Here is a 72,089-nt window from a genome sequence, read left to right as displayed (position 1 = left end):
CTGAAGTCAGGGGGCCTGATTCCTCCAGCTCCATGTTTCGTTCTCAAGATTGCTTTGGCTGTTTGGGGACTTTTGTGTTTCCATACAAATTGTGAATTTTTTTGTTCTAGTTCTGTGAAAAATGCCAGTGGTAGTTTGATAGGGATTGCATTGAATCTGTAGATTGCTTTGGGTAGTAGAGTCATTTTCACAATGTTGATTCTTCCAATCCAAGAGCATGGTATATCTCTCCATCTATTTGTATCATCTTTAATTTCTTTCATCAGTGTCTTATAATTTTCTGCATACAGGTCTTTTGTCTCCTTAGGTAGGTTTATTCCTAGATATGTTATTCTTTCTGTTGCAATGGTAAATGGGAGTGTTTTCTTGATTTCACTTTCAGATTTTTCATCATTAGTGCATAGGAATGCCAGAGACTTCTGTGCATTACTTTTGTATCCTGCTACTTTACCAAATTCATTGATTAGCTCTAGTAGTTTTCTGGTAGCATCTTTAGGATTCTCTATGTATAGTATCATGTCATCTGCAAACAGTGACAGCTTTACTTCTTCTTTTCCAATTTGGATTCCTTTCATTTCCTTTTCTTCTCTGATTGCTGTGGCTAAAACTTCCAAAACTATATTGAATAAGAGTGGTGAGAGTAGGCAACCTTGTCTTGTTCCTGATCTTAGTGGAAATGCTTTCAGTTTTTCACCACTGAGGACGATGTTGGCTGTGGGTTTGTCATATATGGCCTTTATTATGTTGAGGAAAGTTCCCTCTATGCCTACTTTCTGCAGGGTTTTTATCATAAATAGGTGTTGAATTTTGTCAAAAGCTTTCTCTGTATCTATTGAGATGATCATATGGTTTTTCTCCTTCAATTTGTTAATATGGTTTATCACGTTGATTGATTTGCATATATTGAAGAATCTTTGCATTCCTGGAATAAACCCCACTTGTTCATGGTGTATGATCCTTTTAATGTGCTGTTGGATTCTGTTTGCTAGTATTTTGTTGAGGTTTTTTTCATCTATGTTCATCAGTGATATTGGCCTGTAGTTTTCTTTCTTTGTGACATCCTTGTCTGGTTTTGGTATCAAGGTGATGGTGGCCTCGTAGAAGGAGTTTCAGAGTGTTCCTCCCGAGGAAAATGTCTTATATGTAGAAAATCCTAAAGATGCCACACAATGTTCTGTTAGAACTAATAAAGGAATTTTAAAATGTTTCATGGTAAAATATCAACACACAAGAATCAGTTGTGTTTGTATACACAAATGATGAACATTTTGAAAAGGAAATTAAGAAACAATTCCATTTACAATAGCATCAAAAAGAATAAAATACTTAGAAATTAATTTACCCAAGGAAGTGAAAGGCATATACTGAAAACTATGAAACATTTCTAATAGAAACTAAAGAAAACATAAATAAATGGACTGACAGCCTGTGCTCATCATTTGGAAGACAATGTTGTTAAGATATCCATACTATCCAAGTGATATATAGATTTAATAAAATCCCTACCAAAATCTCAAATGGTTCATTTTTTCTTGCAGAAATAGAAAAATCCATTCTAAAATTCACTTAGAATCCCAGTAGACCACAAAATAACTAAAACAGTATTGAAAAAGAACAAAGTTGCAGGACTCACAATTTCCTATTTCAAAACTTCCCAAAAAACTACAGCAATTAAAAATGTGTTGCTGGCATAAAGGAAAACATATAGACCCATGGAATAGAATAGAAAGCCCAGAAATAAACCCTTGCATATAGTAAAATGATTATCCACAATGGTGCCAAGACCGTTCAATGGGGAATGAGCAGTCTTTTCAAAAATTGGTGCTGGGTAAGTTTAAGAGTAGTGGTTCAAACCTAGTATTTGGTGAGAATTGAGGTAGGAAAATCAAAGAAGTGATCATGGAGAAGTTGACATTTGAGCTGTGCTTTGGGAATGGGTACCATGTTGAAAAATAGGGATGAGAAGATGGAAGGCATGTCGTGTTAAACAACCTAGGAAAAACAGAACACCTACTATGTGTTAGAGACTATGTAGTATAAAAAAAGAGTACAGATAGGAGAGCTTATGTATAACTGGGGAACATGTTCTTGGAGTTCTGGGAATCATGAGTGTTCTTAGTGCGGGTAGACTGTTGGCTACTACAGACATGAGGAATAAACCACATGCTACCTAGTGGGTGCTAAAGTCATTGCATAGCTACTCTGTTTTCCTTTTTTCTTCCACCGTCCCCCAGTACTCAATGAATCAAATCAACTTTTAAATGGTTGTGTTAATGAATGTATGCCTACTATGTTCCAAGCAGAATGTAAGCACTGGGATACCAGTAATATTGGGATAAAATTTTAAGAAATAACACTGCTTTCAATATTAAAAAAATTGGTGCTGGGAAAATTGGACATTTACATGCAAAAGTTGGACACTTGTCTTACACATACACAAAAATTAACTGAAAAATAGATCAAAGACCTTAACATGAGAGTTAAACCTATACATCTCCTAGAAGAAAACATAAGGTAAAGCTTTGTGATACTGGATTCAACAATGACTTTGTTGGATATGACACTATGAACATAGGCAGCTAAAGAAAAAAACAGATAATTTGAACTACGTCAAATTTTAAAACTTTTGTGGACCAAAGGACACTATCAACACAGTAAAGGGACAACCCACTGAACGGGAGAAAATATGCACAAATCACATATCTGGTATGGAAATAATATCCAGAATATATAAAGAACTTCTACATCTCAAGAACAAAACCAAAATATTTCTCCAAAGAAAATGTACAAATGGCCAATAGGCACATGAAAATATTCTGAACATCACTAATCATTACTGAAATGCAAATCAAAACTACAACGTAATACCACTTCACACTTATGAGGATGTATATTATATATAAAAAAGAGGAAAAACTAAATCTAATGAGGATGTGAAAAACCTGGAACTGCTATGGTCTGAAAATTTGTGTACCCCCAAATTCATATGTTGAAATTCTAACTCCCAAAGACGATGATATTAGGAGGTGGGCAAGTTAGGAAGTGCTTAAGTCAGGAGGGTGTAGTCTTCATGAATTGGATTAGTGTTCTAATAAAAGAGACACCACACAGTTCCCTAGCGCCTTATACCATGTGAGGATACAATGAGAAGCCTGACACTCAGAAAAGAGCCCTTACCTGACCATGCTGGTAACCTGATGTTGGACTTTTACCCTCCAGAACTGTGAGATATAAATTTCTTTTGTTTATAAGTTATCCAATCTGTAGTATTTTGTTATAGCAGCCCAACTGGACTAAGATAGAAACCTGTGCATGGTTGTTAGAAATGTAAAATCCTGCAGCCACTGTGGAAAACAATATGGCACTTCTTCAAAAAATTGAAAATGGGTTTACCATACAATCCAGAAATTCCACTCCTTGTTACATACCCAAACAACTAAAGCAGGAAGTTGAACAGATATTTGGACATCCATGCTCATAGCAACATTATTACAATGGCCAAAAGTTGGAAACAACACAAGTGTCCACTTACTGTTGAATGGATAATAAAAATGTGTTATATACATACAATGGAAATTTTTCAGCTTTAAAAATGAATGAGGGGGCTTCCCTGGTGGTGCAGTGGTTGAGAGTCCGCCTGCCGATGCAGGGGACATGGGTTCGTGCCCCGGTCCGGGAAGATCTCACATGCGGCGGAGTGGCTGGGCCCGTGAGCCATGTCTGCTGAGCCTGCGCGTCCGGAGCCTGTGCTCTGCAACGGGAGAGGGCACAACAGTGAGAGGCCCGCATACCGCCAAAAAAACCCCAAATGAATGAGATTGTATCAATTTACATTCCCACCAACAGTGCAGGAGGGTTCCCTTTTCACCACACCCTTTCTCTTTCCAGCATTTATTGTTTCCAGATTTTTTGATAATGGCCATTCTGACCTGTGTAAAGTGATACCTCATTGTAGTTTTGATTTGCATTTCTCTAATAATTAGTGATGTAGAGCATATTTTCATGTGCCTCTTGGCCATCTGTATGTCTTCCTTGGTGAAATGTCTATTTAGGTCTTCTACCCATTTTTTAATTGGGTTTTTTATTTTTCTTGATATTGAGCTCCATGAGCTGTTTGTATATTTTAGATATTAATCCTTTGTCTGTTGTTTCATTTGCAAATATTTTCTAACAGTATGGAGGTTCCTTAAAAAACTAGAAATAGAACTACCATATGACATAGCAATCCCACTACTGGGCATATACCCTGAGTAAACAATAATTCAGAGACATGTACCACAATGTTCCTTGCAGCACTATTTATAATAGCCAGGACATGGAAGCAACATAAATGTCCACCGACAGATGAATGGATAAAGAAAATGTGGCACATATACAATGGAATATTACTCAGCCATAAAAAGAAGTGAAACTGAGTTATTTATAGTTAGGTGGATGGACCTAGAGTCTGTCATACAGAGTGAAGTAAGTCAGAAAGAGAAAAACAAATACCGTATGCTAACACATATATATGGAATCTAAAAAAAAAGAAATGGTACTGGTGAACCTAGTGACAGGGCAGGAATAAAGATTTAGACATAGAGAACAGACTTGAGGACACGGGGATGGAGCGGGAAGCTGGGGTGAAGTGAGAGTAGCATTGACATATATACACAACCAAATGTAATATAGATAGCGAGTGGGAAGCAGCAGCATAGCACAGGGAAATCAGATCGGTGCTTTGCGATGACCTAGAGATGTGGGATAGGGAGGGTGGGAGGGAGGCTCAAGAGGGAGGGGTAATGGGGATATATGTATACATATGGCTGATTCATTTTGCTGTACAACAGAAACTAACAGAGTATTGTGAAGCAATTATACTCCAATAAAGTTATATTAAAAAATAACTGGAATAGGAAAACTCATAGACATAGAATGTAGATTAGAGGTTACCAGGGGCTGGGGGAAGGAAAGACTGAGAAGTTTTGCTTAATGGTTACAGAGTTTCTGTCTGTGGTAATGAAAAAATTTTGGAAATAGAAAGTGATGATGGCTGCATAACATTGTGAATGTATTTAGGCCACTGAATTTTACATTTAATGATTAAAATAAAAAATTTTATTATTAAAAAACTGAATGAGGTTTTCATGCATGCTACATTATATATGAACTGTAAAGGCATCGTGCTAAATGAAATAAACCAATCATAAAAGGACAAATATTTTATGATTTTACTATTATATACTGATATACAAGTTCAAAGAGGCAGAACGTAGTATAGTGGTTACCAAGGCCTGGGGGAAGTGAGGGCCAGGGAGTTATTATTTAATGGGTACAGACCTTCAGTTTGTGATGAAAAATTCTGGAAGTGTATAATGGTGATGGCTGAACAACAATGTAATTGCACTTAATGTTATTGAACGGCACACTTAAAAATCTATAAATCCTTCTGTTATTTAAATCTAGTTCAATTCTATTATGATCTAAGAACATAATTTTATGATTTCTATTTTTGAATTTGTTAAATGTTTTCTTAACTTTATCTTTTAGACTATTTTTAGGTTCACAGCAAAATTGAACAGAGGGTACAAAAATTTCTGATATACCCCCTGGTCCCTCATATGAACAGCCTCCCCCATCATCAAAATCCTGCACCAGAGTGATACATTTGTTATAATTGATGAGCTTACATTGACATATCTTTATCACCCAAAGTCCATGGTTTACACTAGGATTCACTTTTGGTATTGTATATTCTAAGGGACTTCACAAAGATATAATGATATATATGTGCCACTAGGGTAACATACATATCAATTTCACTGCCCTACAAATACTCTGTGCTCCACCTATTTATCCCTTCTCCCCCTTAACCCCTGGCAACCACTGATCCTTTTACTGTCTCCACAGTTGCCTTTCCGGAATGTTGTATTGTTGGATTCATACAGTATATCACCTTTTTAGATTGACTTTCTACACTTAGTAGTATATATTTAGGGTCCCTCCATGACTTTTTTTAAAAAGATTTTTTGGATGTGGACCATTTTTTAAAGTCTTTATTGAATTTGTTAGTATATTGCTTCTGGGTTTTTTTGGCTTTTGTTTTTTGGCCAGGAGGCATGTGGGATCTTAGCTCCCCGACCAGGGATTGAACTTGCACATCCCTGCATTGGAAGGCAAAGTCTTAACCACTGGACTGCCAGGGAAGGCCCTCTCTATGTCTTTTTATGGCTTTATATCTCACGTCTTTTTGCAGTGTATAATATTCCATTGTCTGGATGTACCACAGATTATCTATTCACTTACTGAAGGACATCTTGGTTGCTTCCAAGTTTTGGCAACTATGAATAAAGCTGCTATAAGCACCTGTGTACAGGTTTTGGTGTGGTTATAAGTGTTCACCTCGTTTGGGTAAATACCGAGGAGTGCAGTTGCTAAATCATACAGTAAAAGTATTTTATTTTTGTAAGAAACAGACAAACTGTCTTCCAAAGTGGCTATACTATACTGCATTTGCCCCAGCAGTAAATGAGAGTTCCTGTTTCTCCACATCCTCACCAGCCTTAGGGGTTGTCAGTGTTTTGGATTATGGCCATTCTAATAGGCATGTAGTGGTATCCTATTGTGTTAACTTGCAATTACCTAATGACATATGATGTTGAACATCTTTCCACATGCTTATTTGCCATATGTATATCTTCTCTGATGAGATGTTTGTTTAGGTTTTTTTATCATTTTATAATTGCATTGTCCATTTTCTTATTTTTGAGCTGTAAGTGTTCTTTGTATATTTTGGATTAAAGTCCTTTATTAGTAAGTATTTTAAAAATATTCTCTCAGTCTGTATCTTGACTTCTTATTATTTTGGCAGTGTCCTTCACAGAGAAGTTTTAAATTTTGACAAAGTCCAGGTTATCAAACTTTTCTTTCATGGATTGTGACTTTAGTGTTTTGTCTATAAAATCATTGCCATACCCCAGGTCCCCCAGATTATATCCAGTCTCCTCTTCTAGGAATTTTGTAGCTTTACATTTTATATTTAGGTCTATGGTTGATTTTGGGTTAATTTGGCAAAGGACTGTTTAGATTCACTTTTTTCCCATGTGCATGTCTGATTGTTCCAGCACCATTTGTTGAAAAGACTATTATTTTCCACATTGTATTGCCTTCGTTCCATTCTCAAAGATTTGTTAAATATATCTGTGAGTTTCTATTTAGGGGCTTTCTATTCTGTTCCATTAATCTATATGCCTATTCTTTCACCAACACCACACCATCTTGATTATTGTGGCTTTATAGTAGGTCTTTAAAATGGGGAGTGTCAGTCCTCCAATTTTGTTCTCCTTTAACATTGTGTTGTCTATTCTTGGTCTTTTGCCTCTCGATGTAAACTTTAGAATCAGTTTTTGATACCCACAAAATTACTTGCTGGGATTATTTTTTGAATTTTATTTTATTTACTTTTTTATACAGCAGGTTCTTATTAGTCGTCCATTTAATTTTATTTTTTTAAACTATTTTCTTTGCCTTTATTGCCAGTTAAAAGAATAAGTTTGCTTTACAAAACAAGAAACATTCCTTTCCTCTTGACTCTGAATTTTTCTTTTAAATTTTTAACATTTTTATTGGATTATAATTGCTTTACAATGGTGTGTTAGTTTCTGCATTGTAACAAAGTGAATCAGTTATACATATACATATGTCCCGATATCTCTTCCCTCTTGCATCTCTCTCCCTCCCACCCTCCCTATCTCACGTCTCTAGGTGGTCACAAAGTACTGAGCTGATCTCCCTGTGCTATGCGTCTGCTTCCCACTAGCTATCTATTTTATATTTGGTAGTGTATATATGTCCATGCCACTCTCTCACTTTGTCCCAGCTTACCCTTCCCGCTCTCTGTATCCTCAAGTCCATTCTCTAGTAGGTGTACATCTTTATTCCCATCTTGACCCTAGGTTCTTCATGATCATTTTTTTTTAGATTCCATATATATGTTTTAGCATATGGTATTTGTTTTTCTCTTTCTGACTTACTTCATACTGTATTACAGACTCTAGGTCCATCAACATCACTACAAATAACTCAATTCCTTTTTTTAATGGCTGAGTAATATTCCATTGTATATATGTGCCACATCTTCTTTATCCATTCATCTGATGATGGACGCTTAGGTTGCTTCCATGTCATGGCTATTGTAAATAGAGCTGCAATGACCATTTTGGTACATGACTCATTTTTTACATCTTTATTGGAGTATAATTACTTTACAATGCTGTGTTAGTTTCTGCATTATAACAAAGTGAATCAGTTATATATATATATATACATATGTTCCCATATCTCTTCTCTCTTGCGTCTCCCCACCTCCCACCCTCCCTATCCCACCCCTCCAGGTGGTCACAAAGCATCGAGCTGATCTCCCTGTGCTATGCGGCTGATTCCCACTAGCTATCTGCCTTACGTTTGGTAGTGTATATATGTCCATGCCACTCTCTCACTTTGTCACAGCTTACCCTTCCCCCTCCCCATATCCTCAAGTCCATTCTCTACTAGGTCTGTGTCTTTATTCCTGTCTTACCCCTAGGTTCTTCATGACATATTTTTTTTCTTAAATTCCATATATATGTGTTAGCATACAGTATTTGTCTTTCTCTTTCTGACTTACTTCACTCTGTATGACAGACTTTATGTCCATCCAACTCATTACAAATAGCTCAATTACGTACCTTTTTATGGCTGAGTAATATTCCATTGTATATACGTGCCACAACTTCTTTATCCATTCACCCGATGATGGACACTTAGGTTGTTTCCATCTCCGGGCTATTGTAAATAGAGCTGCAATGAACATTTTGGTACATGACTATTTTGAATTATGGTTTTCTCAGGGTATATGCCCAGTAATGGGATTGCTGGGTCATATGGTAGTTCTATTTGTAGTTTTTTAAGGAACCTCCATACTGTTCTTCATAGTGGCTGTACCAATTCACATAACCACCAGCAGTGCACCAGTGTTCCCTTTTCTCCACACCCTCTCCAGCATTTATTGTTTCTAGATTTTTTGATGATGGCCATTCTAACTGGCATGAGATGATATCTCATTGCAGTTTTGATTTGCATTTCTCTAATGATTAATGATGTTGAGCATTCTTTCATGTGTTTGTTGGCAATCTGTATATCTTTTTGGAGAAATGTCTGTTTAGGTCTTCTGCCTATTTTTGGATTGGGTGGTTTGTTTTTTGATATTGAGCTGCATGAGCTGCTTGTACATTTTGGAGATTAATCCTTTGTCAGTGGCTTCATTTGCAAATATTTTCTCCCATTCTGAGGGTTGTCTTTTCATCTTGCTTATGATTTCCTTTGCTGTACAAAAGCTTTGAAGTTTCATTAGGTCCCGATTGTTTATTTTTTTTTAATTTCCATTTATCTAGGAGGTGGTTCAAAAACGATCTTGCTGTGATTTATGTCATAGAGTGTTCTGCCTATGATTTCCTCTAAGAGTTTGATAGTTTCTGGCCTTACACTTAGGTCTTTAATCCATTTTGAGTTTATTTTTGTGTATGGTGTTAGGGAGTGTTCCAATTTCATTCTTGTACATGTAGCAGTCTAGTTTTCCTAGCACCACTTATTGAAGAGGCTGTCTTTTTCCCCCTGTGTATTCTTGCCTCCTTTGTCAAAGATAAGGTGACCATAGGTGTGTGCGGTTTTCTCTGGTTTTGTATCCTGTTCCATTGATCTGTATTTCTGTTTTTGTGCAAGTACCATACTGTGTTGATTACTGTAGCTTTGTAGTATAGTCTGAAGTCAGGGAGCCTGATTCCTCCAGCTCCGTTTTTTGTTCTCAGCGTTGCTATCGCTATTTGGGGTCTTTTGTGTTTCCAAACAAATTGTGAATTTTTTTGCTCTAGTTCTGTGAAAAATACCAGTGTTAGTTTTATAGGGATTGCATTGAATCTGTAGATTGCTTTGGGTAGTATAGTCATTTTTACAGTGTTGATTCTTCCAATCCAAAAACATGGTATATCTCCCCATCTGTTTGTATCATCCTTAATTTCTTTCATCCGTGACTTATAGTTTTCTGCCTCCAGGTCTTTTGTCTCCTTAGGTTGGTTTATTCCTAGATATTTTATTCTTTTTCTTGCAATGGTAAATGGGAGAGTTTTCTTAATTTCACTTTCAGATTTTTCATCATTAGTGTATAGGAATGCCAGAGATTTCTGTGCATTAATTTTGTATCTTGCTACTTTACCAAATTCATTGATTAGCTCTAGTAGTTTTTTGGTAGCATCTTTAGGATTCTTTATGTAGAGTATCATGTCATCTGCAAACAGTGACAGCTTTACTTCTTCTTTTCTGATTTGGATTCCTTTTATTTCCTTTTCTTCTCTGATTGCTGTGGCTAAAACTTCCAAAACTATGTGGAATAAGAGTGGCGAGAGTTGGCAACATTGTCTTGCTCCTGATCTTATTGGAAATGCTTTCAGTTTTTCACCATTGGGGACGATGTTGGCTGTGGGTTTGTCATATATTACCTTTATTGTGTTGAGGAAAGTTCCCTCTATGCCTACTTTCTGCAGGGTTTTTATCATAACTGGGTGTTGAATTTTGTTGAAAGTTTTCTTTGCATCTATTGAGACGATCTTATGGTTTTCCTCCTTCAGTTTGTAAATATGGTGTATTACATTGATTGATTTGCATATATTGAAGAATCCTCACATTCCTGGGATAAACCACACTTGATCATGGTGTATGATCCTTTTAATGTGCTGTTGGATTCTGTTTGCTAGTATTTTCTTGAGGATTTTTGCAACTATGTTCATCAGTGATATTGGCTTGTAATTTTCTTTCTTTGTCACATCCTTGTCTTGTTTTGGTATCAAGGTGATGGTGCCCTCGTAGAATGAGTTTGGGAGTGTTCCTCCCTCTGTTATATTTTGGAAGAGTTTGAGAAGGATAGGTGTTAGCTCTTCTCTAAATGTTTGATAGAATTCGCCTGTGAAGCCATCTGGTACTGGGCTTTTGTTTGTTGGAAGATTTTTAATCACAGTTTCAATGTCAGTGCTTGTGATTCGTCTGTTCATATTTTCTATTTCTTCCTGATTCAGTCTTGGCAGGTTGTGCATTTCTAAGAATTTGTCTATTTTTTCCAGGTTGTCCATTTTACTGGCATAGAGTTGCTTGTAGTAATCCCTCATGATCTTTTGTATTTCTGCAGTGTCAGTTGTTACTTCTTCTTTTTCATTTCTAATTCTGTTGATTTGAGTTTTCTCCCTTTTTTTCTTGATGAGTCTGGCTTATGGTTTATCAATTTTGTTTATCTTCTCAAAGAACCAGCTTTTAGTTTTATTGACCTTTGCTATCATTTCCTCCATTTCTTTTTCTTTTGTTTCTGATCTAATCTTTATGGTTTCTTTCCTTCTGCTAACTTTGGTTTTTTTTTGTTCTTCTTTCTCTAATTGCTTTAGGTACAAGGTTAGGTTGTTTATTCAAGATGTTTCCTGTTTCTTAAGGTAGGATTGTATTGCTATAAACTTCCCTTGTAGAACTGCTTTTGCTGCATCCCATAGGTTTTGGGTCATCGTGTCTCCATTGTCATTTGTTTCTAGGTATTTTTTGGTTTCCTCTTTGATTTCTTCAGTGATAACTTCGTTATTAAGCAGTGTATTGTTTAGCATCCATGTATTTGTATTTTTTACAGATCTTTTGCTCTAATTGACATCTAGTGTCATAGGGTCGTTGTTGGAAAAGATACTTGATACAATTGCAATTTCCTTAAATCTACCATGGCTTGATTTGTGACCCAAGATATATCTATCCTGGAGAATGTTCCATGAACACTTGAGAAAAATGTGTATTCTGTTGTTTTTGGATGGAATGTCCTATAAATATCAGTTAAGTCCATTTTGTTTAATGTATCATTTAAAACTTGTGTTTCTTTATTTATTTCATTTTGGATGATCTGTCCATTGGTGAAAGTGGGGTGTTAAAGTCCCCTACTATGAATATGTTACTGTCGATTTCCCCTTTTATGGTTGTTAGTATTTGCCTTATGTATTGAGGTGCTCCTATGTTGGGTGCATAAATATTTACAATTGTTATATCTTCTTCTTGGATCGATCCCTTGATCATTATGTAGTGTCCTTCTTTGTCTCTTCTAATAGTCTTTATTTTAAAGTCTATTTTATCTGATATGAGAATTGCTACTCCAGCTTTCTTTTGATTTCCATTTGCATGGAATATCTTTTGCCATCCCCTTACTTTCAGTCTGTATGAATCTCTAAGTTTGAAGTTGGTCTCTAGTAGACAGCATATATATGGGTCTTGTTTTTGTATCCTTTCAATCAATCTGTGTCTTTTAGTGGAAGCATTTATTCCATTTACATTTAAGGTAATTATCAATATGTATGTTCCTATTCCCATTTTCTTAATTGTTTTCGGCTCGTTATTGTAGGTCTTTTCCTTCTCTTGTGTTTCTTGCCTAGAGAAGTTCCTTTAGCATTTGTTGTAAAGCTGGTTTGGCGATGAATTCTCTTAGCTTTTGCTTGTCTGTAAATATTTTAATTTCTCCGTCAAATCTGAATGAGATCCTTGCTGTGTAGAGTCATCTTGGTTGTAGGTTTTTCTCTTTCATCACTTTAAATATGTTCTGCCTGTCCCTTCTGGCTTACAGAGTTTCTGCTGAAAGATCAGCTGTTAACCTTATGGGGATTTCCTTGTGTGTTATTTGTTGTTTTTCCCTTGTTGCTTTTAATATGTTTTCTTTGTGTTTAATTTTTGACAGTTTGATTAATATTTTTCTTGGAGAGTTTCTCCTTGGGTTTATCCTGTATGGGACTCTCTGTGCTTCCTGGACTTCATTATCTATTTTCTTTCCCATATTAGGGAAGTTTTCAACTATAATTTCTTCAAATATTTTCTCAGTCCCTTTCTTTTGCTCTTCTTCTTCTTGGATCCCTATAATTCGAATGTTGGTGTGTTTCATGTTGTCCTAGAGGTCTCTGAGACTGTCCTCAAATCTTTTCATTCTTTTTTCTTTATTCTGCTCTCTATGGCAGCTCCAGACTTTTCCCCGGATTCCCTCCCTGCTAGCTGTGGCGCACTAACCCCTTTAGGCTGTGATCATGCAGCCAACCCCAGTCCTCTCCCTGGTATCTGACCGAATCATGAGCCTCAGCTCCCAGACCCCAAACACCCCGGCTGGTGAGCAGATAAGCCTCTTGGGCTGGTGAGTGCTGTTCGGCACTGATCCTCTGTGCAGCAACCTCACCGCTTTGCCCTCCGCACCCTGTTGCTGCACTCTCCTCTGTGGCTCTGAAACTTCCCCTCCACCACCCGCTGTCTCTGCCTGTTAAAGAGCTTCTAGTGTGTGGAAAATTTTCTTCCTTCACAGCTCCCTCCCAATGGTATAGGTCCCATCCCTAGTCTTTCGTCTCAGTTTTTTCTATTTTCTTTTACCCTACCCAGGTACGTGGGGGAATTTCTTGCCTTTTCTGAGGTCTGAGGTTTTCTGCCAGTGTTCAGTAGGTGTTCCGTAGGAGTTGTTCCACATGTACGTGTATTTCTGATGTACTTGTGGGGAGGAAGGTGATCTCCAGGTCTCACACTTCCGCCATCTTGAAGCCCCTACTCAGTCATCCATTTTATACACATCAGTGTATACATGACAATCCCAATCTCCCAGTTCATCACACCACCACCCTCACTCCCCTCTGCTTTATCCCCTTGTGTCCATACGTTTGTTCTCTACATCTGTGTCTCATTTTCTGCTCTGCAAACTGGTTCATCTGTACCATTTTCTAGGTTCCACATATATGCGTTGTTAATATACGATATTTGTTTGTTCACTTTGCTTGGAAGGAGAAGTGGTCAGACATGTGACTATGTACTGATTGATGGAATGTAGTCAATGGTTTGGCTAGATGGTCAGGGATTTAGAATAAACATTATTGGAAAATTGGTGACAAAGAAATCTGGAGAAGAGATATGTGGATGGATCTCTCTGAATTCACGAAATATGTGAAGATATTTGTGTCCCATTTGAATGCTCACCAAAAGGTGACCACAGCAGAGGAAGATTTAAATAATCAAGTGGATAGGATAACTTGTTCTATGCATTCTAGTCAGCCTCGTTCCCCAGCCAGCCCTGTCATTGCTCAATAGGCTCATGAAAAAATTGGCCATGGTAGCAGGGATATATATCTATGCATGGGCTAAGCAACATAGACTTCCATTCACCAAGGCTTACCTCACTATGGCCACCAGTGAGTACACATTATGTTAGCATGAGAGACCAATACTGAGCCCCCAGTATGGCTCCATTGCCTGGTGTTATCAGCCAACTACCTGGTGGTAAGTTGATTACATTGGATCACTTCCATCAAGGAAGGCATAAAAATTTGTCCTAAATGTAACAGACACTTACTTTAGATATGGATTTTCTTTCCATGCACACAATGCGTCTGCCAATACTACCATCTGTGGACATATAAAATGCCTTATCCATCATCATGGGATTCCACATAGCATAGCCTCTGATCAAGGAACTCACTTCACAGCAAAAGAAGTGCAGCAGATATATTCCAGAAGATGGTGGGAGAGTAAGACGCGGAGATCACCTTCCTTCCCACAGACACATCAGAAATACATCCACACGCGGAACATCTCCTACAGAACACCTACTGAATGCTGGCAGAAGACCTCAGACCTTCCAAAAGGCAAGAAACTCCCCACGTACCTGGGTAGGGCAAAAGAAAAAAGAATAAACAGAGACAAAAGAATAGGAACGGGACCTGAACCAGTGGGAGGGAGCTGTGAAGGAGAAAACGTTTCCACACATGAGGAAGCCCCTTCGCGGGTGGAGACTGTGGGTGGTGGAGGGGGGAGATTCGGTGCCACAGAGGAGAGTACAGCAACAGGAGTGCAGAGGGAAAAGCAGAGCAATCTCCGCAGAGGATCTGTGCCGACCAGCACTCACCAGCCCGAGAAGCTTGGCTGCTGAGCCGCCGGGGCGGGCGGGGCTGGGTGCTGAGGCTCGGGCTTCGGTCAGAGCGTGGGGAGATGGTTGGCAGCATGAACACAGCCTGCAGGGGGTTAGTTCACCACGGCTAGCCACGAGGGAGTACGGGAAAAAGTCTGGACCTGCCGAAGAGTTAAGAGACTTTTTCTTCCCTCTTTGTTTCCTGGTGCACGAGGAAAGGAGATTAAGAGCACTGTTTAAAGGAGATCCAGAGATGGGCGTAAGCCGTGGCTAACAGCGCGGAATACAGAGAAGGCCATGAGACGTTAAGGCTGCCGCTGCCACCACCAAGAAGCCTGTGTGCGAGCACAGGTCACTCTCCACACCTCCCTTCCAGGGAGCCTGTGCAGCCTGCCACTGCCAGGTCCCGGGATCCAGGGACAATTTCCCCGGGAGAACGCACAGCGTGCCTCAGGCTGGTGCAAAGTCACGCCGGCCTCTGCCGCTGCAGGCTCACGCCGCATTCCATACCATTCCCTCCCCTTGGCCTGAGTGAGACAGAGCCTCCAAATCAGTGGCTCCTTTAAGCTCGTCCTGTCTGAGCGAAGAGCAGATGCCCTCCTGCGACATACACGCAGAGGCGGGGCGAAATCCAAAGCTGAAACCTGGGAGCTGTGTGAACAAAGAAGGGAAAGGGAAATCTCTCCCAGCAGCCTCAGGAACAGTGGATTAAATCTCCACAATGAACTTGATGTACCCTGCATCTGTGGAATACCTGAATAGATAACGAATCATCCCAAATTGAGGAGGTGGACTTTGAGAGCAAGATTTATTATTTTTCCCCATTTCCTCTTTTTGTGAGTGTGTATGTGTATGCTTCTGTGAAAGATTTTGTCTGTATAGCTTTGCTTTCACCATTTGTCCTAGGGTTCTATCAGTGCGTGTTTTTTTTTTACTTAAAAATTTTCTTTCTTAATAATTATTTTTTTATTTTAATAATTTATTTTATTTTACCTTACTTTATTTTATTTTCTTTTATCCTCTTTCTTTCTTTCCTTCTACATTTTCTCCCTTTTATTCTGAGCCATGTGAATGAAAGGCTCTTGGTGCTACAGCCAGGAGTCAGTGCTGTGCCTCTGAGGTGGGAGAGCCAAATTCAGGACACTGGTCCACAAGAGACCTCCCAGCTCCACGTAATATCAAATGGCAAAAATCTCCCAGAAATTTCCATCTCAACACCAACACCCAGATTCACTTAACGACCAGCAGGCTACAGTGCTGGACACCCTATGCCAAACAACTAGCAAGACAGGAAGACAACCACACCCATTAGAAGAGAGGCTGCCTAAAATCATAATAAATCCACAGACACCCCAAAACAAACCACCAGACATGGACCTGCCCACCAGAAATGCAAGATCCAGCCTCATTCACCAGAACACAGGCAGTAGTCCCATCCACCAGGAACCCTACACAACCCACTGAAACAACTTCAGCCACCAGGTAGAGACACCAAAAACAAGGGGAACTACGAATGTACAGCCTGCAAAAAGGAGACCCCAAACACAGTAAGATAAGCAAAATGAGGAGACAGAAGAGCACACAGCAGGTGAAGGAGCAAGATAAAAACCCACCAGACCTAACAAATGAAGAGGAAATGGGCAGTTTACCTGAAAAAATTCAGAATAATGATAGTAAAAATGATCCAAAATCTTGGAAATAGAATAGAGAAAATGCAAGAAACATTTAACAAGGACCGAAAAGAACTAAAGATGAAACAAGCAATGGTGAACAACACAATAAATGAAATTAAAAATACTCTAGAAGGGATCAATAGCAGAATAACTGAGGCAGAAGAACGGAAATGTGACCTTGATGATAAAATAGTGGAAATAACTACTACAGAGCAGAATAAAGAAAAAAGAATGTAAAGAACTGAGGACAGACTCAGAGACCTCTGTGACAACATGAAATGCACCAACATTCGAAGTATAGGGGTTCCAGAAGAAGAAGAGAAAAATAAAGGGACTGAGAAAATATTCGAAGAGATTGTAGTTGAAAACTCCCCTAATATGGGAAAGGAAATAGTTTATCAAGTCCAGGAAGCACAGAGTCCCCTACTGGAAAAATGCAAGGAGAAACACGCCAAGACACATATTAATCAAACTGTCAAAAATTAAATACAAAGAAAGCATATTAAAAGCAGCAAGGGAAAAACAAGAAATAACACACAAGGGAATCCCCATAAGGTGAACAGCTGATCTTTCAGAAGAAACTCTGCAAGCCAGAAGAGACTGGCAGGACATATTTAAAGTGATGAAGGAGAGAAACCTACAACCAAGATTACTCTACCCAGCAAGGATCTCATTCAGATTTGATGGAGAAAGTAAAACCTTTACAGACAAGAAAAAGCTTAGAGAGTTCAGCCCCAGCACACTAGCATTACAACAAATGCTAAAGGAACTTCTCTAGGCAAGAAACACAAGAGAAGGAAAAGACCTACAATAACAAACACAAAAGAATTAAGAAAATGGGAATAGAAACATACATGTCGATAATTACCTAAAATATTAATGGATTAAATGCTCCCACCAAAAGACACAGACTGGCTGAAGGGATACAAAAACAAGACCCATATATATGCTGTCTAAAAGAGACCCACTTCAGACCTAGCGACACATACAGACTGAAAGTAAGGGGATGGAAAAAGATATTCCATGCAGATGGAAACCAAAAGAAAGCTGGAGTAGCAATTCTCATATAAGGCAAAATAGACTTTAAAGACTATTAGAAAAGACAAAGAAGGGCACTACATAATGATCAAGGGATTGATCCAAGAAGAATATATAACAATTGTAATTATTTATGCACACAACATAGCAGCATCTCAATATATAAGGCAAATACCAACAGCCATAAAAGGGGAAATCAACAGTAAGACATTCAGAGTAGGGGACTTTAACACCCCACTTTCACCAATGGACAGATCATCCAAAATGAAAATAAATAAGGAAACACAAGCTTTAAGTGATACATTAAACAAGATGGATTTAATTGATGTTTATATGACATTCCATACAAAAAAACAGAATATACATTTTTCTCAAGTGCTCATGAAACATTCTCCAGGATAGATCATATCTTGGGTCACAAATCAAGCATATGTAAATTTAAGAAAATTGAAATTCTATCAAGTATCCTTTCCTACCACAACACTATGAGACTAGATATCAATTATAGGAAAACATCTGTAAAAAAAACGAACACGTGGAGGCTAAATAATACACTACTTAATAATGAAGTTATCACTGAAAAAATCAAACAGGAAATCAAAAAATACCTAGAAAGAAATGACAATGGGGACACGACGACCCAAAACCTATGGGATGCAGCAAAAGCAGTTCTACAAGGGAAGTTTATAGCAATACAATCCTACCTTAAGAAACAGGAAACATCTCGAATAAACAACCTAACCTTGCACCTAAAGCAATTAGAGAAAGAAGAACAAAAAAACCCCAAAGTTAGCAGAAGGAAAAAAATCATAAAGATCAGATCAGAAATAAATGAAAAAGATATTAAGGAAATGATAGCAAAGATCAATAAAACTAAAAGCTGGTTCTTTGAGAAGATAAACAAAATAGATAAACCATTAGCCAGACTCATCAAGAAAAAAAGGGAGAAGACTCAAATCAATAGAATTTGAAATGAAAAAGGAGAAGTAACAACTGACACTGCAGAAATACAAAAGATCATGAGAGATTACTACAAGCAACTCTGTGCCAATAAAATGGACAACCTGGAAGAAATAGACAAATTCTTAGAAATGCACAACGTGCCAAGACTGAATCAGGAAGAAATAGAAAATATGAACAGACCAATCACAAGCACTGAAATTGAAACTGTGATTAAAAATCTTCCAACAAACAAAAGCCCAGGACCAGATGGCTTCACAGGTGAATTCTATCAAAAATTTAGAGAAGGGCTAGCACCTATCCTTTTCAAAATCTTCCAAAATATAGGCAAGGGTGGAACACTCCCAAACTCATTTTAAGAGTCCACCATCACCCTGATACCAAAACCAGAGAAGGCTGTCACAAAGAAAGAAATCTACAGGCCAATATCACTGATAAACATAGATGCAAAAATCCTCAACAAAATACTAGCAAAAGAAGCGACAGCACATTAAAAGGATCATACACCATGACCAAGTGTGGTTTATTCCAGGAATGCAAGGATTCTTCAATATACGCAAATCAATCAGTGTGATACACCATATTAGAAAACTGAAGGAGAAAAACCGTATGGTCATCTCAATAGATGCAGAGAAAGCTTTTGACAAAATTCAACACCCATTTATGATAAAAACCCTACAGAAATTAGGCATAGAGGGAACTTTCCTCAGCATAATAAAGGCCATATATGACAAACCCACAGCCAACATAGTTCTCAATGGTGAAATGCTGAAAGCATTTCCAGTAAGATCAGGAGCAAGACAAGGTTGCCCACTCTCACCACTCTTGTTCAACATAGTTTTGGAAATTTTAGCCACAGCAATCAGAGAAGAAAAGGAAATAAAAGGAATCCAAATCAGAAAAGAAGTAAAGCTATCACTGTTTGCAGATGACATGACACTGTATATAGAGAATCCTAAAGATGCTACCAGAAAACTATGCTAGCTAATCAATGAATTTGGTAAAGTAGCAGGATACAAAAATAATGCACAGAAATCTCTGGCATTCCTATACACTAATGATGGAAAATCTGAAAGTGAAATCGAGAAACACTCCCATTTACCATGGCAACAAAAGGAATAAAATATCTAAGAATAAACCAACCTAAGGAGACAAAAGACCTGTATGCAGAAAATTATAAGACATTGATGAAAGTAATTAAACATGATACAAATAGATGGAGAGATATACCATGTTCTTGGAATGGAAGAATCAACATTGTGAAAATGACTCTACTACCCAAAGCAATCTACAGATTCAATGCAATCCTTATCAAACTACTACTGGCATTTTTCACAGAACTAGAACAAAAAATTTCACAATGTGTATGGAAACACAAAAGACCCCGAATAGCCAAAGCAATCTTGAGAAAGAAAAACGGAGCTGGAGGATTCAGGCTCCCTGACTTCAGACTATACTACAAAGCTACAGTAATCAAGACAGTATGGCACTGGCCCCAAAACAGAAATATAGATCAATGGAACAGGATAGAAAGCCCAGAGATAAACCCAAGCACATATGGTCACCTTATCTTTGATAAAGGAGGCAGGAATGTACAGTGGAGAAAGGACAGCCTCTTCAAAAAGTGGTGCTGGGAAAACTGGACAGGTACATTTAAAAGTATGAGATTAGATCACTCCATAACACCATACACAAAAATAAGCTCAAAATGGATTAAAGACCTAAATGTAAGGCCAGAAACTATCAAACTCTTAGAGGAAATAATAGGCAGAACACTCTATGACATAAATCACAGCAGGATCCTTTTTGACCCACCTCCTAGTGAAATGGATATAAAACACAATAAACAAATGGGACCTAATGAAACTTCAAAGCTTTTGCACAGCAAAGGAAACCATAAACAAAACCAAAAGACAACCCTTAGAATGGGAGAAAATATTTGCAAATGAAGCAACTGACAAAAGATTAGTCACCAAAATTTACAATCAGCTCAATAACAACAAAACAAACAACCCATTCCAAAAATGGGCAGAAGATCTAAATAGACATTTCTCCAAAGAAGATATACAGACTACTATCAAAAACGTGAAAGAATGCTCAAGATCATTAATCATTAGAGAAATGCAAATCCAAACTACAATGAGATATCATCTCATGCCAGTCAGAATGGCCATCATCAAAAAATCTAGAAAAAATAAATGCTGGAGAGGGTGTGGAGAAAAGGGAACACTCTTGCACTGCCGGTGGGAATGTGCATTGGTACAGCCACTATGGAGAACAGTATGGAGGTTCCTTGAAAAACTATAAATAGAACTACCATATGACCCAGCAATCCCACTGCTGGGCATATACCCTGAGAAAACCATAATTCAGAAAGAGTCATGTACCAAAATGTTCATTGCAGGTCTATTTACCATAGCCAGGAGATGGAAACAACTTAAGTGTCCGTCATTTGATGAATGGATAAAGAAGATGTGGCACATATATACAATGGAATATTACTCAGCCATAAAAGGAAACAAAATTGAGCTATTTGTAGTGAGGTGAATGGACCTAGAGTCTGTCATACAGAGTGAAGTAAGTCAGAAAGAGAAAGACAAATACCGTATGCTAACATATATATATGGAATTTAAGAAAAAATGTCATGAAGAACCTAAGCGTAAGACAGGAATAAAGACACAGACCTACTAGAGAATGGACTTGAGGATATAGGGAGGGGGAAGGGTGAGCTGTGCCAAAGTGAGACAGTGGCATGGACATATATATACTACCAAACGTAAAATAGATAACTAGTGGGAAGCAGCCGCATAGCACAGGGATATCAGCTTGGTGCTTTGTGACCACCTAGAGGGGTGGGATATGGAGGGTGGGAGGGAAGGAGACGCAAGAGGGAAGATATAGAGGAACATATGTATAACTGATTCACTTTGTTATAAAGGAGAATCTAACACCACTGTAAAGCAATTATACTCCAATAAAGATGTAAAAAAAAGAAAAAGAAGTGCAGCAATGGACACATGCTCATGGAAATAACTGATCTTATGTTCCCCACCATTCTGAACAGTTGGCCTGATAGATTGGTGAAATGGCCTTTCAAAGACTCAGTAAGAGCACCAGCTAAGTGGAAATACCTTGTAGAGTTGAGGCATGGTTCTCCAGAAGGCTATATATGCTCTGAATTATTGTCCAATATATGGTGCTCTTTCTCTGATAGGCAGAATTTCCAGTTCTAGGAATCAAGGGATGGAAATGGGAGAAGCACCATTTACTTTTACCCTTAATGACATATTATCAAAAAAATTTATTTCTGTTCCCATGACTTGCTCTGCTGGCTTAGAAGTCTTTGTTCCAGAGAGATGAATACTTCCACCTTGAGGCACAACAATGATTCCATTGAACTAGATGTTAAGATTGCCATCCAACTACCTTGGGCTCCTCATGGCTTCTGAATCAACAGGCAAAAATGGAGTTACAATTTTGGCTGAGGTGATTAGTCTTGACTTACCAAAGGGTAATTGAACTACTATTCCACGATGGAGGTAATAAAGAGTATGTCTTGAATAAAGTAGATCCCTTAGGAAATATCTTATTATTGCCATGCCCTGTGATTAAGCTCAGTGGAAAACTACAACTCAATCCAGAAAAGACTACTAATGGCCCAGTGCCTTCAGGAATGAAGGTTTGGGTCACCCTGCTATGTAAAGAGCCGTGACCAGCTGAGGTGCTTGCTGAAGGAAAATTGAATGCAGAATGGGTGGTGGAAGAAGAGAGATAAAATACCAGCTATGATCAGATAACCAATTATAGAAAAGAAGATGTAATTGTCATGATAATTTCCTTCTTTCATTGTTATAAATACATCTGTGTATATATACATATATTAAGCAAGTATCTTTATTTTCTTTCCCTCTTATTCCAATATTCCATAACATAAGATATATTAACTTTATATCATGGTATTTATGTATTGTTAATTTTACACAATAATATTTAAGTTACATGATATCAGGAGAAGAGTAAACATCACTCAAGGGGAAGGGATTAGTGCATTTAAGTTGTTAACATAATGGTAGTTTCATGTTAGGCAAAATTATGTCCCTGTTATTGTCTTTATTTGGATATTAGATTTGGTTTAAGGAGATCATGTGTGTGCCAAGTTGATAAGGGATGGACTTGTGATAGTTAATTTTATATATCAACTTAACTGAGCAAAGGGATGCCCAGATAGCTGGTAAAACATTATTTCTAGGTGTGTTTGTGAGAGGTTTTCTGGAAGAGATTATCATTTGAATCAATAGACTGAGTAAAGCAGATCACTGTCACCAGTGTGGGTAGGCATCATCCCATCTATTGAGGGCCTGAATAGAATAAAATATGAAGAGTAAATTTGCTCTCTTTTTGTTGGAACTGGGACATCCATGTTATCCTGCCCTTGGACATCAGCTCCTGTTGGAGCTTAAATTGTAGCTCCTGTTTCTTGGGCCTTTGGACTTGGACTGGGACTTAACCATTGGCCTCCTGATTCTCAGGCCTTTGGACTTAGACTGAATTACACCACTGGCTTTCTTCATTCCTCCACTTGGAGATGGCAGATCATGGGACTTCTTGACCTTCATAATCATATGAACCAATTTCTATAATAAATCACCTCTTATATAAATATCTCTATGTGAAGCCTGTGTGTGAGCACCGGGCACTATCCAAACCTCCCTTCCGGGGAGACTGTGCAGACCACAACTGCCAGGGTCCCGGGATCCAGGGACAACTTCCCCGGGAGAATGCATGGCTCACCTCAGGCTGGTGCAATATCCCACTGGCCTCTGCCACCGCAGGCTTGCCCCGCATCCGCACCCCTTCCTCCCCCTGGATTGAGTGAGCCAGAGTCCCCGAAGCAGCTGCTCCTTTAACCCCGTCCTCTCTGAGCGAAGAACAGACGCCCTCCAGCGACCTACACACAGAGGCAGGGACAAATCCAAAGCTGAGCCCCGGGAGCTGTGCGAACAAAGAAGAGAAAGGGAAATCTCTCCAAGCAGCCTCAGAAGCAGAGGATTAAATCTCCACAATCAACTTGATGTACCCTGCATCTGTGGAATACATGAATAGACAATGAATCATCCCCAATTGTGGAGGTGGACTTGAGAGCAAGATTTATTATTTTTTCCCCCTTTCCTCTTTTTGTGAGTGTGTATGTGTAAGCTTCTGTGTGAGATTTTGTATTTATAGCTTTGCTTTCACCATTTCTCTTGGGTTCTATCTGTCCTTTTTTTTTTCTTTAAAAATTCTTTTTTGTTAATAATTATTTTTTATTTTAATAAGTTTATTTTATCTTACTTTATTTTATCTTCTTTCTTTTCTTCCTTCCTTCCCTCCTTCCTTCCTTCCGCCCTCCCTCCATCCCTCCCCACCCCCTCGCTCCCTCCCACTCTCCTTTCTTTCTTTCTTTCTTTCTTTCTTTCTACTTTTTCTCCCTTTTATTCTGAGCCTTGTGGATGAAAGGCTCTTGGTGCTGCAGCCAGGAGTTAGTGCTGTGCCTCTGAGGTGGGAGAGCCAACTTCAGGACACTGGTCCACAAGAGAGCTCCCAGATCCACATAATATAAAACAGTGAAAATCTAGCAGAGATCTCCATCTCAACACCAGCACCCAGCTTCACTCAACAAGATACAGTACTGGATACCCTATGCCAAACAATTAGCAAGACAGGAACACAAACCCACACATTAGCAGACAGGCTGCCTAAAATCATAATAAGTCCACAGACATAACAAAACACACCACCAGACATGGACCTGCCCACCAGAAAGACAAGATCCAGCCTCCTCCACCAGAACACAGGCACTAGTCCCCTCCACCAGGAAGCATACACAACCCACTGAACCAACTTTAGTCACTGGCGACAGACACCAAAAACAACGGGAACTACAAACCGGCAGCCTGCAAAAAGGAGACCCCAAACACAGTAAGATAAGCAAAATGAGAAGACAGAAAAACACACAGCAGATGAAGGAGCAAGATAAAAACCCACCAGACCTAACAAATGAAGAGGAAATGGGCAGTCTACCTGAAAAAGAATTCAGAATAATGATAGTAAAAATGATCCAAAATCTTGGAAATAGAATAGAGAAAATGCAAGAAACATTTAACAAGGACCTAGAAGAATGGAAGATGAAACAAGCAACGATGAACAACACAATAAATGAAATGAAGAATATTATAGATGGGATCAATAGCAGAATAACTGAAGCAGAAGAACGAATAAGTGGCCTGGAAGATAAAATAGAGGAAATAACTACTGCAGAGCAGAATATAGAAAAAAGAATGAAAAGAACTGAGGACAGTCTCAGAGACCTCTGGGACAACATTAAACGCACCAACATTCGAATTATAGGGGTTCCAGAAGAAGAAGAGAAAAATAAAGGGACTGAGAAAATATTTGAAGAGATCATAGTTGAAAACTTCCCTAATATGGGAAAGGAAATAGTTTATCAAGTCCAGGAAGCACAGAGAGTGCCATACAGGAAAAATGCAAGGAGAAACACGCCAAGACACATAATAATCCAACTGTTAAAAATTAAATACAAAGAAAACATATTAAAAGCAGCAAGGGAAATACAAGAAATAACACACAGGGAATCCCCATAAGGTGAACAGCTGATCTTTCAGAAGAAACTCTGCAAGCCAGAAGGGACTGGCAGGACATATTTAAAGTGATGAAGGAGAGAAACTTACAACCAAGATCACTCTACCCAGCAAGGATCTCATTCATATTTGATGGGGAAATTAAAAACTTAACAGACAAGCAAAAGCTGAGAGAGTTCAGCACCAGCAAACCAGCTTTACAACAAATGCTAAAGGAACTTCTCTAGGTAAGAAACACAGAGAAGTAAAAGACCTACAATAACAAACCCAAAACAATTAAGAAAATGGGAATAGGAACAAACATATTGATAATTACCTTAAATGTAAATGGATTAAATGCTCCCACCAAAATATACAGACTGGCTGAAGGGATACAAAAACAAGACCCATATATATGCTCTAAACAAGAGATCCACTTCAGACCTAGCGACACATACAGACTGAAAGTAAGGGGATGGAAAAAGATATTCCATGCAAATGGAAACCAAGAGAAAGCTGGAGTAGCAATTCTCATATAAGGTAAAATAGACTTTAAAGACTATTAGAAAAGACAAAGAAGGGCACTACATAATGATCAAGGGATCAATCCAAGAAGAAGATACAACAATTGTAAAGATTTATACACCTCAATAGGAGCACCTCAATACATAAGGCAAATACTAACAACCATAAAAGGGGAAATCAACAGTAACATATTCATAGTAGGGGACTTTAACACCCCACTTTCACCAATGGACAGATCATCCAAAATGAAAATAAATAAAGAAACACAAGTTTTAAATGATACATTAAACAGGATGGACTTAATTGATATTTATAGGACATTCCATCCAAAAACAACAGAATACACATTTTTCTCAAGTGTTCATGGAACATTCTCCAGGATAGATCATATCTTGGGTCACAAATCAAGCCTTGGTAAATTTAAGAAAATTGAAATTGGATCAAGTATCTTTTCCAACCACAGCGCTATGAGACTAGGTATCAATTACAGGAAAAGATCTGTAAAAAATACAAACACATGGAGGCTAAACAATACACTACTTAATAGCGAAGTGATCACTGAAGAAATCAAAGAGGAAATCAAAAAATACTTAGAAACAAATGACAATGGAGACACGACGACCCAAAACCTATGAGATGCAGCAAAAGCAGTTCTAAGAGAGAAGTTTAGCAATACAATCCTACCTTAAGAAACAGGAAACATCTCGAAGAAACCTCCTAACCTTGCACCTAAAGCAATTAGAGAAAGAAGAACAAAACCCCCCAAAGTTAGCAGAAGGAAAGAAATCATAAAAATCAGATCAGAAATAAATGAAAAAGAAATGAAGGAAATGATAGCAAAGATCAATAAAACTAAAAGCTATCTCTGAGAAGATAAACAAAATTGATAAACCATTAGCCAGACTCATCAAGAAAAATGGGGAGAATACTGAAATCAATAGAATTAGAAATGAAAAATGAGAAGTAACGACTGACACTGCAGAAATACAAAAGATCATGAGAGATGACTACAAGCAACTCTATGCCTATAACATGACCAACCTGGAAGAAATGGACACATTGTTAGAAATGCCAAGACTGAATCGGAAGAAAGAGAAAATATGAACAAGCACTGAAATTGAATCACAAGCACTGAAATTGAAACTGTGATTAAAAATCTTCCAACAAACAAAAGCCCAGGACCAGATGGCTTCACAGGTGAATTCTATCAAACATTTAGAGAAGAACTAACACCTATCCTTCTCAAACTCTTCCAAATATAGCAGAGGGAGGAACACTCCCAAACTCATTCTACAAGGCCACCATCACCCTGATACCAAAACAAGACAAGGATGTGACAAGGAAAGAAAACTACAGGCCAATATCACTGATGAACACAGATGCAAAAATCCTCAACAAAATACTAGCAAACAGAATCGAACAGCACATTAAAAGGATCATACACCATGATCCACTAGGGTTTATCCAGGGATGCAAGGAATCTTCAGTATATGCAAATCAATCAATGTGATATACCATATTAACAAATTGAAGGAGGAAAACCATATGATCATCTCAATAGATGCAGAGAAAGCTTTCAACAAAATGCAACACCCATTTATGATAAAAAGTCTCCAGAAAGTAGGCATAGAGGGAACTTTCCTCAACATAATAAAGGACATATATGACAAACCCACAGCCAACATGGTCCTCAATGGTGAAAAACTGAAAGCATTTCCTCTAAGATCAGGAACAAGACAAGGTTGTCCAGTTTCACCACTCTTATTCAACATAGTTTTGGAAGTTTTAACCACAGCAATCAGAGAAGATAAGGAAATAAAAGCAATCCAAATCGGAAAAGAAGAAGTAAAGCTGTCACTGTTTGCAGATGACATGATATTATACACAGAGAATCCTAAAGATGCTACCAGAAAACTAGTAGAGTTAATCAATGAATTTGGTAAAGTAGCAGGATACAAAAATAATGCACAGAAATCTCTGGCATTCCTATACACTAATGATGAAAAATCTGAAAGTGAAATCAACAAAAAACTCCCATTTACCATTGCAACAAAAAGAATAAAATATCTAGGAATAAACCTACCTAAGGTGACAAAAGACCTGTATACAGAAAAGTGTAAGACACTGATGAAAGAAATTAAAGATGATACAAATATGTGGAGGAATATACCATGTTCTTGTATTGGAAGAATCAACATTGTTGAAATGACTCTACTACCCAAAGCAATCTACAGATTCAATGCAACCCCTATCAAACTACCACTGGCATTTTTCATAGAACTAGAACAAAAAATTTCACAATTTGTATGGAAACGCAAAAGACACCGAATAGCCAAAGCAATCTTGAGAAAGAAAAACGGAGCTGGAGGAATCAGGCTCCCTGACTTCAGACTATACTACAAAGCTACAGTAATCAAGACAGTATGGTACTGGCCCCAAAACAGAAATATAGATCAATGGAACAGGATAGAAAGCCCAGAGATAAACCCACGCACATATGGTCATCTTATCTTTGATAAAGGAGGCAGGAATGTACAGTGGAGAAAGGACAACCTCTTCAATAAGTGGTGCTGGGAAAACTGGACCGGTACATGTAAAAGTATGAGATTAGATCACTCCATAACACCATACACAAAAGTAAGCTCAAAATGGATTAGAGACCTAGATGTAAGGCCAGAAACTATCAAACTCTTAGAGGAAAACATAGGCAGAACACTCTATGACATAAATCACAGAAAGATCCTTTTTGACCCAACTCCTAGAGAAATGAAAATAAAAAACAATAAACAAATGTGACCTAATGAAACTTCAAAGCTTTTGCACAGCAAAGGAAACCATAAACAAGATGAAAAGACAACCCTCAGAATGGGAGAAAATATTTGCAAATGAAGCAATTGACAAAGGATTAATCTTCAAAGTTTACCAGCAACTCATGCAGCTCAATAACAAAAAAACAAACAACCCAATCCAAACATGGGCAGAAGACCTAAATAGACATTTCTCCAAAGAAGATATACAGACTGCCACAAACATGTGAAAGAATGCTCAACATCATTAATCATTAGAGAAATGCAAATCAAAGCTACAATGAGATATCATCTCACACCAGTCTGAATGGCCATCATCAATAAATCTAGAAACAATAAATGCTGGAGAGGGTATGGAGAAAAGGGAACACTCTTGCATGGCTGGTGGGTATGTGAATTGGTACAGCCACTATGGAGAACAGTATGGAAGTTCCTTAAAAAACTACAAATTGATCTACCATATGACCCAGCAATCCCAGTACTGGACATATACCCTGAGAAAACCATAATTCAAAAAGAGTCATGTACCAAAATGTTCATTGCAGGTCTATTTACAATAGCCCGGAGATGGAAACAACCTAAGTGTCCATCATTGGATGAATGGATAAAGAAGATGTGGCACATATATATAAAATGGAATATTACCCAGCTATAAGAAGAAACGAAATTGAGCTATTTGGGGTGAGGTGGATGGACCTAGAGTCTGTCATACAGAGTGAAGTAAGTCAGAAAGAGAAAAGAAATACCGTATGCTAACACATATATATGGAATTTAAGAAAAAAAATGTATTGAAGAACCTAGGGGTAAGATAGGAATAAAGACAAAGACCTACTAGAGAATGGACTTAAGGATATGGGTAGGGGGACGGGTAAGCTGTGATAATGTGGGACAGTGGTATGGACATATATACACTACCAAACGTTAAACAGATAGCCAGTGGGAAGCAGCCGCATAGCACAAGGAGACCAGCTCAGTGCTTTGTGACCACCTAGAGGGGTGGGATATGGAGGGTGCGAGGGAGGAAATTGCTAGAGGGAAGAGATATGGGAGCATATGTGTATGTACAACTGGTTCACTTTGTTATAAAGCAGAAACTAACACACCATTGTAAAGCAATTATACCCCAGTAAAGATGTTAAAAAAAAAGTCACAAATGTGTGGGGGTCTTACAATGACTGTCTCCCCCAGGAGTTTTTAACTCTCAAATTTGTCCACAGTGAGCCACAAGCAATTCATTAAGTATATTTCTGGTTTCTCTACCCCAGCACTGCTTCCCATGGAGGTTTATGATTATGATTTTCTGTATTGGTGAATTGTGATTCTCTGTATCTGCCTGTCTTTCTTTCCAATTTTAGTGTCAGCAGTTCTCCCACTCCTCACTTCTCTGATGAATCTAAGAAGAGTTTTTAATTTTTCAGTTTTCAGCTTTTTACCTGTTGTTAGGACAGAATAATGACTTCCAAGCTCCTTACCTTCTGGACTAGAAAGGGGAAGTCCTGGATCTCATACGTGGAATCTAAAGAATAAAACAGAGGGATCTGCGAAGATAATGGAGAAGAAAGAACCTCAGCTCACCTCCTCCCATGAGCACACCAAAGTCACAACTATCCTCAGGATGACCATTGATGAGAAAGACTGGATGCTACTAGAAAATATCTATAACTAAAGACATAAAGAAGGGGGCTTCCCTGGTGGCGCTGTGGTTGAGAATCTGCCTGCTAATGCAGGGGACACGGGTTTGAGCCCTGGTCTGGGAGGATCCCACATGCCACGGAGCAACTAGGCCCGTGAGCCACAACTACTGAGCCTGCGCGTCTGGAGCCTGTGCTCTGCAACAAGAGAGGCCGCGATAGTGAGAGGCCCGCACACCGTGATGAAGAGTGGCCCCCACTTGCCACAACTAGAGAAAGCCCACGCACAGAAACGAAGACCCAACAGAGCAAAAAATAAAAAATAAATAAATTAAAAAGAAAGGAAGAGAGAGAGGTTGAGGTATCTATCAAAAAATAAAAAGAAAAGAAAAGACATACAGAAGGGACTACAATGACAGGTAGGAGTAGTGGATTCATGATATAATCAAGTCCCATACCCCTGGGAGGGTGACCCACAAACTGGAGAATAATGATATTGCAGAGATTCTTCAACAGGTGTGAGAGTTCTGAGCCCTACTTAGAGCTCCCCAGCCTTTGGGTCCTGCACCAGGAAGATGAGCCCCTAGAGCATTTGGCTTTGAACCCCAGTGGGGTTTAATTTTAGGAATCCCAAAGGACTGGGGGAAATAGGCTTTACTCTTAAAGGGTGCACACAAAATCTCATGTTCACCAGGACCAAGGGCAAAAGCAGTGATTTTATAGGAGCCTGGACCAGACCTACCTGCTGTTCTTGGAGAGTCTTCCAGAGAGGTAGGGGGCAGATGTGTCTCACTCTGGGAACATAGATACTGGCAGCAGCCATATTTGGGAGCTTTCCATCACATGTACAATAGTGCCAGCAGGTGCCATCATGGGATCCTCGCTCTAGCTCATTATCACAAAGACCTGGCCCCACCCAACAGCCTATAAGCACCAGTGCTGGGATGCCTCAGGCCAAACAACTAACTGGGCAAGGACAAAAGCCCCACCCATCAGCAGATAGGCTGCTTAAAGAATTCCTGAGGCTGCAGGTGACCCTAGACACATCTCTTCCCACCAGAGGGCCAAGACCAAGCTTCACCCACCAATGGGCAGGCACAGGAATCCTGCACTACCCTCTAGACTAGCCTCACCCACTAGGGAGCAGACACCAGATGCAAGAAAACCACAAATCTGTAGCCTGTGGACCCAGATCACCCACAGCTGTCCAGACTCTACCCTGGGACCAGCTAGGCCCTGGCTCTGCAAACTAGCAGGCCAACACAAGTTTGAGGACACCCTGGGCCCCATGTCCAACTGTGTCAGGAACTGGCCTCACCCCACCAGTGATCTGACACCAGCTCTGAGATCCCTGAGCCCTGCAGGCACACTCTAGGAAATGGCTCTTCCTGCTGATTGTTACACTTGACAGGATGCTTTGTTATAGCACATGCTATGTATTTCAAATGGACAAAAAAATGGTATTATCTACATTATTTTAAGATAAATTGCCTTTGAATGAGAGCTTCCTTTCCAGTACTTTGAGGTCTACAAAGCGTATCTATAAAAAAATCACCATTGTGGAAAATAGAGACTGAGTGGGGGACTACCCTGGCGGTCCAGTGGTTAAGACTTTGCCTTCCAATGCAGGGGGTGAGGGTTCAATCCCTGGTCAGGGAGCTAAGAGCCCACATGCCTCACAGCCAAAAAACCAGAACATAAAACAGAAACAGTATTGTTACAAATTCAATAAAGACTTTAAAAATAGTCCATATAAAAAAAAATCTTAAAAAAAGACTGAGGCGGGGCTTCCCTGGTGGCACAGTGGTTGGGAGTCCGTCCGCCTGCCGATGCGGGGGACGCGGGTTCGTGCCCCGGTCCAGGAGGATCCCGCATGCCACGGAGCGGCTGGGCCTGTGGGCCATGGCCGCTGGGCCTGCACGTCTGGAGACTGTGCTCCGCTGCGGGGGAGGCCACAGCAGTGAGGGGTCCGCGTACCGCAAAAAAAAAAAAAGAAAAAAAAAAAGACTGAGGGGGAGAGGCTGTGGTTTTTCTTTTTGATTAGTTGCTATAACACTGTCCTTCAGGTGGCTGAGGAATTATCATATTTTCTTTAGACATCATTAAACTCTTAGACATCAATAAAGCTCTTGCAAGACAACTTTTATGCTATAGGAATTCTGCCATTTTGCTAGCACCAACATGGTTCTTCAGCTCACAACTCCATTACAACTATTAACTACATTCATACTATTTTTGTTATAAATCTTCCAAAGTGGTGTGATTCTGAGTATTTAGGTCCACATTCTGTTTTAAGGCTCTATATCCATTTTTCATAAAGAGTTACTATCCCTTTCTATCTTGTGTCATGTCTTCATCATTTTCTAGACTCCAGCTAACTGTGCAATCTCCTCCTCCTTTCTGGCTTTCTTCATGTTCTAACAGTCAGAAATTTCAGGAGACTTTTACTCCTCTGGAGTGAAATTGCCTGGGTTCAAGCCCTCTTTACCACTCACATTGCTGTGTGACTTCAGGTGAGAGACTTGAATCTTTCCTGGCCTCAGTTTTTCCATCTGAAAAAGAGGAGGAAAATATCAACTTCATAGGGTTTCTGTGAAGATTAAATTCTTTGCTAAACTTTAGCACAGGGAGGAAGAGAGGACACTAGAAGAGGCAGTGTTTACCAGGCCATTATATCCAGCTTTTAATCCTCACAACTTCTCAGTGCAGCAACTCCTAGTAATATCTTCTTTATAGAGATAAAAACCCTTGAAACTCTAAGCTAATGGGTGGAGGAGTGCATACTAAAACACAAACCTCTTATCTGTGATGCTCACAAATATCTGCTACTCGCAGAGATTCCTCAGTTCTTGGAGGGATTTCTTACAAGCAAAATTGACAAAGTGAATTCCTGTACATTGAGTCCTTTGGCCTGGACTCCCAAGTTTTTTTCTTGCTACTTCATAAGGATACTCATAAGTATAACAAGCTTTTGGTTTCCTTCAGATGCATAGCAGTGAAGAACACAATGACTAATAGTATAATTTGGGACCATTGCCATGATTCATGCTAAAGTATACGTAGTTTTACCCACCATTTGCATCAGTACAAATCCAACACATTTAAAATGGCAAATGACATCTTAGTATTATTATGAAAATAACGTTGACCCTATGGACTCCCTGAATATGCCTTAAGTACCCCCAGGGGTTCACAGAACACACTTTGAGAACCACTGACTAAGCAGCCACCTAAAGACATGCATGAATTTCAACTATATTCCACAAGATGGTGCTATAGTAATGCACATCAGTAATTGAATGTTGGGTCAAGACTGATTTTAAAAATTTGGTTGGTTTCAGAAACCAATGTAGCTAAAATGTATATATTAAGAAAGTTGCCTTAAGTGGGCTCTTGGAGTACCAGGTCTATCTTATTATCTGAGCCCTCACCTCCAGCACATAACCTTGTTCCCTGAATACTGCTTTGCACATAGTTACATTCCATATAAACCCTTTCCTCAGGGGCACATTAACACCTCCTGTTAATTTGGATGGTCATATGTTGCAATCATGGACTCTCGAAACCTTATCAAATTTAATGCTTTTTCGTTAAGAATATTTTACCTCCTTCCAAATAACCTTCCACCTTTGTTCTTACAAACCATACACCCTGGAATTACATGTAACTTTCCCGGAGGTGAGATCTTTAATTTCTGTGGTTCTAAAGCTGTATTTTCAGCGGGGGAGGAGCACAAATCCTTTTGTGACTTTGACAAAAGCTGTGGACCTTCCTCCCTGAAAAAAATGTACATATATGTACATGAAACTTTGCATACAATTTCAAAGAGCTTAGATATGCCCTGAAGCCACGACTCACGTTAAGAACTGCTTTAGTGGTAGAAACTCTTGCCAAGCCCCATCTAACTCTTTCAGTTTAGGTAAAAGAGAAGTTTGTATTACACAAAAGAGATCTGGAGTCTATATGTCCTCTTATTGTTTTGCTATTATTAAGAACTTTGTATGCTATAGTGTTTTCATCCTTTAAAAATCCCATGCTTCTAGTTGATAAAGAGAAAAATTTAATATGCCCACCAGGATTTTGATATGGCTTTTTGACAAGGGGTCATTACTCTCCATGTTAAGGATTATGTCCTATCTTTTTCATATACACCACTAGCCAAGAACATTTTGCCAGACTTTATTTTTGTATTCTATATTACAAAGCAATAGGATCCATTTTATTTTTTAAATGTAAAATTATAATATTTAATATGACGTTTGTTATCAAATTATCGGCAACCTACACTACCCTCAGGGCCTTTGACACTTTCTGAGAGGCTTACTGTCTGAAATTTCTCCTTTAAACATTTATTCATTCAATTCTTGAAGACTTTTCTTTGGAATTCCCTATTAAATGGTGAATTACCCAAGGAAAAGTACATGTTAAGCTGGTGGTTTAAGGTACATTCTGTGGATTCTTGGGTCTCATAAAAATGATCTAGACAGCCTAAAAAGGTTTTGCTTTTTTAAAAAAATTCTTTATTGGAGTATAATTGTTTTACAATGGTGTGTTAGTTTCTGCATTATAACAAAGTGAATCAGCTATACATATACATATATCCCCATATCGACTCCCTCTTGCATCTCCCGCCAACCCTCCCTATCCCATCCCTCTAGGTGGTCACAGGGCACCGAGCTGATCTCCCTGTGCTATGTGGCTGCTTCCCACTAGCTATTTTATTGTTTTTTTTTTTGTGGTACACGGGTCTCTCACCGTTGTGGCCTCTCCCAATGCGGAGCACAGGCTCCGAACGCGCAGGCCCAGCAGCCATGGCCCATGGGCCCAGCCGCTCCGTGGAACGCGGGATCCTCCCGGACCGGGGCATGAACCCGTGTCCCCTGCATCGGCAGGCGGACCCTCAACCACTGCGCCACCAAGGAAGCCCCCCACTAACTATTTTACATTTGTAGTATGTATTAGTCCATGACACTCTCTCACTTCGTCCCAGCTTCCCTTTCCCCCTCCCTGTGTCCTCAAGTCCATTCTCTACACCTGCCTCTTTATTCCAGTCTTGCCCCTAGGTTCTTCATAACCATTTTTTTTTAGATTCCATATATATGTGTTAGCATACGGTATTTGTTTTTCACTTTCTGACTTATCTCACTCTGTATGACAGACTCTAGGTCCATCCACCTCACTACAAATAACTCAATTTTGTTTCTTTTTATGGATGAGTAATATTCCATTGTATATATGTGTCACATCTTCTTTATCCATTCATCTGTTGATGGACACTTAGGTTGCTTCCATGTCCTAGCTATTGTAAATAGAGCTGTAATGACCATTTTGGTGCATGACACTTTTTGAATTATGGTTTTCTCAGGGTATATGCCCAGTAGTGGGATTGCTGGGTGGTATGGTAGTTCTATTTCTAATTTTTTAAGGAACCTCCATACTGTTCGCCATAGTGGCTGTATCAATTTACATTCCCACTAACAGTGCAAGAGGGTTCCCTTTTCTCCACACCCTCTCCAGCATTTATTGTTTGTAGATTTTTTGATGATGGCCATTCTTATTGGTGTGAGGTGACACCTCATTGCAGTTTTAACTTGCATTTGTCTAAGGATTAGTGATGTGGAGCATCCGTTCATGTGTTTGTGAGCAATCTGTATATCTTCTTTGGAGAAATGTCTATATAGGTCTTCTGCCCATTTCTGGATTGGGTTGTTTGTTTTTTTGATATTGAGCTGCATGAGCTGCTTGTAAATTTTGGAGATTACTCATTTGTCTCTTGCTTCATTTGCAAATATTTTCTCCCATTCTGAGGGCTGTCTTTTTGTCTTGTTTATGGTTTCCTTTGCTGTGCAAAAGATTTTAATTTTCATTAGGTCCTATTTCTTTATTTTTGTTTTTATTTCCATTTTCTAGGATGTGGATCAAAAAGGATCTTGCTGTGATTTATGTCATAGAGAGTTCTGCCTATGTTTTCCTCTAAGAGTTTTATACTGTCTGGCCTTACATTTAGGTCTTTAATCCATTTTGAGGTTTTTTTTGTGTATGGTGTTGGGGAGTGTTCTACTTTCATTCTTTTACATGTAGCTATCCAGTTTTCCCAGCACCACTTATTGAAGAGGCTGTCTTTTCTCCATTGTATATTCTTGTCTCCTTTATCAAAGATAAGATGACCATATATGTGTGGGTTTATCTCTTGGTTTTCTGTTCTGTTCCATTGATCTATAGTTCTGTTTTTGTGCCAGTATCATACTGTCTTGATTACTGTAGCTTTGGAGTATAGTCTGAAGTCAGGGAGCCTGATTCCTCCAGCTCTGTTTTTCTTTCTCAAGATTGTTTTGGTTATTAGGAGTCTTTTGTTTTTCCATGAAAATTGTGATATTTTTTGCCCTAGCTCTGTGAAAAATTCCATTGGTAGTTTGATAGGGATTGCATTGAATCTCTAGATTTCTTTGAGAAGTATAGTCATTTTCTCAATGTTGATTCTTCCAATCCAAGAACATGGTATAGCTCTCCATCACTTTGTATCATCCTAAAATTCCTTCATCACTGTCTTATTGTTTTCTGCATACAGGTCTTTGGTCTCCTTAGGTAGATTTATTCCTAGGTATTTTATTCTTTTTGTTGAAATGGTAAATGGGAGTGTTTCATTAATTTCTCTTTCAGATATTTCATCTTTAGTGTATAAGAATGCAAGACATTTCTGTGCATTCATTTTGTATCCTGCTACTTTACCAAATTCACTGAATAGCTCTAGTAGTTTTCTGGTAGAATCTTTAGGATGTATAGCATCATGGCATCTGCAAACAGTGACAGTTTTACTTCTTGTTTTCATATTTGGATTGTTTTTATTTCTTTTTCTTCTCTGATTTCTGTGGCTGAACCTTCCACAATTATGTTGATTAATAGTGGTGAGAGTGGGCAACCTTGTCTTGTTTCTGGTCTTAGTGGATATGGTTTCAGTTTTTCACCATTCAGAACAATGTTGGCTGTGGGTTTGTCATATATGGCCTTTATTATGTTGACGAAAATTCCCTCTATGCCTACTTTTCTGGAGGGCTTTTTGAATAAATGGGTGTTGAATATTGTCAAAAGCTTTTTCTGCATCTATTGAGAAGATCATATGCTTTTCTCCTTCAATTTTTTAATATGGTTTTATCACATTGATTTGTGTATAGTGAAGATTCCTTGCATTCATGGGATAAACCCCATGTGATCATGGTGTGTGATCATTTTAATGTGCTGTTGGATTCGGTTTGCTAGTATTTTGTTGAGGATTTTAACATCTATGTTCATCAGTGATATTGGCCTGTAGTTTTCTTTCTTTGTGACATCTTTGTCTGGTTTTGGTATCAGGGTGATGGTGGCCTCTTAGAATGAGTTTGGGAGTGTTCCTCCCTCTGATACATGTTGGAAGAGTTTGAGAAAGATAGGTGTTAGCTCTTCTCTAAATGTTTGATAGAATTCGCCTGTGAAGCCATCTGGTCTTGGGCTTTTGTTTCTTGGAAGATTTTAATCACAGTTTCAATTTCAGTGCTTGTGATTCGTCTGTTCATATTTTCCATTTCTTCCTGGTTTAGTCTCTGAAGGTTTTGCTTTTCTAATAATTTGCCCATTTCTTCCATGTTGTCCATTTTATTGGCCTGTATGTGCTTGTAGTAATCTCTCATGATCCTTAGTATTTCTGCAGTGTCAGTTGTTACTTCCTTTTCATTTCTAATTCTATTGATTTGAGTCTTCTCCCTTTTGTTTTTTTTTTTTTTTTTGATGAGTCTGGCTAATGGTTTATCAATTTTGTTTATCTTCTCAAAGAGCCAGCTTTTAGTTTTATTGATCTTTGCTATCCTTTCCTTCATTTCTTTTTCATTTAGTTATGATCTGATCTTTATGGTTTCTTTCCTTCTGCTAACTTTGGGGTTTTTTTGTTCTTTCTCTAACTGTTTTTGGTGTAAGGGTAGGTTGTTTATTTGAGATGTTTCTTGTTTCTTGAGGTAGGATTGTATTGTTATAAACTTCCCCTTAGAACTGTTTTTGCTGCATCCCATATGTTTTGGCTGATTGCGTTTTCATTGTCATTTGGTCCTAGGTATTTTTTGATTTCCTCTTTGATATTTTCAGTGATTTCTTGGTTATTTAGTAGCATATTGTTTAGGTTCCATGTGTTTGTATTTTTTTACAGATTTTTCTTGCAATTGATATCTAGTCTCACAGTGCTATGGTTGGAAAAGGTACTTGATATGATTTCAATTTTCTTATATTGATGAGGCTTTATTTGTGGACCAAGATATTATCTCTCCTGGAGAATGTTCCATGAGCACTTGAGAAAAATATGTATTCTGTTGTTTTTGGATGGAATGTCCTATAAATATCAATTAAGTCCATCTTATTTAATGTATCATTTAAAGCTTGTGTTTCCTTATTTATTTTCATTTTGGATGATCTTTCCATTTGTGAAAATGGGATGTTGAAGTCCCCTACTATGATTGTGTTACTGTTGATTTCCCCTTTTATCACTGTTAGAATTTTTCTTATGTATTGAGGTGCTTCTGTGTTGTGTGCATAAATATTTACAATCGTTATATCTTCTTCTTGGTTTGATCCCTTGATCATTATGTAGTGTCCTTCTTTGTCTCTTGTAATAGTCTTTATTTTAAAGTTTAGTTTATCTGATATGAGTATTGCTACTCCAGCCCTCTTTTGATTTCTTTGGCATTGAATATCTTTTTCCATCCCTTCACTCTCTGTCTGTGTGTGTCCCTAGGTTTGAAGTGAGTCTCATCTAGACAGCATATATATGCATCTTGTTTTTGTGTCCATTCAGCCAGTCTATGTCATTTGGTGGGAGCATTTAATCGATTTACATTTAAGGTAATTATCAATATACATGTTCCTATTCCCATTTTCTTAATTGTTTTGAGCTCGTTATTATAGGTATTTTCCTTCTCTTGTGTTTCTTGCCTAGAGAAGTTCCTTTAGCATTTGTTGTAAAGCTGGTTTTGTGGTGCTGAATTCTCTTAGCTTTTGGTTGTCTGTAAAGGTTTTAATTTCTCCATTGAACGTGAATGAGATCTTTGCTGGGTAGAGTAATCTTGGTTGTAGGTTTTTCCCTTTCATCACTTTAAATATGTCCTGCCACTCCCTTCTGGCTTGCAGAGGTTTTGCTGGAAGGTCAGCTGTTACCGTTATGGGGATTCCCTGTGTGTTATTTGTTGTATTTCCCTTGCTGCTTTTAATATTTTTTCTTTGTATTTAATTTTTGATAGTTTGATTAATATGTGTCTTGGCGTGTTTCTCCTTGGAATTTTCCTGTATAGACTCTCTGCACTTCCTGTGCTTGATTGACTATTTCCTTTTCTATATTAGGGAAGTTTTCAACTATAATCTCTTCAAACATTTTCTCAGTCCTTTTCTTTTTCTCTTCTTCTTCTGGGTCCCCTATAATTCGAATGTTGGTGCGTTTAATGTTGTCCCAGAGGTCTCTGAGACTGTCCTCAATTCTTTTCATTCTTTTCTCTTTATTCTGCACTGTGGTAGTTGTTTCCACTATTTTATCTTCCAGATCACTTATTCGTTCTTCTGCCTCAGTTATTCTGCTATTGATTCTTTCTAGAGAATTTTTAATTCATTTACTGTGTTTTTCATCATAGATTGTTTCCTCTTTAGTTCTTCTAGGTCCTTGTTAAATGTTCCTTGTGTTTTCTCCATTCTATTTCCAAGATTTTGTATCAACTTAACTATCATTACTCTGAATTATTTTTTAGGTAGACTGCCTGTTTCCTTCTCATTTGTTTGGTCTGGTGGGTTTTTACCTCGTTCCTTCATCTGGTGAGTAATTCTCTGTCTTCTCATTTTGCTTAGCTTACTGTGTTTGGGGTTTCCTTTTCACAGGCTGCATATTCGTTATTCCTGTTGTTTTTAGTATCTGCCGCCAGTAGGTAATGTTGGTTCAGTGGGTTTTGTAGGCTTCCTGGTTGAAGGGACTGGTGCCTGTGGTCTGGTGGATGAAGCTGGATCTTGTCTTTCTGTTGGGCAGGAATGCATCCAGTGGTGCGTTTTGGGGTGTCTGTGGCCTTATTATGATTTTAGGCAGCCTCTCTGCTAATGGGTGGTGTTTTGTTCCTGTCTTACTAGTTGTTTGGAATGGGCTGTACAGCACTGGAGCTTGCTGGTCATTGAGTGGAGCTGGGTCTTAGCATTGAAATGGAGATTTCTGGGAGAGCTCTTGCCGATTGATATTACATGGGACCAGGAAGTCTCTTGTGGTCCAGTGTCTTGAACTCAGCTCTCCCACCTCAGAGGCTCAGTCCTCTCACCCGTCTGGGGCACCAAGACCCTGTCAACCACATGGCTGCAGCATCAGTTGGCATTATTGTTTCTTTCTTTCTCTCTCAACAACTGAGTATGATAACATAGAGCCTCTTTCTTCTGAATCAGCAGAAGCTGAAGGATAGCTGGTGGGAGCAGGAGGAGCCACAGACACAGTTGATGTTTGATTCCAATGAAGTCAAAACAGTGCAAACCCCCCTTCTCTTTTTTTTTGCGGTATGTGGGCCTCTCACCGCCGTGGCCTCTCCCGTTGCGGAGCACAGGCTCCGGACGTGCAGGCTCAGCGACCATGGCTCACGGGCCCAGCCACTCCGTGGCATGTGGGATCCTCCCAGACCGGGGCACGAACCCGTGTTCCCTGCATCGGCAGGCGGACTCCCAACCACTGCGCCACCAGGGAAGCCCGCAAACCCCCCTTCTCTTGCACCCTGCACCAACTTTCTCAGCACACAATCTGCCACGTCACCACCTAAAAAGGTTTTGTTTGCAGTTTTAAAAATTTGTAAGTTTTGAATGAACAAAAACCTCAAATACAGGTGTTATGTATCAAATTTAACATATTGGAGTACAGTAATGCCTTAACTTTTGATTAACTTTGTAATATGAATTAATTAAAGATTTGCATCTATAGATTAGATTTATATTAGTAAAATGCCACTCTTTTTGTATTCTTATTGGAAGGGCTCAGCATACAATTTGTTTGGTAATACGATTCTTCTGAGAATAATTGCCATAAGCTATTAGTTACACTACTCCTACATATTTCTCTCTACACCTAATTGTGCCCTTCATACTTTTCCATCCAGTCCACTATCCCATCCTTCCTCTCATCAAACCCCTTCATGCTTTCTTAAATATATGTTTTACCAGGCACTCATTTACTCCCTTATATCATGTCTGATAGAGGCTCCAAAAGCCCCCTTTTTACTCACTGCTTTCAGTAATCTGATTTCCCCCAGACCCCAGCCATTTTTGCCTTCTTCTCTCAACAGTGCTGCTTTCTGAGGCTGTTTCTATGTACCACCTTTCTGACAGCTGGGGACTAATTTTAACTAGGGAGCGAGTAGTCTTTCTGGAAGGGGATGAGGGCAGAGGCAGTTCTGACTACAACTTGGTAAACAGGGCTGAATCTAACCAGATGCTACCAACCAAACATGCTGCTGCCTAAAGTTTACTCAGAGGTGAGTAACAGCTTGAGGACCCGACAGTGTAATCCAGAGGAAGGAATATTGCAATGATTGTAATTCCTTCAGTCTTTTTTCCCCCAGAATTTTTTTTTCAACCCCTAACTCTACATGCAACTTTGGGCAAGTCACTTTCCTATCTGAGTTTCCTCATCATGGTGTACAGAACTTAAAAAGTTGGAGTCAAATAGCCTGGAGTCAAATAGCCTAGAGTCAAATTAGCCTGATTGCATGATCTTGAGGTCTAACACCCTATGTTTAGGTGCTAAAAACAGAAAGAAAGGCCCAGGGCTACTGGGAATGAAGAAAGGCCCTGGGGTTGAGAGTAGATCAGTTCCAGGAGAAGGAGAGAAACCTTGGATAGGTTTCACTAGATGCTATGTGATGAGATGACAATAGATATAGAGGAGTAGAGGCCTGGGGAAGGTGATGGACTAGGGCACACTGGAACAAAAACCAAACTTTTCTTGTTTTGCAGTGTTGCTCTGCCCTAAATTACTATCGTCCAAACCCTTGCAGTGTGTCACCAGATGTCTCATTGCTGTCTCCCCTGCATTCTACCACTCAGCTTTGTAATTCCTTTTGCACGTGACCTTAAGACTAAATTTCCTAAAGTGCAACTTCATTCATGCCACTTCCCTTCTTTAAAAATATCAGCCAGTGATTTCCCATGGCCTACAGAATAAAATAGAAACTATTCTTGCTTTTGAGGTCATTATTCATCTGTCCTCAACTAGTTTCCAAGTCTTATTCACTTCTCCCCTGCAGGTACTCAATGCACACGTCACTCTGGATTCCTTTTTCTTCCAACATGTAATGTCTATACTCACCTTAGTTGACAATCCTATCCATACTTTATGGTCTATTTCAAATGATCCTGTGTCTCTCAACTCTTCACTTCCTCTTTGGAGTGCTCAGCTGGTACCTTTCATAGGCAATTCCCACATTTTGTCTTGTGTGTGATTGCTTTTTGTATTAAATTTTCCTTTCTTAGGTGTAAGTTCCCAGAGGGTAGAGACTCCACGTCATTTCATCTGTATCAGTTTCTTCTATCTAAACCCTACAATTGTGCCTGGTATATTTCTGTGTGCATTGAGATTCAATAAATATTGAAATAAATGTAATACTTAAAAAATCTGCTTTCTCCAAACTCAGTTCTTTTTGTTCTGTTTTCTAAGTAATTGAAAAGGATTTTGAGCTATAAGACTTTTAGGGAACCATTCTGGTAGGGCATTTGTGTAGTAGTTCTAGTACTAGTTTCCAGCTTTAACCTGATGTTCATCCCTACTGAAGCCAGCAAGTCTCTTAATATACTGGGGGCAGCTAAGAAAAAGTTTGTGACTGACTATTGAGTTACAACAATGTCTATTGAGATCAGAATGAGGACAATACCTATTATGATATAGTTTCAAAGGTTTCATATATTGCCCCTTTTTATTTCCTACTCTAGGATTCTAGAACCTCCACAAAGCAAACCTGACTATCTCAAACTGCCAGGGTTCTAGGGTTTCTGTCCATGTTACACTGTTCCTCCCACCAATTTCCCAAGGAAAACCTAGTACACATTATCCCTAAACTTCCACTTCAGAGCAGGTTAAACAACATTTCCTTGGAAACAGTTGATAGTATTTCCAACAAATGGAGAGGTGAAAATTGCATCTGTGGCCACTGTTAGGTACAATTATCTACTTAATGCAGAATTCTGCTACGTATTCTGGGGCCCAAGGGACTGTGGAGTAAGACAAATTAAATGAAAGTACTTAGATTTGAGTATTTGGATTGGAACTTAACAATTTTTAGTCCTGTGAGAGGCAGGGATTTTTGTACATGAGACAACTGAAATAAAATTGGAGAGACGCTGGGAGCAATTGGTTCAAGATGGTGGAGTAGAAGGACGTGCACTCACTCCCCCTTGCAAGAGGACTGGAATCACAGCTAGCTACTGAAGAATCATTGACAGGAGGACACCAGAACTCACGAAAAAAGATACCCCACAACCAAAGACAAAGGAGAAGTCGCAATGAGATGGTAGGAGGGGTTCAATCACAATAAAATCAAATTCTGTAACCACTGGGTGGATGATGCACAAACTGGAGAACAATTACAGCACAGAAGTCCACCCACTGGAGTGAAGGTCCTTAGCCCCACATCAGGCTTCCCAACCTGGGGGTCTGGCAACGGGAGGAGGAATTCCCAGAGAATCAGACTTTGAAGGCTAGTGGGATTTGATTGCAAGACATCAACAGGACTGGGGGAAACAGAGACTCCACTCTTGGAGGGCACACACAAAGTAGTGGGTGCATGAGACCCAGAGGGAAGGAGCAGTGACCACATAGGAGATGATCTCCTGCTGAGGCATGGGGTGGATGTGGCTTACTGCAAGGACAAGGACACAGGCAGCAGAAGCTCTGGGAAGTGCTCCTTTGCATAAGTCCTCCTGGAGTCCACCATTAGCCCCACCAAAAAGCCTGTAGCCTCCAGTGCTGGGATGCCTCAGGCCACAAAGCCAACAAGGAGGGAACTCAACCCCACTTATCAGAAGACAACAAGATTAAAGTTTTATTGAGCTCTTCCCACCAGAACAACACCAGCTCTACCCACCACCAGTCCCTTTCATCAGGAAGCTTACATAAGCCTCTGAGATAACTTTATCCACTAGAGGGCAGACAGAAGAAGCAAGAACTACAATCCTGCAGCCTGTGGAACAAAAACCACATTCACAGAAAGATAGACAAAGTGAAAAGGCAGAGGACTTTGTACCAGATGAAAGAACAAGATAAAATCCAAGAAAAACAACTAAATAAAGTGTATATAGGCAACCTTCTAGAAAAAGAATTCAGAATAATGATAGTGAAGATGATCCAGGACCTCAGAAAAAGAATGGAGGCAAAGATTGAGAAGATGCAAGAAATGTTTAACAAAGACCTAGAAGAATTAAAGAACAAACACCTAGAAGAATTAAAGAACTGACAAACAGAGATGAACAATACAATAACTGAAATGAAAAACACACTAGAAGGAATCAATAGCAGAATAACTGAAGCAAAAGAATGGGTAAGTGACCTGGAAGACAGAAAGGTGGAATTCACTGCCACAGAACAGAATAAAGAAAAAAGAATGAAAAGAAATGAAGACAGCCTAAGAGACATCTGTGACAACATTAAACACACCCACATTCACATTATAGGGGTCCGAGAAGGAGAAGAGAGAGAGAAAGGACCCAAGAAGGTATTTAAAGAGATTATAGTCAAAAACGTCCCTAAGGTCTCCCAAGATAGGGGGTTGGCCAATCTGGGGCGTCCAAACCATCCAGAGAAGCTGGCAGGGAAGAAGCAACTCTTAGCACTTTTTGCTTCTGCAATCCTTTCCCCAGGACCACAAATCCCAGATGTCACTGTGGCCGCCCCCACCCCATTATTACCCTCCGAGGCTGGTAGTCTGGGTCGCCTGGGCCAGGAGTGCCCTCTAGCAGCAGACGAGAGCATCGGTACACAGACGCCAACAGCTTGGGAGCATGGGAAACTGTGGCTGCACAGGCTGAGTGGACGGAGAGGACAGACCTGGCGGTACTGCGAGGTCCATTCTGTCAGCAGGTGGTTAATTTTTAGATGAAACAAACACTCACTAATTTAGATGCGACAAAAATCACCACGTTTGGAGGAGCAACAAGATGGTGGAAGAATAAGACATGGAGATCACCTTCCTCCTCACAAATACATCAGAAATACATTTACATGTGGAACAACTCCTGCAGAACACCTACTGAATGCTGGCAGAAGACCTCAGACCTCCCAAAAGGCAAGAAACTCCCCACATACCTGGGTAGGGCCAAAAAAAAGAAAAAACAGAGACAAAAGGATAGGGATGGGACCTGCACCAGTGGGAGGGAACTGTGAAGGAGGAAAGGTTTCCACACAATAGGAAGCCCCTTTGCGGGCTGAGACTGCGGGTGGTGGAGGGGGGAAGCTTCGGAGCCATGGAGGAGAGAGCAGCGACAGGGGTGCGGAGGGCAAAGCAGAGACATTCCCACACAGAGGATTGGTGCCGACTAGCACACACCAGCCCGAGAGGCTTCTCTGCTTACCCGCCAGGGCAGGCGAGGGCTGGGAGCTGAGGCTCAGACTTCGGAGCTTAGATCCCAGGGAGAGGACTGGGGTTGGCGGCATGAACACAGCCTGAAGGGAGCTAATGCGCCACAGCTAGCCGGGAGGGAGTCTGGGAAAAAGTCTGGAGCTGCTGAAGAGGCAAGACACTTTTTCTTGCCTCTTTGTTTCCTGGTTTGCAAAGAGAGGGGATTAAGAGTGCCACTTAAAGGAGTTCCAGAGACGTGCGCAAGCCGCGGCTATCAGCGTGGACCCCAGAGATGGGCATGAGACGCTAAGGCTGCTGCTGCAGCCACCAAGAAGCCTGTGTACAAGCACAGGTCACTATCCACACCTCCCCTCCCAGGAGCCTGTGCAGCCTGCCACTGCCAGGGTCCTGTGATCCAGGGACAACTTCTCCAGGAGAACACACGGCACACCTCAGGCTGCTGCAACGTCTTGTTGACCTCTGCCGCTGCAGGCTTGCCCTGCATCCCTTACCCCTCCCTCCCCACGGCCTGAGTGAGAGACCTGCCTAATCAGCTGCTCCATTAACCCCGTCCTGTCTGAGCGAAGAACAGACGCCCTCAGGAGACCTACATGCAGAGGCGGGGCCAAATCCAAAGCTGAAACCCAGGAGCTGTGCGAAGAAAGAAGAGAAAGGGAAATTTCTCCCAGCAGCCTCAGGAGCAGTGGATTAAATCTCCACAATCAACTTGATGTAGCCTGGATCTGTGGAATACCTGAATAGACAATGACTCATCCCAAATTGAGGAGGTGGACTTTGGGAGCAACGATATATATATTTCCTTCCATTTTTTTCATTTTGTGAGTGTGTATGTGTATGCTTTTGTGTGTGATTTTGTCTGTATAACTTTGCTTTTACCATTTGTCCTAGGGTTCTCTCTGTCTTTTTTTTTTTCTTTTTTCAGTATAGTTTTTAGAGCTTATTATAACTGGTGAATTTGTTTTTTGGTTTGGTTGCTCTCTTCTTTCTTTCTTTCATTCTTTTTTTGCATTATATTTAAATTTTTTTTAAATAATAAATTTTTATTTTAATAACTTTGTTTTATTTTATTTTATTTACTTCTTTCTTTTGTTCTTTCTTTCTTTCTTTTACTCACTTTTATTCTGAGCTGTGTGGATGACAGGCTCTTGGTGCTCCAGCCAGATGTCAGGGCTGTACATCTGAGGAGGGAGAGCCAAGTTCAGGACACTGGTCCACAAGAGACCTCCCAGCTCCACGAAATATCAAATGGTGAAAATCTCCCAGAGATCTCCATCTCAACACCAAGACCAGCTCCACTTAATGACCAATAAGCTACAGTGCTGGACTCCCTATGCCAAACAACTAGTCAGACAGGAACACAACCCCACCCATTAGAAGAGAGGCTGTCTAAAATCATAATAAGGCCCCAGACACCCCAAAACACAACACCAGACGTGGACTTGCCCAACAGAAAGACAAGATCCAGCCTCATCCACCAGAACACAGGCACTAGTCTCCTCCACCAGGAAGCTTATACAACCCACTGAACCAACCTTAGAGCCTTGGGGCAGACACCAAAACAACAGGAAATATGAACCTGCAGCCTGCAAAAAGGAGACCCCAAACACAGTAAGTTAAGCAAAATGAGAAGCAGAGAAACACACAGCAGATGAAGGAGCAAGATAAAAACCCATCAGACCTAACAAATGAAGAGGAAATACGCAGTTTACCTGAAAAAGGATTCAGAATAATGATAGTAAAGATGATCCAAAGTCTTGGAAATAGAATGGAGAAAATACAAGAAACGTTTAACAAGGACCTAGAAGAACTAAAGAGCAAACAAACAGTGATGAACAACACAATAAATGCAATTAAAGATTCTCTAGAAGGGATCAATAGCAGAATAACTGAGGCAGAAGAACTGATAAGGGATCTGGAAGGTAATATAGTGGAAATAATTACTGCAGAGTAGAATAAAGAAAAAAGAATTAAAAGTATTGAGGACAGTCTCAGACACCTCTGGGACAACATGAAATGCACAAACATTCGAATTATAGGGGTCCCAGAAGAAGAGAAAAGGACAGGGACTGAGAAAATATTTAAAGAAATTATAGTTGAAAATTTCCCTAATATGGGAAAGGAAACAGTCAAGTAGAGGAAGTATAGAGAGTCCCATATAAGATAAAGCAAAGCAGAAACATGCCAAGACACATATTAATCAAACTATCAAAAATTAAATACAAAGATAAAATATTAAAACCATCAAGGGAAAAATAACACACAAGGGAATCCCCATAAGGTTAACATCTGATCTTTCAGCAGAAACTCTGCAAGCCAGAAGGGAGAGGCAGGACATATTTAAAGTGATGAAGGAGAAAAACCTACAACCAAAATTTCTCTACCCAGCAAGGATCTCATTCAGATTTGATGGAGAAATTAAAAACTTTACAGACAAGCAAAAGCTAAGAGAATTCAGCACCACCAAACCTGTTTTACAACAAATGCAAAAGGAACATTTGTAGGCAAGCAACACAATAAAAGGAAAAGACCTACAATAATAAACCCAAAACAATTAAGAAAATGGTAATAGGAACACATGTATCAATAATTACCTTAAATGTAAATGGATTAAATGCCCCAACCAAAAGATACAGACTGGTAGAATGGATACAAAAACAAGACCCGTATATATGTTGTCTACAAGACACCCACTGCAGACCTAGGGACACATACAGCCCAAAAATTAGGGGATGGGAAAAGATATTCTATACAAATGGAAATCAAAAGAAAGCTGGAGTAGCAATTCTCATATCAGAAGAAATAGACTTAAAAAAAAAGACTATTACAAGAGACAAAGAAGGACACTACATAATGATAAAGGGATCAATCAAAAAAGAAGATATAACAATTGTAAATATTTATGCCCCCAATATAGGAGCACCTCAATACATAAGGCAAATTGCAGATTCAATGCAATCCCTAACCAACCTATCAAACTACCACTGGAATTTTTCACATAACTAGAACAAAAAATTTCACAATTTGTATGGAAACACAAAAGACCCCAAATAGCCAAACCAATCTTGAGAAAGAAAAACAGAGCTGGAAGAATCAGGCTCTCTGACTTCAGACTACACTGCAAAGCTACAGTCATCAAGACAATGTGGTACTGGCACAAAAACAGAAATATAGATCAAAGGAACAGGATAGAAAACGTAGAGATAAACACATGCACATATGGTCACCTTATGTTTGGTAAAAGAGGCAAGAATATACAGTGGAGGAAAGACACCCTTTTCAATAAGTGGTGCTGGGAAAATTGGACAGCTATATGTAAAAGAGTGAAGTTAGAACACTCCCTAACACCATACACAAAAATAAGCTCAAAATGGATTAAATACCTAAATGTAAGGCCAGACACTGTCAAACTCTTAGAGGAAAACATAGAAAGAACACTCTATGACATAAATCACAGCAAGATCCTTTTTGACCCACCTCCTGGAGAAATGGAAATAACAACAAAAATAAAGAAATGGTACCTAATGAAACTTAAAAGCATTTGCACCTCAAATGAAACCATAAACAAGATGAAAAGACAACCCTCAGAATGGGAGATAATATTTGCAAATGAAGCAACTGACAAAGGATTACTCTCAAAAATTTACAAGCAGCTCATGCAGCTTAATATGAAAAAAACAAACAACCCAATCCAAAAATGGGCAGAAACCTAAGTAGACATTTCTCCAAAGAAGATATATAGATTTCCAACAAACACATGAAAGGATGCTCAACATCACTAATCATTAGAGAAATGCAAATCAAAATTACAATGAGATATCATCTCACACCAGTCAGAATGGCCATCATCAAAAAATCTACAAACAATAAATGCTGGAGAGGGTGTGGAGCAAAGGGAACCCTCTTGCCCTGTTGGTGGGAATGTAAATTGATACAGCCACTATGGAGAACAGTATGGAGGTTCCTTAAAAAACTAAAATTAGAACTATCATACGACCCAGCAATCCCATGACTGGGCATATACTCTGAGAAAAGCAGAATTCAAAAAGAGTCATGTACCACAATGTTCATTGCAACTCCATTTACAATAGCCAGGATATGGGAGCAACCTATGTGTCCATCAAGAGATGAATGGATAAAGAAGATGTGGCACATATATACAATGGAATATTACTCAGCATAAAAAGAAGCGAAATTGTTATTTGTCATGAGGTGAGTGGACTTAGGGTCTGTCATACAGAGTGAAGTAAGTCAGAAAGAGAAAAACAAATACCGTATGCTAACACATATATATGGAATCTAAAAAAAAAAGTTTATGAAGAACGTAGTGGCAGGACAGGAATAAATATTCACACCTACTAGAGAATGGACTTGAGGATAAGGGGAGGGGGATGGGTAAGGTGAGACAAAGTGAGAGAGAGGCATGGACATATATACACTACCAAATGTAAAATGGGTAGCTACTGGGAAGCAGCCACATAGCACAGGGAGATTAGCTCAGTGTTTTGTGACCACCAGAGGGGTGGGTTATGGAATGTGAGAGAGAGGGATATGTAATAGGGAAGAGATATGAGGATATACGTATATTTATAACTGATTTACTTTGTTATAAAGCAGAAACTAACACACCATTGTAAAGCAATTATAGTCCAATAATGATATTTTAAAAAAAAGTCCCATACATCGGAAAGGAAATAACCACCCAAGTCCAGGAAGTGCAGAGAGTCCCAGGCAGGATAAACCCAAGGAGAAACATGCCAAGACACATAGTAATCAAGTTGACAAAAAACTATGACAAAGGAAAATAATTAAAAGCAACAAGGGAAAAATGACAAATAACATACAAGGGAGTTCCCATAAGGTTAACAGCTGATTTCTCAGCAGAAACTGTACAAGCCAGAAGGGAGTGGCACGGTATATTTAAACTGATGAAAGGAAAGAACCCACAACCAAGATTACTCTTCCTGGCAATGATCTCATTCAGGTTCGACAGAGAAATCAAAAGCTTTACAGATAAGCAAAAGCTAAGAGAATTCAGCACCCCCAAACCAGTTCCACAACAAATGCTAAAGAAACTTCTCTAAGTGGGAAACACAAGAAAAGAAAAGCACCTAGAAAAACAAACCCCAAACAATTAAGAAAATACCAATAGGAACATACATATTGATAATTACCTTATATATGAATGGATTAAATATTCCAACCAAAAGACACAGGCTCAGTGAATAATACAAATACAAGACCTGTATATATGCTGTCCACAAGAGACCCACTGCAGACCTAGGGACACATACAGACTTAAAGTGAGGGGATGGAAAAAGAAATTCCATGCAAATAGAAATCAAAAGAAAGCTGGAGTAGCAATACCCATATAAGATAAATTAGACTTAAAGAATATTACAAGAGACAAGGAAGGACAATACATAATGATCAAGGGATCAATCCAAGAAGAAGGTATAAAAATTACAAATATATATGCACCCAACATAGGAGCACCACTATACATAAGACAAGTGCTAACAGCTATAGAAGAGGAAATTGACAGTAACACAATAACAGTGGGGGAATTTAACACGTCACTTACACCAATGGACAGATCATCCAGATAGAAAATTAATAAGGAAACACAAGATTTAAATCACACAATAGACCAGATAGATTTAATTGATATTTATAGAACATTCCATCTGAAAACAGCACATTACACTTCTCAAGTGCGCATGGAATATTCTCCAGGATAGATCACATTTGCATCACAAATCAAGCCTCAGTAAACTTAAGAAAACTGAAATCATATCAAGTATATTTTCCGACCACAACACTATGAGATTAGAAATAAATTACAGGGGAAAAAACACAAACACATGGAAGCTAAACAATACGTTACTAAATAAACAAGAGATCGCTGAAGAAATCAAAGAGAAAATCAAACAATACCTAGAGAGAAATGACAAGAAAACCACAATGATCCAAAACCTATGGGATATAGCAAAAGCACTTCTAAGAGGGAAGTTTATAGCAATACAAGCCTAACCCAAGAAAAAAGAAAAATCTCAAATAAACAATCTAACCCTACACCTAAAAGAACTAGAGAAAGAAGAACAAACAAAACTCAAAGTTAGCAGAAGGAAAGAAATCACAAAGATCAGAGCAGAAATAAATGGAATACAAACAAAGAAAACAATAACAAAGATCAATAAAACTAAAAGCTGGCTCTTTGAGAAGATAAACAAAATTGATAAACCTTTAGCCAGGCTCATCAAGAAAAAGAGGGAGGGAATTCAAATAAAAAAATTAGAAATGAAAAAGGGGAAGTTACAGTGCACACCATAGAAATAATAAGCAGCATAAGAGACTCCTACAAGAAACTCTATGCCAACAAAATTGACAACCTGGAAGAAATGGACAAATTCTTAGAAAGGTATAACCTTCCAAGACTGAAGCAACAGGAAGAAATAGAAAACAGGAAGAGAGCAAACATAAGTAATGAAATTGAAACTGTGATTAAAAATCTTCCAACAAACAAAAGTCCAGGACCAGAAGGTTTCACAGGTGAATTCTATCAAACTGTTAGAGAAGAGCTAACACCTATCCTTCTCAAAGTCTTCCAAAAAATTAGACAGGAAGGAACATTCCCAAACTCATTCTATGAGGCCACCATCATGCTGATACCAAAACCAGAAAAATATATCACACACAAAAAAATTACAGACCAATATCACTGATGAACAAAGATGCAAAAATCCTCAAGAAAATACTAGCAAAGAGAATCCAACAGCACATTAAAAAAATCATACACCATTTTCAAGTGGGGCTTATCCCAGGAATGCAAAGATCCTTCAAAATATGCAAACCAATCATTGTGATACACCATATTAACAAATTGAAGAAAAAAACATATCATCAACTCAATAGATGCAGAAAAAGCTTTTGACAAAATTCCACACCCATGTAGATAAAAACTCTCCAGTAAGTGGGCATAGAGGAACCTACGTAAACATAATATGGGCCATATATGATAAACCCATAGCAAACATCATTCTCAATGGTGAAAAACTGAAAGCATGTCTACCAAGATCAGGAACAAGACAAGAATGTCAACTCTCACCACTATTATTCAACATAGTATTGGAAGTCCTAACCATGGCAATCAGGGAAGAAAAAGAAATAAAATAATCCAATTTGGAAAAGGAGAAGTATAACTGTCACTGTTTTCAGATGATATGACACTATACATAGAGAATCTGAAAGATGTCACCAGAAAAATACTAGATCTAATCAATGAATTTGGTAAAGTTGCAGGATACAAAATTAATGCACAGAGATCTCTGCCATTGCTACACACTAACAATGAAAATTCAGAAAGAGAAATTACTGAAACAATCCCATTCACCAATGCAACAAAAATAATAAAATACCTAGGAATAAACCTACCTAAGGATATAAAAGACCTGCATTCAGACAACTATAGAGCACAGTTGAAAGGAATCAAAGATGACACAAATAGATGGAGAGATATGCCATGCTCCTAGATTTGAAGAATCAATTGTGAAAATGACTATACTACCAAAAGCAATCTACAGATTAAATGCAATCCCTATCAAATTACCAATGACATTTTTTACAGAACTAGAAAAAAATCTTAAATTTGTATGGAGACACAAAAGACCCTGAGTAGCCAAAGCAAATGAGGGAAAAAATCTGAGCTGGAGCAATCAGACTCCCTGACTTTAGACTATACTACAAAACTACAGTAATCAAGGCAATATGTTACTGGCACAAAAACAGAAATATAGATCAATGCAAAAGGATAGAAAACCCAGAGTTAAACCAACACACCTATGGTGAAGTCATCTATGACAAAGGTGGCAAGGACATACAATGGTGAAAAGACAGTCTCTTCAATAAATGGTGTCAGGAAATCTGGACAGCTACATGTAAAAACATGTAATTAGAACACTCCATAACACCATACACAAAAATTAACTGAAAATGGATTAAAGACCTAAATGTAAGACAGGACACTATAAAACTCTTAGAGGAAAACATAGGCAGAACACTCTTTGACATAAATCACTGCAAGAACTTTTTTGACCCACCTCCTAGAGTAATGGAAAGAAAAACAAAATTAAACAAATGGGAACTAATGAAACTTAGGAGCTTTTGCACAACAAAGGAGGAAACTATAAACAAGATGAAAAGACAACCCTCAGAATGGGAGAAAATATTTGCAAATGAATCAACGAACAAAGGATTAATCTCCAAAATATATAAACAGCTCATGCTGCTCAATATTGAAAAAAACAAACAACCCAATCAAAACATGGGCAGAAGACCTAAATAGACATTTCTCCAAAGAAGACATACAGATGGCCAAGAGGCACATGAAAAGTTGCTCAACGTCACTAATTATTAGAGAAATGCAAATCAAAACTATAATGAGGTATCACCTCACACTGGGCATCATCAGAAAATCTACAAAAAACAAATGTTGGCTAGGTTGTGGAGAAATGGGAACCCTCTTGCTCTGTTGGTGGGAATATAACCTGATAGAGTGACTATGGAGAAGAGTATGGAGGTTCCTTAAAAAACTAAAAATAGAACTACCATATGACCCAGCAATCCCACTACTGGGCATACACCCCAAGAAAACCATAATTTAAAAATAGTCATGTACCACAATGTTCATTGCAGCACCATTTACAATATCCAGGACATGGAAGCAACCTAAGTGTCCATTGACAGATGAATGGATAAAGAAGATGTGACACATATATACAATGGAATATTACTCAGCCATAAAAAGAAACGAAATTGAGTTATTTGTAGTGAGGGGGATAGACCTAGGTTCTGTCATACAGAGTGAAGTAAGTCAGAAAGAGGAAAACAAATAACATATGCTAACGTATATATATGGAATAAAAAAACCAAAAAATGGTTCTGACAAACCAAGTGGCAGGACAGGAATGAAGACACATAGGTAGAGAATGGACTTGAGGACACGGTGAGGGGGAAGGGTAAGCTGGGACAAAGTGAGAGGGTACCATTGACATATATGCACTACCAAATGTAAACCAGATAGCTAGTGGGAAGTAGCTGCATAGCACAGGGAAATCAGCTCGGTGCTTTGTGACCACCTAGAGGGGTGGGATAGGGAGTGTGCGAGGGAGACGCAACAGGGAGGGGATATGGGGATATATGTATACATATAGCTGATTCACTTTGTTATACAGCGGATACTCACACAACTTTTTAAAGCAACGTTACTCCAATAAATATGTTAAAAAAAAAGACACATGCACCCCAATGTTCATTGCAGCACTATTTACAATAGCTAGGTCAATGGAAGTGACCTAAATGCCCATTAAATGATGAATGGGTAAAGAAGAAATGGTACATATATATAATGGAATATTACTCAGCCATAAAAAGGAACAAAATTGGGTCATTTATAGAGACGTGGACTAACGTACAGACTGTCATACAGAGTGAAATATGTGGGAAAGAAAAAAACAAATATAATATATTAATGCATATATGTGGAATCTAGAAAAATGGTACAGATGAACCGGTTTGCAAGGCAGTAGTAGAGACACAGATTTAGATAACAAACGTGTGGATATCAAGGGGGAAAGCGGAGGGGGACATGGTGGTGGTGGGATGAATTGGGATGTTGAGATTGAGATATCTACACTAATATGTTTAAAATAGAGAATTAGAATGAACCTGCTGTATGAAAGATGAATAAATTAAATTTAAAAAAATTAGAGAGGCACTTATGTAACAGTGTGAAACACTGTGGGTTAAATTTGTGAAAAATATTTTCTATTTATGGAAAATACATGGAGAAAAAGAACAACACAGTGCCAAATTTTAAAATAGAAGAGATTAAATTTTAATTCCTCTGCCTGAAATTCATCTTAGATGTCGATTTAGATAGTATAAAAATGCAAAGGTATAAAGATCAAAAATATTCATTCAATTTTTAATATTTGTTACTTAATTTATATCATTTTATAGTATAATTTTATCAAAATGTGTCTTTCAAATAAGAATTATTGATGCATTTACTGGTTTTATAATTTCAGGTCATCTTTAGCACAATTAACTATGTTTAAAATGTAAGCAAGGTAACACTGGTGAAAATGGGAGAGCAAAGAACCTCTGAAAATTCTCTACTCCATAAAAGTAATGGAGATCACTGATCTTTTAAAAAGTCATAAACAACTTGTATTTTTTCATTTTTTATTTTTTTACATCTTTATTGGAGTATAATTGCTTTACAATAGTGTGTTAGTTTCTGCTTTATAACAAAGTGAATCAGTTATACATATACATATGTTCCCATATCTCTTCCGTCTTACATCTACCTCCCTCCCATCCTCCCTATCCCACTCCTCCAGGTGGTCACAAAGCACCGAGCTGATCGCCCTGTGCTATGCGGCTGCTTCCCACTAGCTAACAACCTTATGTTTGGTAGTGTATATATGTCCATGAATTTTTCTCCCTTTGTCACAGCTTACCCTTCCCCCTCACCATATCCTCAGGTCCATTCTATAGTAGGTCTGTGTCTTTATTTCTCTCATACCCCTAGGTTCTTCATGACTTTTTTTTTCTTAAATTCCATATATATGTGTTAGCATACGGTATTTGTCTTTCTCTTTCTGACTTACTTCACTCTGTATGACAGACTCTAGGTCTATCCACCTCATTACTAATAGCTCAATTTCGTTTCTTTAATGACTGAGTAATATTCCATTGTATATATGTGCCACATCTTCTTTATCCATTCATCTGATGATGGACACTTAGGTTGTTTCCATCTCTGGGCTATTGTAAATAGAGCTGCAATGAACATTTTGGTACATGACTCTTTTTGAATTATGGTTTTCTCAGGGTATATGCTCAGTAGTGGGATTGCTGGGTCATATGGTAGTTCTATTTTTAGTTTTTTAAGGAACCTCCATACTGTTCTCCATAGTGGCTGTACCAATTCACATTCCGACCAGCAGTGCAAGAGTGTTCCCTTTTCTCCACATGCTCTCACTATTTCTAGATATTTTGATGATGGCCATTCTGACTGGTGTGAGATGATATCTCATTGTAGTTTTGATTTGCATTTCTCTAATGATTAATGATGTTGAGCATTCTTTCATGTGTTTGTTGGCAGTCTGTATATCTTCTTTGGAGAAATGTCTATTTAGGTCTTCTCTCCAATTTTGGATTAGGTTGTTTGTTTAATTGTTATTGAGCTGCATGAGCTGCTTATAAATTTTGGAGATGAATCCTTTGTCAGTTGCTTTATTTGAAAATATTTTCTCCCATTCTGAGGGTTGTCTTTTGGTCTTGTTTATGGTTTCCTTTGCTGTGCAAAAGCTTTGAAGTTTCATTTGGTCCCATTTGTTTATTTTTGTTTTTATTTCCATTTTTCTAGGAGGTGGGTCAAAAAGGATCTTGCTGTGATTTATGTCATAGAGTGTTCTGCCTATGTTTTCCTCTAAGAGTTTGATAGATTCTGGCCTTACATTTATGTCTTTAATCCATTTTGAGCTTATTTTTGTGTATGGTGTTATGGAGTGATCTGATCTCATACTTTTACATGTATCGGTCCAGTTTTCCCAGCACCACTTATTGAAGAGGCTCTCCTCTCTCCACTGTACATTCCTGCCTCTTTATCAAAGATAAGATGACAATATGCGCGTGTGTTTACGTCTGGGCTTTCTATCCTGTTCCATTGATCTATATTTCTGTTTTTTGGGCCAGTACCATACTGTCTTTTTTTTGTTGTTTGTTTAACATCTTTATTGGTGTATAATTGTCTTACAATGGTGTGTTAGTTTCTGCTTTATAACAAAGTGAATCAGTTATACATATACATATGTTCCCATATCTCTTCCCTCTTGCTTCCCCCTCCCTCCCACCCTCCCTATCCCACCCCTCCAGGCGGTCACAAAGCACCGAGCAGATATCCCTGTGCTATGCGGCTGCTTCCCACTAGCTCTCTACCTGACGTTTGGTAGTGTATATATGTCCTTGACTCTCTCTCACTTTGTCACAGCTCACTCTTCCCCCACCCCATATCCTCAAGTCTGTTCTCCAGTGGGTCTGTGTCTTTATTCCTGCCTAACCCCTAGGTTCTTCATGACATTTTTTCCTTAAATTCCATACATATGTGGTAGCATACGGTATTTGTCTCTCTCTTTCTGACTTACTTCACTCTGTGTGACAGTCTCTAGGTCTATTCAACTCATTACAAATAGCTCAATTTCGATTCCTTTTATGGCTGAGTAATATTCCATTGTATATATGTGCCACACCTTCTTTATCCATTCATCCAGTGATGGGCACTTAGGTTGTTTCCATCTCCGGGCTATTGTAAATAGAGCTGCAATGAACATTTTGGTACATGACTCTTTTTGAATTATGGTTTTCTCAGGGTATATGCCCAATACTGGGATTGCTGGGTCATATGGTAGTTCTATTTGTAGTTTTTAAGGAACCTCCATACTGTTCTCCATAGTGGCTGTACCAATTCACATTCCCACCAGCAGTGCAAGAGTGTTCCCTTTTCTCCACACCCTCTCCAGCATTTATTTTTTCTAGATTTTTTGATGATGGTCATTCTGACTGGCATGAGATGATATCTCATTGTAGTTTTGATTTGCATTTCCCTAATTATTAATTATGTTGAACATTCTTTCATGTGTTTGTTGGCAGTCTGTATATCTTCTTTGGAGAAATGTCTACTTCGGTCTTCTGCCCATTTTATGATTGGGTTGTTTGTTTTTTTGTTATTGAGCTGCCTGAGCTGCTTGTAAATTTTGGAAATTAATCCTTTGTCAGTTGCTTTATTTGCAAATATTTTCTCCCATTCTGAGCGTTGTCTTTTTTATGGTTTCCTTTGCTGTGCAAAAGCTTTGAAGTTTCATTAGTTCCCATTTGCTGATTTTTGTTTTTATTTCCATTTCTCTTGGAGGTGGGTCAAAAAGGACCTTGCTGTGATTTATGTCATAGAGTGTTCTGCCTGTGTTTTCCTCTAAGAGTTTGATAGCTTCTGCTCTTACATTTAGGTCATTAATACATTTTGAGCTTATTTTTGTGTATGGTGTTAGGGAGTGATTTAATCTCATACTTTTACATGTACCAGTCCAGTTTTCCCAGTCCCACTTATTGAAGAGGCTGTCCTTTCTCCACTGTACATTCCTGCCTCCTTTGTCAAAGATAAGGTGACCATATGTGCGTGGGTTTATCTCTGGGCTTTCTATCCTGTTCCATTGATAGATCTTTCTGTTTTTGTGTCAGTACCATACTGTCTTGATTACTGTAGCTTTGTAGTATAGTCTGAAGTCAGGGAGCCTGATTCCTCCAGCACTGTGTTTCACTCTCAAGATTGCTTTGGTTATTCGGGGTATTTTGTGTTTCCATACAAATTGCGATTTTTTTTGTTCTAGTTCTGTGAAAAATGTCAGTGGTAGTTTGATAGGGATTGTATTGAATCTGTAGATTGCTTTGGGTAGTAGAGTCATTTTCACAATGTTGAGTCTTCCAATCCAAGAACATGATATATCTCTGCATCTATTCGTATCATCTTTAATTTCTTTCATCAGTGTCTTATAATTTTCTGCATACAGGTATTTGTCTCCTTAGGTAGGCTTATTCTTATATGTTTTATTCTTTTTGTTGCAACGGTAAATGGGAGTGTTTTCTTGATTTCTCTTTCAGATTTTTCATCATTAGTGTATAGGAATGCCAGAGATATCTGTGCATTAATTTTGTATCCTGCTACTTTACTGAATTCATTGATTAGCTGTACTAGTTTTCTGGTAGCATCTTTAGGATTCTCTATGTATAGTATCATGTCATCTGCAGTGACAGCTTTACTTCTTCTTTTCCGATTTGGATTCCTTTTATTTCCTTTTCTTCTCTGATTGCTGTGGCTAACACTTCCAAAACTATGTTGAATAAGAGTGGTGAGAGTGGACAACCTTGTCTTGTTCCTGATCTTAGTGGAAATGCTTTCAATTTTTCACCATTGAGGACAATGTTGGTTGTGGGTTTGTCATATATGGCCTTTATTATGTTGAGGAAAGTTCCCTCTATGCCTACTTTCTGGAGGGTTTTTATGATAAATGGGTGTTGAATTTTGTTGAAAGCTTTCTCTGCATCTAAAGAGATGACCATATGGATTATCTCCTTCAATTTATTAATATGGTTTATCACATTGATTGATTTGCGTATATTGAAGAATCGTTGCATTCATGGGATAAACCCCACTAGTTCATGGTGTATGATCATTTTAGTGTGCTGCTAGATTCTGTTTGCTACTATTTTCTTGAGGATTTTTGCATCTATGTTCATCAGTGATATTGGCCTGTAGTTTTCTTTCTTTGTGACCTCCTGGTCTCGTTTTGGTATCAATGTGATGGTGCCCTTGTAGAATGAGTTTGGGGTGTTCCTCCCTCTGCTATATTTTGGAAGAGTTTGAGAAGGATAGGTGTTAGCTCTTCTCTAAATGTTTGATAGTATTCGCCTATGAAGCCATTCGGTCCTGGGGTTTTGTTTGTTGGATAATTTTTAATCACAGTTTCAATTTCAGTGCTTATGATTGGTGTGTTCATATTTTCTATTTCTTCCTGATTCCGCCTTGGCAGGTTGTGCATTTCTAAGAATCTGGCTATTTCTTCCAGGTTCTCCCCTTTATTGGCATAGAGTCACGTGTAGTAATCTCTCATGATCTTTTGTATTTCTGCATTGTCAGTTTTTACTTCTCCTTTTTCATTTCTAATTCTATTGATTCGAGTCTTCTCCCTGTTTTTCTTGATGAGTCTGGCTAATGGTTTATCAATTTTATTTATCTTCTCAAAGAACCAGCTTTTAGTTTTATTGACCTTTGCTATCATTTCCTGCATTTCTTTTTCATTTATTTCTGATCTGTTCTTTGTGATTTATTTCCTTCTCCTAACTTTGGGTTTGTTTTTTCTTCTTTCTCTAATTGCTTTAGGTGCAAGGTTAGGTTGTTTATTCGAGGTGTTTCCAGTTTCTTAAGGTAGGATTGTATTGCTATAAACTTCCCTTGTAGAACTGCTTCTGCTGCATCCCATAGGTTTTGGGTTGTCGTGTGTCCATTGTCATTTGTTTCTAGGTATTCTTTTATTTCTTCTTTGATTTCTTCAGTGATCACTTCATTATTAAGTAGTGTATTTTTTAGCCTCCATGTGCTTGTATTTTTTACCGATCTTTTCCTGCAATTTATATCTAGTCTTATAGGGTTCTGTTTGGAAAAGATACTTGATCCAATTTCAGTTTTCTTAAATATAGCAAGGCTTGAATTATGACCCAAGATATGATCTGTCCTGGAGAATGTTCCATGAGCACTTGACAAAAATGTGTATTTTGTTGTTTTTGGATGGAATGTCCTATAAATATCAATTAAGTCCATTTTGTTCAATATATCTTTTAAACCTTGTGTTTCCTTATTTATTTCCATTTTGCATGATCTGTCCATTGGTGAATGTGAGGTGTTAAAGTCCCCTACTATGAATGTGTTACTGTTGATTTCCCCTTTTATGGCTGTTAGTATTTGCCTTATGTATTGAGGTGCTCCTATGTTGGGTGCATAAATCTTTACGATTGTTATATCTTCTTCTTGGGATCGATCCCTTGATCATTATGTAGTGTTCTTGTTTGTCTCTTCTAATAATCTTTATTTTAAAGCCTATTTTGTCTGATATGAGAATTGCTACTCCAGCTTTCTCTTGGTTTCCATTTGCATGGAATATCTTTTTCCATCCCTTACTTTCAGTCTGTATGTGTCTCTATATTTGAAGTGGGTCTCTTGTAGACAGCATATATATGGGTCTTGTTTTTGTATCCTTTCAGCCAATCTGTATCTTTTAGTGGGAGCATTTAATCCATTTACGTTTAAGGTAATTATCGATATGTATGTTCCTATTCCCATTTTCTTTTTTTTTTTAAGATTGATATATTTATTTATTTATTTATTTATTTTTAAAGGGATACTTTTATTTTTTATTTATTTATTTTTTTAAACATCTTTATTGGAGTATAATTGCTTTACAATGGTATGTTAGTTTCAGCTTCACAACAAAATGAATCACCCATATATATACATATGTTCCCATATCTCTTCCTGCTTGCGTCTCCCTCCCTCCCACCCTCCCTATCCCACCCCTCCAGGCGGTCACAAAGCACCGAGCTGATCTCCCTGTGCTATGCGGCTGCTTCCCACTAGCTATCTACCTTACGTTTGGTAGTGTATATATGTCCATGCCTCTTTATCGCTTTGTCACCGTTTACCCTTCCCCCTCCCCATAGCCTCAAGTCCATTCTCTAGTAAGTCTGTGTCTTTATTCCTGTTTCACCCCTAGGTTTTTCATGACATTTTTTCCCTTAAATTCCATATATATGTGTTAGCATACGGTATTTGTCTCTCTCTTTCTGACTTACTTCACTCTGTATGACAGACTCTAGGTCTATCCACCTCATTACAAATAGCTCAATTTCGTCTCTTTTTATGGCTGAGTAATATTCCATTGTATATATGTGCCACATCTTCTTTATCCATTCATCCGATGATGGACACTTAGGTTGTTTCCATCTCTGGGCTATTGTAAATAGAGCTGCAATGAACATTTTGGTACATGTCTCTTTTTGAATTATGGTTTTCTCAGGGTATATGCCCAGTAGTGGGATTGCTGGGTCATATGGTAGTTCTATTTGTAGCTTTTTAAGGAACCTCCATACTGTTCTCCACAGTGGCTGTATCAATTTACATTCCCACCAACAGTGTAAGAGGGTTCCCTTTTCTCCACACCCTCTCCAGCATTTATTGTTTCTAGATTTTTTGATGATGGCCATTCTGACTGGTGTGAGATGATATCTCATTGTAGTTTTGATTTGCATTTCTCTAATGATTAGTGATGTTGAGCATTCTTTCATGTGCTTGTTGGCACTCTGTATATCTTCTTTGGAGAAATGTCTATTTAGGTCTTCTGCCCATTTTTGGATTGGGTTGCTTGTTTTTTTGTTATTAAGCTGCATGAGCTGCTTATAAATTTTGGAGATTAATCCTTTGTCAGTTGCTTCATCTGCAAATATTTTCTCCCATTCTGAGGGTTGTCTTTTGGTCTTCTTTATGGTTTCCTTTGCTGCGCAAAAGATTTTAAGTTTCATTAGGTCCCATTTGTTTACTTTTGTTTTTATTTCCATTTCTCTAGGAGGTGGGTCAAAAAGGACCTTGCTGTGATTTATGTCATAGAGTGTTCTGCCTATGTTTTCCTCTAAGAGTTTGATAGTTTCTGGCCTTACATTTAGGTCTTTAATCCTTTTTGAGCTTATTTTTGTGTATGGTGTTAGGGAGTGATCTAATCTCATACTTTTACATGTAGCTGTCCAGTTTTCCCAGCACCACTTATTGAATAGGCTGTCCTTTCTCCACTGTACATTTCTGCCTCCTTTGTCAAAGATAAGGTGACCATATGTGCGTGGGTTTATCTCTGGGCTTTCTATCCTGTTCCATTGATAGATCTTTCTGTTTTTGTGTCAGTACCATACTGTCTTGATTACTGTAGCTTTGTAGTATAGTCTGAAGTCAGGGAGCCTGATTCCTCCAGCACTGTGTTTCACTCTCAAGATTGCTTTGGTTATTCGGGGTATTTTGTGTTTCCATACAAATTGCGATTTTTTTTGTTCTAGTTCTGTGAAAAATGTCAGTGGTAGTTTGATAGGGATTGTATTGAATCTGTAGATTGCTTTGGGTAGTAGAGTCATTTTCACAATGTTGAGTCTTCCAATCCAAGAACATGATATATCTCTGCATCTATTCGTATCATCTTTAATTTCTTTCATCAGTGTCTTATAATTTTCTGCATACAGGTATTTGTCTCCTTAGGTAGGCTTATTCTTATATGTTTTATTCTTTTTGTTGCAATGGTAAATGGGAGTGTTTTCTTGATTTCTCTTTCAGATTTTTCATCATTAGTGTATAGGAATGCCAGAGATATCTGTGCATTAATTTTGTATCCTGCTACTTTACTGAATTCATTGATTAGCTGTACTAGTTTTCTGGTAGCATCTTTAGGATTCTCTATGTATAGTATCATGTCATCTGCAGTGACAGCTTTACTTCTTCTTTTCCAATTTGGATTCCTTTTATTTCCTTTTCTTCCCTGATTGCTGTGGCTAAAACTTCCAAAACTATGTTGAATAAGAGTGGTGAGAGTGGACAACCTTGTCTTGTTCCTGATCTTAGTGGAAATGCTTTCAATTTTTCACCATTGAGGACAATGTTGGTTGTGGGTTTGTCATATATGGCCTTTATTATGTTGAGGAAAATTCCCTCTATGCCTACTTTCTGGAGGGTTTTTATGATAAATGGGTGTTGAATTTTGTTGAAAGCTTTCTCTGCATCTAAAGAGATGACCATATGGATTATCTCCTTCAATTTATTAATATGGTTTATCACATTGATTGATTTGCATATATTGAAGAATCGTTGCATTCATGGGATAAACCCCACTAGTTCATGGTGTATGATCATTTTAGTGTGCTGCTAGATTCTGTTTGCTACTATTTTCTTGAGGATTTTTGCATCTATGTTCATCAGTGATATTGGCCTGTAGTTTTCTTTCTTTGTGACCTCCTGGTCTCGTTTTGGTATCAATGTGATGGTGCCCTCGTAGAATGAGTTTGGGGTGTTCCTCCCTCTGCTATATTTTGGAAGAGTTTGAGAAGGATAGGTGTTAGCTCTTCTCTAAATGTTTGATAGTATTCGCCTATGAAGCCATTCGGTCCTGGGGTTTTGTTTGTTGGATAATTTTTAATCACAGTTTCAATTTCAGTGCTTATGATTGGTGTGTTCATATTTTCTATTTCTTCCTGATTCCGCCTTGGCAGGTTGTGCATTTCTAAGAATCTGGCTATTTCTTCCAGGTTCTCCCCTTTATTGGCATAGAGTCACGTGTAGTAATCTCTCATGATCTTTTGTATTTCTGCATTGTCAGTTTTTACTTCTCCTTTTTCATTTCTAATTCTATTGATTCGAGTCTTCTCCCTGTTTTTCTTGATGAGTCTGGCTAATGGTTTATCAATTTTATTTATCTTCTCAAAGAACCAGCTTTTAGTTTTATTGACCTTTGCTATCATTTCCTGCATTTCTTTTTCATTTATTTCTGATCTGTTCTTTGTGATTTATTTCCTTCTCCTAACTTTGGGTTTGTTTTTTCTTCTTTCTCTAATTGCTTTAGGTGCAAGGTTAGGTTGTTTATTCGAGGTGTTTCCAGTTTCTTAAGGTAGGATTGTATTGCTATAAACTTCCCTTGTAGAACTGCTTCTGCTGCATCCCATAGGTTTTGGGTTGTCGTGTGTCCATTGTCATTTGTTTCTAGGTATTCTTTTATTTCTTCTTTGATTTCTTCAGTGATCACTTCATTATTAAGTAGTGTATTTTTTAGCCTCCATGTGCTTGTATTTTTTACCGATCTTTTCCTGCAATTTATATCTAGTCTTATAGGGTTCTGTTTGGAAAAGATACTTGATCCAATTTCAGTTTTCTTAAATATAGCAAGGCTTGAATTATGACCCAAGATATGATCTGTCCTGGAGAATGTTCCATGAGCACTTGACAAAAATGTGTATTTTGTTGTTTTTGGATGGAATGTCCTATAAATATCAATTAAGTCCATTTTGTTCAATATATCTTTTAAACCTTGTGTTTCCTTATTTATTTCCATTTTGCATGATCTGTCCATTGGTGAATGTGAGGTGTTAAAGTCCCCTACTATGAATGTGTTACTGTTGATTTCCCCTTTTATGGCTGTTAGTATTTGCCTTATGTATTGAGGTGCTCCTATGTTGGGTGCATAAATCTTTACGATTGTTATATCTTCTTCTTGGGATCGATCCCTTGATCATTATGTAGTGTTCTTGTTTGTCTCTTCTAATAATCTTTATTTTAAAGCCTATTTTGTCTGATATGAGAATTGCTACTCCAGCTTTCTCTTGGTTTCCATTTGCATGGAATATCTTTTTCCATCCCTTACTTTCAGTCTGTATGTGTCTTTATATTTGAAGTGGGTCTCTTGTAGACAGCATATATATGGGTCTTGTTTTTGTATCCTTTCAGCCAATCTGTATCTTTTAGTGGGAGCATTTAATCCATTTACGTTTAAGGTAATTATCGATATGTATGTTCCTATTCCCATTTTCTAAATTGTTTTGGGTTCAGTACTGTAGGTCTTTTCCTTCTCTTGTGTTGCTTGCCTAGAGAAGTTCCTTTAGCACTTGTTTTAAAGCTGGTTTAGTGCTGTTGAACTCTCTCAGCTTTTGCTTGTCTCTAAAGGTTTTAATTTCTCATTCTAATCTGTATGATATCTTTGCGGGGTAGAGAAATCTTCGTTGCAGATTTTTCTCCTTCATCACTTTAAATATGTCCTTCCAGTCCCTTCTGGCTTGCAGAGTTTCTGCTGAAAGATCAGCTGTTAACCTTATGGGGATTCCCTTGTGTGTTATTCGTTGTTTTTCCCGTGCTTCATTTTTTTTTTTTGCGGTACACGGGCCTCTCAGTGTTGTAGCCTCTCCCGTTGCAGAGCACAGGCTCTGGACACACAGGCTCAGTGGCCATGGCTCACGGGCCCAGCTGCTCCACGGCATGTGGGATCTTCCCGGACTGGGGCATTAACCCATGTCCCCTGCATCGGCAGGCGGTCACCCAACCACTGCGCCACCAGGGAAACACCCTTGCTGCTTTTAATATGTTTTCTTTGTATTTAATTTTTGAAAGTTTGATTCATATGTGTCTTGGCATATTTCTTCTTTGATATTTCCTGTATGGAACTCTCTGTGCTTGCTGGACTTCATTAAATATTTCCTTTACCATATTAGGGAAGTTTTCAACTATAATCTCTTCAAATATTTTCTCAGTCCCTTTCTTTTTCTCTTCTTCTTCTGGAACCCCTATAATTTGAATGTTGGTGCGTTTAATGTTGTCCCAGAGGTCTCTGAGACTGTCCTCAGTTCTTTACATTCTTTTTTCTTTATTCTGCTCTGCAGTCGTTATTTCCCTTATTTTATCTTTCAGGTCACTTATCCGTTCTTCTGCGTCAGCTATTCTGCTATTGATTTCATCTAGAGTATTTTTAATTTCCTTTATTGTGTTGTTCATCGTTGTTTGTTTCATCTTTAGTTCTTCTAGGTCCTTGTTAAATCTTTCTTGCATTTTCTCTATTCTGTTTCCAAGATATTGGATCATCTTTACTATCATTATTCTGAATTCTTTTCAGGTGGACTGCCTAATTCCTCTTCATTTGTTAGGTTTGGTGGGTTTTTATCTTGCTCCTTCATCTGCTGTGTGTTTTTCTGTCTTGTCATTTTGCTTATCTTACTGTGTTTTGGGGTCTCCATTTTGCAGGCTGCACGTTCGTAGTTCCCATTGTTTTTGGTGTCTGTCCCCAGTGGCTAAAGTTGGTTCAGTGGGTTGTGTAGGCTTCCTGGTGGAGGGGACTAGTGCCTGTGTTCTGGTGGATGAGGCTGTGTGTTGTCTTTCCGGTGGGCAGGTCCACATCTGGTGGTTTGTTTTGGGTTGTCGGTGAGCTTATTATGATGTTAGGCAGCCTCTATGTTAATGGGTGGGGTTGTTTTCCTGTCTTGCTAGTTGTTTGGCTTAGGGTGTCCATCACCATAGCTTGCTGGTCATTGAGTGAACCTGGGTGTTGGTGTTGAGGTGGAGATCTCTGGGACGTTTTTGCCATTTGATATTATGTGGAGCTGGGAGGTCTCTTGTGGACCAGTGTCCTGAAGTTGGCTCTCCCACCTCAGAGGCACAGCACTGACTCCTGGCTGCAGCACCAAGAGCCTTTCATCCACAAGGCTCAGAATAAAAGGGAGAAAAAGTAGAGAGAAAGAATTAGTAGAAGTAAAAAGAAGGAAAGAAAGAAAGAAAGAAAGAAAGAAAGAAAGAAAGAAAGAAAGAAAGAAAGAAAGAAAGAAAGAAAGAAAGAAAGAAAAGAGCAAGGGAGGGAGGGAGGAAGGAAGGAAGGAAGGAGGGAAGGAAAGAAAAAAGAAAGAAAGAAAGATGATAAAGTAAAATAAAGTAAGAAAATATAATAAAGTTATTAAATTAAAAAATAATTAAGAAAAAAATTTAAAATGGAACAAAAATACAAAAAACAAAAAAATGGACGAATGGAACCCTAGGACAAATGGTGGAAGCAAAACTATACAGACAAAATCTCACCCAGGAGCATACACATACACACTCACAAAAGAGGAAAAGTGGAAAAAATTATAAATCTTGCTCTCAAAGTCCTCCTCCTCAATTGGGGATGATTCATTGTATATTCATGTATTCCAAAGATGCAGGGTACATCAAGTTGATTGTGGAGCTTTAATCCACTACTTCTGAGGCTGCTGGGAGAGATTTCCCTTTTTTTTCTTTGTTCTCACAGTTCCCAGGGGTTCAGCTCTGGATTTGATCCCGCCTCTGCGTGTAGGTCGCTGGAGGGCGTCTGGTTTTCACTCAGACAGGACAGGGTTATAGGAGCAGCTGCTTTGGGGACTCTGGCTCACAGGTCAGGGGACATAGGGGCACGGAGCATGGGGGAGCCTGCGGCAGCAGAGGCTGGTGTGACATTGCACCAGTCTGAGGCGCACGTGTGCGTTCTCCTGGGGAAATTGCTCCTGTATCCCGGGACCCTGGCAGTGGCGGGCTCCACAGCCTCCCTGGAAGAGGAGTGTGGATAGTGACCTGTGCGTGCACACAGGCTTCTTGGTGGCAGCAGCAGCAGCCTTAGCATCTCATGCCCGTCTCTGTGGTCCATGCTGTTAGCAGTGGCTCGTGCCCATCTCTGGAGCCCCTTTAAGCAGTGCTCTTAATCCCCTCTCCTGGTGCACCAGGAAACAAAGAGGGAAGAAAAAGTCTCTTGCCTCTTCGGCAGGTCCAGAGTTTTCCCCGGACTCACTCCCAGCTAGCTGTGGTGCACTAACCCCCTGCAGGCTGTGTTCACGCCGCCAACCCCTGTCCTCTCCCTGTGCTCCGACCACCGAAGCCTGAGCCTCAGCTCCCAGCCCCGCCCACCCTGGCGGGTGAACAGACAAGACTCTCGGGCTGGTGAGTACCAGTCAGCACTGATCCTCTGTGTGGGTATCTCTCTGCTTTGCCCTCCGCACCCCTGTTGCTGTGTTCTCCTCTGTGGCTCTGAAGCTTCCCCCTCCGCCACCCGTGGTCTCCACCCACGAAGGGTCTTCCTAGTGTGTGGAAACCTTTCCTCCTTCACGGCTCCCTCCCACTGGTGCGGGTCCCGTCCCTATCCTTTTGTTTGTGTTTATTCTATTTTCTTTTGCCCTACTCAGGTATGTGGGGACTTTCTTGCCTTTTGGGAGGTCTGAGGTCTTCTGCCAGCATTCAGTAGGTGTTCTGTAGGAGTTTTTCCATGTGTAGATGTATTTCTGATGTATATAAAGTCACAGAGTACCGGATCTGGCCAGACAGCCTCCAACCGACGCACTCAGACAACTTCTGCTGCTTGGAATTTTTCCATAATCAACTTATTCTGAACTCTGTAAATTAATCAAAATATTGAAGCAATGAGGAAATACAAGAGACTCAAGGAAAACAGCTGGTTCTCAGTAAGAATATTCAGTTTCTTGACATTATAACTTGCCCTAGTTCCACCCTCTACTTCCACCTCTGCAGTGTTCCTGAGCTCCAAGATATCACAATTATGGTGAAAACTATTAGCCTGGAAGCCATCAGTGGTGGAAGAATGGGAAGCAAACTCTTTCAAAGCTTCATTCCCAGATAATTTTCACTATTTAAACTTTTTGAAGGTTTCCTGGAAAACCCTCCTTGCAAACTTGTCTTTATTTGACTTGACTCAGAGTTTGTCCAGTGGAAAAGACTTTTACCCTCTGGAACATTTGTTAAAAACAATCAAAGGGACTTAAAGGCAATAATTTAACTTCACAGAGATGGTACACAACAGATAGGAGAAACATTAGACTAATAAAAAATCTTAAAAACAAAAGCTGTAGAATAAGATGTCCATAGGGGTTTTGAGAAACTTTGATGTATTCCTGAGAATTTGAAAACGACATGAATGCATTGGGCGTTGTGCATTCCCAGGATGGTGTGCATACTCAGAAAAGACTTGAGAAGTCATCACCTTGATACTTATAACTTATGCAGAGGCTCTGATCAAGCAGAAAGTGAAGTAGGCCATAACACATATACACAAATAGCCCCTCGGCAATGAATGAGAGACTTATTGGTTCTAGGTGTTTGAAAATCTTTGTCCAATCATTAGCTAACGTATAAGTTAACTGAGCAGAGACTTCAGTGACCACATAAGATATAGAATACAGACTTTACAAAATTAGTTTCAAAAATTCAGTAAACAACAACAAACAAAACAACGTAATTCTTAGGGTTATCACTAAGACAACAAATAGAAAAAATATAGTAAAGGAAACAATAAGGAAATTAAAACGGTACAGCAGAAAATATCCATTTATCACAAAAGAAAGAAGTAATGGAGAAGAGAAACAAAAAAGCATATAAAAACCAAATAGCTAAATGGCAGACATAAATCCTAGCTTATTAATAACTAAAGTAAAGGTAAATGAATTAAACACTGCAATTAAAAGGCTAAGATAAGCAGAATGGATAAAAAATATGACCTAACTGTATGCTGTCAACAAGAAACAAACTTTAGATTCAAAAACACAAATAGATTGAAAGTAAAAGGATGAAAAATATACTATGAAGATAGTAACCAAATATGAGCTGGAGTAGCTATACTGGTATCTGGCAAAATAGACTTCAAGACAAAAATTGTTACTAGAGACAAAATAGGTGCATTTTACAATGATAAAAATAGGTAATCCATCAATAAGTTATAGCAATTAGAAACACATATGTACCTAACAACAAACCCTTAAAACACATGAAGTGAATACTGAAAAAATTGGAAGGAGAAATAGACAATTCAACAGTAATAGCTGGAGACTTCAATAACTCACTTTTAATAATTGAGAGTATAACTAGGTATAAAATCAACAAGGAAATAGAAGACTTGAACAACATTATAAATCAACTAGTCTTAGCAGACATGTACAGGACACTCCATCCAATGACAGCAGAATATAAATTCTTCTCAGGTGCACATGGAACAATCTCCAGGACAGGTCATATTTTAGGCCATAAAACAAGTCTCAATATATTTAGGAAGATTTAAATCACATAAAGTATATTTTCCAACCACATAGAATGAAATGAGAAATTAATCACAGGAGGAAATTTGGGAAATTCACAGATAAGTGGAAATTAAACAACACAATCTTAAATAACAAATGGGTCAAATAATAAATCACATGAAATTACAAACTACTTTGAGAAGAATGAAAATGAATAAACAACATGCCAGAAATTACGGGATGCAGCAAAACCAGCCCCTCAGAGGGACATTTATAACTGTAAATGTCTACATTTAAAGAGAAGAAAGATTGCAAATCAATAACCTAAATTTCCTTCCACCTTAAGAAACTAGAAAAATAAGAGCAGACTAAGCCAACAACAAACAGCACCAAAATATTAATGAAGACTACAGTGGAAATAATGAAATGGAGAATAGAAAAACAATAGAGAAAACCAACAAAACCAAATATTGGTCCTCTGGAAAGATGAACAAAATTCACAAATTATTGCTTAGAATGGCATAGCAAAAAAGAAAGTAGACTCAAATTACTAAAACCAAGTGAAAGAGGGGCCATTACTGTTGTCCTTATAGAGATAAAAGGAGTATAAGGGAATACGATGAACAATTATACCCCAATAAATTATATAACAGATAAAATGGAAAAATTCCTAGAAATACACAAAAACTACTGAATCTTAATGAAGAAGAAATAGAAAATCTGCATAGACTTATCACAAATAAAGAGATTCAATTAGTAATGGACAATATTCCTACAAAGAAAAGCCCAAGACCAATTGACCTCACGGTGAATTCTACCAAATTTTAAAGAATAATTAACATGACTTCTTCACAAACCCTTCAAAAAATAGAAGAGGAGGGAACACTTTCAAACTCAGTACATAAAGCCAGTGTTATCCTGTTATCTAAATCTTACAATGACATCACAAGAAAACTGCAATCCAATGTCCCTTGTGAATATAGATGTAAAAATCCTCAACACAATACCAGCAAATGGAATTCAACAATATATTAAAAAGATCACACAGTATAACCAAGTGGATTAATTCTAGGAATGC

At 38.6% G+C, this 72,089-nt stretch overlaps 1 pseudogene; it reads right to left on the bottom strand.

Annotated features, from left to right (window-relative positions):
- Nucleotides 1-32,249: 32,249 nt before the first annotated feature.
- On the bottom strand, nt 32,250-41,373 carry LOC137216642 (ubiquitin-conjugating enzyme E2 variant 1 pseudogene; annotated as a pseudogene).
- Between the last annotated feature and the right edge of the window lie 30,716 nt (nt 41,374-72,089).

This window comes from Pseudorca crassidens, chromosome X (genome assembly GCF_039906515.1).
Source record: "Pseudorca crassidens isolate mPseCra1 chromosome X, mPseCra1.hap1, whole genome shotgun sequence".
NCBI classification, from domain to species: domain Eukaryota; kingdom Metazoa; phylum Chordata; class Mammalia; order Artiodactyla; family Delphinidae; genus Pseudorca; species Pseudorca crassidens.
Note: the sequence above shows the minus strand (reverse complement) of the source record. Positions and strands in the feature narration are given on the sequence as shown.